The sequence below is a fragment of the Chiloscyllium punctatum genome, chromosome 23 (genome assembly GCF_047496795.1).
Source record: "Chiloscyllium punctatum isolate Juve2018m chromosome 23, sChiPun1.3, whole genome shotgun sequence".
NCBI classification, from domain to species: domain Eukaryota; kingdom Metazoa; phylum Chordata; class Chondrichthyes; order Orectolobiformes; family Hemiscylliidae; genus Chiloscyllium; species Chiloscyllium punctatum.
In genome coordinates, this window is record NC_092761.1 from 53640022 (window position 1) to 53712110 (window position 72089).

Below are 72089 nucleotides of genomic sequence, written 5' to 3' on the forward strand. Positions count from 1 at the left end.
GGGGCTGCCGGGAAGGAAATTTCCCATTGAAATGAATGGGTCCGCACCTAAAACGGTTTCGGGCTTCCGCGATAGGTCTTGAAACATATCCCCCGTGGGTACAGGGGGACTACTGAATAAGAACAAACAAGTCAGGGGAATACATGCCGAATGGTAGGGCCCTGGGAAGCACTGAGGATCAGAGAGACCTTGGTGTGCATTTACACTGGTCCATTATAGTATCAGAACAGATGGACAAAGTGGTTAAGCAGGCATATGGGATACTTGCCTTTATTAGCCAATGCATAGAGTTTAAGAGCATTATGTGAGAACTAAACTAAACATTTGTTAGGCCACAGCTAGAATATTGTGTGCAGTTCTGGAATCCACACCATGGGATGGATGTGATAGGAGAGGATGCAGAGGAGATTTACCAGGATGCTGCCTGGGCTGGAGAGATTCAGTTATGAACAGAGATTGGACAGACAGGAACTGAGAGGGGCATGATACAATTGTATAAACATATGAGGTTCATAGATAGGGTAGATTGGAATGAGCATTTCCTATTGACAGAGAGGTCAATGACCAGAGGGCATAGATTCAGTGTAAGGGGCAGAAGGTTTAGAGGAAACGTGAGGAAAAGATTTTTCATCCAGAAGGTGGTGGGAAACTGGAACTCACCTCCTGTAGGGGTAGTAGAGGCATAAAGCCTCCTAACCAGTGAAGAAGTATTTACAGGTACATTTGCAATGCTAAGGCATACAAGGCTATGGGCCAAATGCTGAGAAATAGGATTAGAATAGTCAGTTGGTTGTTTTTGAATTATGTGGATGTGATGGGCTGAAGGGCCTTTACTGAAGCAACAAATACAGGAAGCATTTGATTGCAAACTACAACTACAATTCATTCGCACTCATTTTTGTGGCCATTTGCAGTGCAGAGTGAGTATGCTTCGGGTTTAAACAAAGGTCAAAGGCAATTTGCTTCATGTCATTTGTCCTTGCAAATGAAGCATTGCCACCTCAATGATACTGGCATGAGCAACAGTGAATTAAAAAGAGGCAAGTGCCGGCCAGTAACATCCCATTGATTGTAAAACTTCCAGAAGGGCTATGAGAGGTAGAGACCATCACTTCATCATCTGTCGTGAGAGTGTAATGATGGTCTGGGCTGAATGTAATGGAAAGTTTCAGGATTGATGTGGCTCTAGGATGGGAAGTGGATTGGAGTGCAGCTGGCATTGTCTTTTAATAGAATGCAGCACCTTCACCAAGTTGGTGCCCATTCTGAGGCTGAGGCTGAATGAATGGTGTTATTGGCTCACTGTATGTCTCACGGTGTGAAGGGATGTGTGCAGTCCTCATCTGCGGGCAATGCCACCAATATCTCCTCTGAGACCCAAGAACTTCTTTCACTCCTCGTGTTCCCAATGTAGTCCACACTTCTACTGAGAGTCCTGTGCCACGCTGTTAGGGGGATGTTGATCACTGGTGGCTATCTTCTTGATAAGGTGAAGGTGGAGGGTTGGGACCAATAGGAAGCCCAGGAGCAGCAACAAGCTACCATGGAGAATAAACCCAGCCCAGGAAGGCATCACTGTTTCAGGGCCCCTCAATATTGAGGACCATAAGAGGCAGAGAGTCTTTGCTCCTGATTCCATTTCCTCAGGATGAGTGAGGCATGGTGTTGATACAGGCTTTATTTGTCCTGGAACACTATCATAGCACTGTGACAGATGCTGGAGGTAGACCTGAGGGCCACAGGAACAGGAGGCCATCTTCTCCCTGACGCTGTGAAGGGAACAGCAGCTTTGAGGGTCTCTGTGGCTGCCTCCTTCCAGGGAGTGATGGCTGACCTGAGTAGGATCTCTCAGTCATGTACCCACAATGCATCAGGGTGGTGAGTGATGTCAGCAATGGAAGATCACCCTGACTCATTTTGTTTCCCGATGATGAGGCCAGTGCTGCAGCCTCCCCATTGACTGTATACACATGGCACTGAGAGGGCCGTATCACAATCTGCAGATTTCATCAGCAGGCAGGAGTTCCATTCCATTAATGTTCTGGTGATCTGTGATCACCGTTACCACTTCCTGGAGGTGTGTGCCCACCACCCTGGGAGATACCAAGGCCCCTACATCCTGCAGCACTCTCATGTACCTGGTATGTTTGAGGGTCCCAGGGCCTTAATGGGCTGGGTACTGGGGGAGAAGATTAACCCACAGTGTCTACGTTTCATGACCCATCACACAATCCCCTGACAGATAAGGAGCATGGATATGATGCTGCCCATCCTTCGAGCAGGGCCTTGGGGGAGTGGCCAATGGAGCTGCTGAAGATGTAGTCCCACTGCTTGGACCGGTCTTGTGGGGGGGTGTCCTCCGTACAGTCTGGGCAGAGTGTGCTGCATCAGCCTGGTGTGCTGTGCCCTACACAATCGGTGCAGGCAATGAGCTGATGTGATGGACACTGAGGGGATGGGTGCCGTTTTCAGAGGAGGTGGAGGATGAGGACATTGAGGAGGAGGGAGCTCTCCCTGTACATGTCAGAGCCCAACTGTACCAGATGCTACAAATCTGACAGGAGCTGACTGAGCCCCGGTTCCGGTCGCTGAGAACTGGGTACAGCAGACCATTATGGAATGTACAATCGCCACTGGGCATAGTGCCAGCGTATGGTTTGCATTGTGGGGGTGAACTGCAGTCATTGCTTGTTTGCTTGTGTTCACCTTTGCTGTGTGTAAATAAAAGCTCATGTCTGGAATTGTCTGACTGCTTTTCCTGATATGATGTGCCCCAGTGGATGATGACAAGCTGGGAGTCTCCAGTGGGCATTGCGGGCAGAATAGCAGCGATTGAGTCACTGTGATTAGACAGGATGAAGCTAAGGACAGGAAAACTGTGTGGCCTGATGATTAACGTTTGATGAGGGGAGAGAATGGGGTGGTATATGTGAGGAAGTGTCAGCCATACCGGTTGTGTGCCATGGGCAGTGTGGGTTTTTGGCTGCTGTGTCATGTGGTTGCTAGTAATGGACAAGGTTGGATTTCTAAAGATCGTGTAGGTACCAGGGATGCTGGTCTTTTGGCAGGTATCCATTTAATGGCAAGTTATTCAGGGAACAATGGGCTACAGAATGGGGCTAGGACTGCGTGAAATGGACATCATAAGTGCCAGTAGGGCATTATAGAGGTGAATTTGGTACAATGCAGCAAGAGATCTCACTCGATCGCACGGACAGAAATCCTTGAGAAACTTGATGGAACATTCACTATGTCAAAAAAAATCACATTCCATTCAGCTCATGGTCTGGATTTTGAGTGCACCAAAGTAAAATTTTGATAGTTAAATATGCATTCCAGGGACAACCACTTTTTCCCAAGTTTACTCTTTACCTTGTGTGAACAAACATTGTAAAATTCATAGCATGGGTCAGTTAGAGTTATCAATCAATAATATTCTCTTTGGGGTTTAGGAGTTTCAACAGCCAAATGGATTTCTGGTCTCTCAGTCAGGCATCTCCAGGAATTCTGACCTGATACATGATTTGCCTCCTTTCTCTGCCTGGGCTGGAGGTCCTGGTGCATGGGTTGCACCTGCCTTGTACTCAGGGCTCAAGAGGTGTAATAGTTAGTCCAATATCTTTATTTTAACAAAATATATTCACTTTATCCATTCTTAACTACTTCCTTTCTATTGTTGTGATATTCTAAACTGTTATCCTGTGCCTTTTTTGTAACCATCCCATTATGTTTGTTAAATAGTTTGCAGGCAGGAATATTAAGAGGTGAGCCTTCCTCTTGTTTGAGCCAGGTCTCTGTTATTGCTGTTTATTTCACAGTCTCATGTAACTTACTAGTTTTACTGACGGTGCTCCAGATCTGTTCTCAACTGCCTCACAATCCACCACAGATGATCCTGTCCTGTTTCTGAACTATATTTTTTCAGGTGGTGTGGGAAGGGGAGGCAGGATGGTGGGGGTGAGGGGATGAAGGGAGGTGGTTGGTGGTAGATGGTGGAATAGTGATAAGATACCTGATTGAGTATTTTAAAACATCGTGGAGTGTGGGTTAAAATCCCACCATCTGGAATTTAATTTTCCTCAGTAAATTCTGTTGACGGTGATACCATCACGACTGTGATCGTTGTAAAACAAAACATCGGGTTCACTAATAACCTCGATGGAAGGAAATCTATCATCCTTACCTAGTCTGACCGACATGTCACTCCAGCTCACAGCAGTCTGGTTGACTCTTAACTGCTAAGAAATGGTTTAGCAAACCACTCAGATCAAGGGAAATCAGAAATTACCAATAAAAGCTGGACTTAACCAGGGATTATTGTGAAAGAATTTTTAATAATCATAAGCCTGCTATGACTGAAAAGGAGTTTTAGATAAAAGTGAAATATTCATCGCACCAGCTGCTTTGATCTTCTCACTCTGACCGATTCTCCCTTTAGCTGCACCATATGAAAGGGTGAGTTTTCAGTGCAGGGCTAAATGTGTGAAAATTTCACTCTAGCACACGATGAATAGTCATAGGGATAGACAGCACGGAAACAGACCCTTCGGACCGACTCACCCATGCCAAGCAGATTTCCTAAATTAATCTAGTCCCAGCACTTGACCCATATCTCTCTAAACCTTCCTAGTCATGTCCCCATCGAAATGCCTTTTAAATGTAATTGCACCAGTCTCCACCACTTCCTCTCATAGCTTATTCCATACACGCACTATCTCCTGCATGAAAAAGTTGTCCTTTATGTCCCTTTTAAATCTTTCCCCTCTCACCCTAAATCTATGTTGTTATTCAGAAAAATGAAATCTGAAATGGATAGCCGTACATTTAATGTATAATTCTAGATTTTGCAATAAGACGAGAAGGTCATAATGTTAGATTCACTTTTGAGGTCAGTGAGTGTGACTGGGTTGTTTAGAGTTTGTTTACATCAAATTAAATGGGGCCTTTAACGGTTCAGTGTTCAATATTCAGTGATCTAGAAAGCAAGATAGAAAGAAGGTTAAAAAAAAGGACAGTTGTCTAGTAAGAAGGTGTCCATGACATAGGGACAGCAGTGGGATCTCTTGGAAAAGCAGAACCAGTCAGAAGGTTAGTGAGTGTGCAGGTTTCTTTCAGAGAGCAGCAGATCATTCAGAGAAAAGGTTTGATAAATGTGTGAAAATTCCACTCTAGCACATGATGAATAGTCACAGCCATAAAGAGGTACAGCATGGAAACAAGTCCAACTTGTCCATACCAACCAGATATCCTAAGTTAATCTAGTCCCATATCCCTCTGAAGCCTTCTTATTTATGTACCCATCCAGATGCCTTTTAAAATATTGTAATTGTACCAGCCTCCACCACTTCCTCTGGCAGCTGATTCCATACTCTATTAGATTAGATTACTTACAGTATGGAAACAGGCCCTTCAGCCCAACAAGTCCTCACTGATCCTCCGAAGAGGAACCCACCCAGACTCATTCCCCTACCCCAGGCAATTTAGCATGGCCAATTCACCTAACCTGCACATCTTTGGACTGTGGGAGGAAACCAGAGCACCCAGAGGAAACCCACACAGACACAGGGAGAATGTGCAAACTCCACACAGACAGTTCCCTGAGGCGGGAATTGAACCCAGGTCTCTGGTGCTGTGAGGCAGCAGTGCTAACCACTGTGCCACTGTGCCACTCTGTAGTTCATCAGTCTCCAAAATAGTTAGGGCAGAGGAAGTCCTGAGCTGTTTAGAATTTAATAAGGGAACAGCCACAGAATTAGCTTTAACATGTCAACATGGCAGTGTCAAAACTAAAGTGAATAAAGTTAGTCTCCAGTAAATTCAGGATGTACATCTTCACCTAGGGAGTAGTAAGAGCATGGACCTCAGCAATGGGTGGCACGGTGGCACAGTGGTTAGCACTGCTGCCTCACAGCGCCAGAGACCTGGGTTCAATTCCCACCTCAGGCAACTATTTGGAGTTTGCACATTCTCTCCGTGGCTGTGTGGGTTTCCTCCCACAATCCAAAAATGTGCAGGTTAGGTGAATTGGCCATGCTAAATTGCCCGTAGTGTTAGGTGAAGGGGTAAATGTAGGGGAATGGGTCTGAGTGGGTTATGCTTCGGCGGGTCGGTGTGGACTTGTTGGGCTGAAGGGCCTGTTTCCACACTGTAAGTAATCTAATCTAATACAGGGGCTGGTTGAATTGGGTCACAAAGCTGCATTGAAGATAATGGATGGATTGGTGGAATTTCGACGATGTGGTATAGAAACTTGTATTCCAATTATTGAGTTGTCAGATTTCCAACAGATGTTCTTGAGGCTGCAGAATGTATGCTTATTGATAATCAAATGGAGACAATGCGTTCCTTTCAATATCTTTCCACCAGACCCACTTTGAAGCTGAAGTTCTTAAAACTCTTTTTAATCTCAATCCATTGAACCTTGGGTGCTCTCTGTAAAGTGGAACTGACTGTGCCAATATGCTTCAACAATGCAAGCTCCACCATCACCCCTGCTTCTGCCAACTGACTTCATTGCTCCAATTTGGGATAAGGTTCGAAACCACAGTCGTTCCATTCAACCCAAAAGTGATGGAATATTGTCATATTGTGTTTTACCTTCTGACCAAACAAAAACTTTTAGTCAATTTTAACTTGCAAGAACTACTTTATTAAATAAAATATGTGAAATCTTTCCAGAATTTATTTTTCTTTTGTTCAGAGATTGAATATACAGACAAAAATACATGGAAAAAGTGCCTCAAGGCCTTTTAGAAAATATCAGGTTCAACTCTGTGAAACATGCATTTTTGTATTGTTCAGTTTTTCTCTGTACAACATTGTGAAGTATAATCAGTGTCCAGCTGGTTACAGCTCTATCCCACTGCACTCTCAACGTAAGCTTGCCACAGTCAGTGCATTTAATTTTTCACAGAAGTCAAGAGTCTGAATTGTGTAATGTGATTCTGGAACTTGCATGAGCATCTTAGTTACTATGTTATGTTGCAAAATTTCACAGGATCAATCACCACTTGGCACTTTGCCAGAACAATAAATTTTGGTCTCAATCTACATGGTTAAATTTCCTTAGATGTTCAGCAGTATTTTCTAAATGAACTTTACACATGAAAATATTGGGAACTATGAGGGTGAGATCACTTAGCAAAATGCCAAGCTGAACTATTTACACTTTACACACCTTACCCATGCTTGTTCCAGGCAGGTAGGTAGTGGGTCTAATTTTTCAAAAGTTGAACAATGCATCAAATCTTGCATCTCGACTGAGTGGTGTAGCTGCTAGTACTCAGAGTGAGATGGGCTCCATCAATGTCTGCTAAGTCAGCTAATTTGTCCACTTCGTCACAATTAACAATAGTGAATAACTAGGAAGATATTCAAAGTAGTCGGAAAAAATAGTAGGAAATATTTTACACAAAACAGTCTGTATCCTCACAAACTGACCACAACAAAATGCAAAATTTACATTATCAATGGGTTTTTTGATATCTTGATAACTCAATGTCAATGTTAGGAAGCACTCAGGCACTCTGCCCAATATTGACTCCACTGAAACAGGTTCATCTCTCACCTAGTGTCTCTCTAATAGTAATCCCATATTTGACGGCTCATCTTGTAACTGCAGCTCCCTCTCTCTGAGAGAGAGAACTGGAGGTACGCTGAGAAAAAAACCCCCCTTGGTTTATGATAAATGAAAGCAGGAAGTGCTGGAGAAACTCAGGAGGTCTGGCAACATCTGGCAGAGAGAAAATCGAGTTCAGATTGAGTCCAATAAGACCTAGCTTCTGACCTGCGGAGTTTCTCAAGCACTCTTTGTTTTATTTCAGATCTTCAGCATCCCCTATATTTGTTTTGTTTTGATACCTTGGTTTATCTCCTGCTGTTCTGAAAGTTTTCTTTTTACTGACTTCATTGACCATGGGATACTCTGAGGTCCTGAAAAGTAAACCTGAGTTTTTTGTATTGTGTGTAAAATCCCATCAGCCTCCCCCGTACCCCCCCGCCTTTCTGAATGGAATGGTAAATATGGGGAGTTTCCTTGTACTGTATTCCAATAGGACAGTTTGGAATGGATTGATGGGAGAAACTTCAGGATGGAACCTGGTGTCTAATTAAAAGCAGGCCTCAAATGGAGGATTGTGTATAACTCTGGACACTTCAGGACAGATAGTGACAGCATCAGAAAGCCTGCAGAAAAGATTCATCAGATAGTTCCAGGGAAGAGGAACTTCAATCGAGAGAATTTCACCTTGGGAAAAATGAAGGTTGAGAGGAAATTTGATAGAGGTGTTTAAAATAGAGCAGTCTGGACACAGCAGACACACTCTTCCTGCTGATTGAATGACCGAGATCAAGAGGATTTACAAAAGTAATGGTGACATGAGGAAACTAGGTTGATATGCAGTGAGAAGTTAGGATCTAGAATGTGCAGACAGACTCATTTGAGATATTCAAGAGGAAATTGGCTTATTACGTGAAAATAGCCATGGGGAGTAGGTGGGCAAGTGGCGCTAGGTGAATTGCTCATCCAGAAAGCAGGTGCAGGTAAGATGGGCTGAATGGATCCTGTGCTTCTGTAATTTCCTCTCACCAACATCTAGGGACATTGAGAAACACTGGCCAAAGAGACAAAGGAAGGGAACGGAGAGGGACGGACAGAAAGATTTGTTCTATTGCCATCTTCGATCACGTCTATAAGGACAAGGCTACAGGATAGGGGAGGAAATGCAAATTAGATTATAAATGCCACCTGCTTTTCACCAGGAATTTTCCATCAGGGATCAATCAGAAGAAAATGGCAGCTTTCAGTGTCTGAACACCTAGGGCTGGGTTGTGTGAGCAACCACTCAAATTCAAATCTCGCAGGCTGTGGTAGAGCTGGTTCAAGCTCAGACTTCAAGAGATATTGCGATCATTCTGGGAAATCACTCCAACCCAGCCACCTTATCCTGCACAGAGGGTGAGTCCTGAGCTGCTAAAACAAGTGAACAGGCTTGGCAAGACATGAAGAGGACTTGGTGCTCCCAGACTAACCTGCTGGATAAATCAAATGCTGCACTGAGTTAACCATCCGGTCCTTCAAACTGATGTGTACTCCATGCAGTGTCCATGAAGGTGAGCTGAATAAGAGGTGCACAGGGCTGGCCTGGTTGTGTGTCTAATCTCACGAATCGAGGTCAGCAGCAACCTGAATCATTCAGAACATCGACAGCTCATAGGACTGAGGTGACAGAGTTGGGAGGGGAAGGGAGAGGTTGGGCCAATTGATTTGATCACAGCTCAGTCACCCAACCTCTCCATGAGAAAGGGAGGGACACTTCCCTGTTTTATATTCTATCAATAGAAAGTGCACCATGACCAGAATCTAATGAGAATCAGTGTAAAGAGCAGATTCTTGTATCAATGGCAGGGATGTTGCTCATGACATGGAGTGAACTAGACTCTCTAGAGGAACTTGCACTATCTCTGTGTCCAGTCCCAGCCTTTGTCAGCTCTTCAGTTTCCATCTTGTACTCACCATCTTGGAACAGCCCCAACCCCAGAAGTCAAATATACAGTGGGTGCCCAGTAAGAAATCAGCAGGTATAGAATGAAATGGTGACATCTATTCATTATGTACAAATTATGCTAGTCCAGTCCCTAATTCTGATTGATTCACTCTGCACATGATGGGTAGAATGTTGAGCTTCCATAAGTTACCACATATGCACACATCCACCTTATATTCTGCTCAGCTGTGTTGTTAATCACTAGTTTGGTCAATAAGTCATGGAACAGTGGAATTCAGGGGTATCCCAAACTCATTAGAGTTTCTGTGCTTCTTCAAGTCCCTGTACAAACCTTGCGGAAAACCCTGGACAATATTCAGAGTCTTCGGTTGCAGAGAAAGGCAGCAATTCTTCTGTCTTGGCAGCAGGATTGCTTGTACTGATGTAGTCTTCTCTGTCAGGGTTTTCCTCCTCCTGCACCTGAACATCCTGACTTGGATGACGTGGGAATGACAGTTCTGATAGCAGCAGGCCTGCCTTCCGCATCTCTGCCATTTGCTTAGCGCTGCAGTCTGGGGTGTTTGTTTCATAGGTTTCATGGAAACTGTTGTAATCCACTTCGTAAAAATCCTTCTCCAAAGTCAACACTGGGTTGAATCGATGTCCCCACAGAACCTCCGAGTCAGAGTATGAGCTTCTGGCCTGACACGTCATTCCTGTTGGAGAATATATTGAACACACAAATGAGAAATGTTCTAACAACATGGGGTACCTATGTGAAATACAGAAGAATTGACGGCTATCCACCCATCTGACACCCTACATTACCCCTTAGACACCCAATATGGAGATAGCAACATAGCGCATGGTTACAATCTGAATCAAAAGTCAGTCTGAATCAATCTGAATGCAGAGTCAAAAGGCTTTGGGTTCAAGATTCACTCCAGGACTTCAGCAGAAAAATCACAGCTGACACTGAAGCAGCACTGCACTGTCAGAAGGACTGTCCTTTAAATGAGTTGTTAACATGTGACCTAGCCTGACCTCTTGGTTGCATGTAAAAAGAGCTGGAGAGCTTTCCTCCAGTTGGTCGAGAAATGAACAATATTTATTTCTCGACCAACTGCACTGAAACAGGTTATCTGGTCATTATCACATTGCTGGTTGTGGGCGCTTGCTGTGCAATTTTCGGCAGCGCTGACACTTCAAATGTGCTTACCTGGCTGTAAAGCTGTCCTCAAACACCGTGGTCTTTCAGCAGTGCCAGGTATTGGGATATTTAGAGGCTGGCGTTTGTCAAATGACATAAACATTGGTGGAATGTCAAGTTGTGAGAGGAATGCAAACAGCTTATTGAGAGATATTGATGGGTTATATTAAGTGGGCAAAAAGTTGGCAAAAGGAGTATATTGAAGTTGTTCATTTTGAAAGGGAGAACAAAAAAATTATTATTTAAATTAAGAAAAAACTACGGAAAGCTCCAACTGATCTTTCTTCTTTTTTCACTTTTTTTTCCTCTATACTTACCTTCTGAAGGAGCTCGTTTCTAGAGGCAGAGGTGGTGGCAGCAGCAGCTGGGTGCCCAGAGAGGGCTCTTTGCTGGTCGTGCCAGAGCAGATCGATGGGATCGTTCAAGTGGCTGGGGGCCCGGAGTGGCACAAGAGCTGGACTCTATTGGCAGGGATCGAGACATCAAACCCAGTACAGGAGAGAAAGGATGGTGGTCGGCAATGTGGAGGTGTGGGGATCAAGAGATTGAGCACAGTGCTGAGGAGAGATCGAACCCAGAGCCCTCGTGGGGACAACCCAGTGTGGACCAACTGCAGGCTAAAGAAGAACTGTAATTTGGAACTTGTCACTTATTTCTTATTTTTCTACACTTTGCCTAAGATTTTGTACCTAAGTACCTTTTACCTGTGAATGGCAGCACTGTAAACTTTTCATTGTCCTCTTGTGTCTCTGTACTTGAATACACTTGATAATAAAATCTAATTCTAATTCACAACGTGGCTTGGGGGTACTTGTGTATGAAACAGAAAGCTAGCACCCAGGTGCAGCAGAGAGTCAGGAAGGCTAATGGAAGGCTGGTCCTTATTTCAAAGGGGTTGGCATATAAAAATAGGGAAATACAACAGTACAAGGTGCTGGAGAGACCACATCTGAAGGACAGTGAGCAGTTTTGGTCCCCTTATTGAAGAAAAGGTACCATTTCATTGGAATTACTCCAGAGATGGTTCACTAGAATGACCCCCGGGATGGAAGGATTGTCTTTTGAGCAAAGTCTAAACAGGTTGGGACTCTACTCACCAGAGTTTCAAAGAATGAGAGGTGATCTCATTAAAACATACAGAATTCTCAAGGAGTTTTACAGGGTAAATGCTGAGAGGATGCTTCCCCTCATGGGAGAGTTTCGAACCAGAGGGAATGGTGCCAGGATAAAGTGGTGCCAATTTGAGACCGAGATGAGGAGGAATTTCTTCTCTCAGAGGATTGAGAGTCTTTGAATCTCTGCCACAGAGAGCTGGCGGGGCAGAGTCTTTGTGTATATTTAAGGCTGAGATTCTTGATCACTAGTAGAATCAAGGGTTAAAGAGAACAAAGAACAAAGAAAATTTACAGCCCAGGAACAGGCCCTTCGGCCCTCCAAGCCTGAGCCGATCCAAGTGTACTGTCTGAAGCTGTCGGTCAATTCCTAAGAATCTGTATCCCTCTGCTCCCCACCTACTCATGCATCTGTCCAGATGCATCTTAAATGAATCTACCATGCCTGCCTTTACCACCTCTGCTGGTAAAGCGTTTCAAATGCCCACCACCCTCTGTGTGAAGTACTTGCCGCGTGGATCCTCCTTAAACTTTCCACCTCTCACCTTGAAAGTGTGACTTCTGGTTATTGAATCTTTCACCCTGGGAAAAAGCTTGTATCTATCCACCCTGTCGATACCCTTCATGATTTTATAAACCTCAATCGGGTCCCCCCTCAATATCCTTTTTTCTAGTGAAAATAAACCTAACCTACTCAACCTCTCTTCATAGCTAGCACTTCCCATACCAGGCAACATCCTCGTAAACCTTCTCTGCACCCTCTCCAAAGCGTCCACATCCTTTTGGTAATGTGCGGACCAGAACTGTACACAATATTCTAAATGCGGCCGAATCAATGTCTTGTACAACTTTAACATGACTTGCCAGCTCTTATACTCAATACTATATGCCTTCTTGACCACTCTATCCACCCGTGCAGCAACCTTCAGGGTACAACTGACCTGCACTCCCAGATCTCTCTGCCCATCAACTTTTCCCGAGGCTCTTCCATTCATTGTATAATTCGCTCTAGAATTAGACTTGCCTAAATGCATCACCTCACATTTGTCTGGATTGAAAACCATCTGCCACTTTTCCACCCAACTCTCCAGTCTATCTATATCCTCCTGCATTCTCTGACAGTCCCTTATGCTTTCTGCTACTCCAGCAATCTTTGTGTCATCTGCAAACTTGCTGATCATACCAGCAGTGCCCTCTTCCAGATCATTTATGTATATTACAAATAACAGTGGCCCCAACACTGACCCCCGTGGAACACCACTGGTCACCTTTCTCAATTTCGAGAAACTGCCTTTAACTAGTACTCTCTGTCTCCTGTTGCTCAACCAGTTCTTTATCTACCGAACTAGAACACCCTGCATACCATGTGACTTCACCTTCTCCATTAGTCTACCACGGGGAACCTTATCAAATGCCTTACTAAAGTCCATGTATATGACATCAACAGCCCTTCCTTCATCTAACAACTTGGTCCCCTTCTCGAAGAACTCTATTAAGTTGGTAAGGCACAATCTCCTCCGCACAAAACCATGTTGCCCATCACTGAGAAGCTCATTCTTTTCTAAATATAAATAGACCCTATCCCTCAGTACCTTCTCCAGCAACTTGCCCACCACAGCTGTCAGACTCACTGGTCTGTAGTTACCTGGAATATCCTAACTACTCTTTTTGTACAGGGGGACAACATTAGATACCCTCCAGTCCTCCGGCACCTCACCTGTGTTTAAGAATGCCACAAAGATATCTGTCAGGGCCCTAGCTATTTCCTCCCTCGCCTCCCTCAGCAACCTGGGATTAATTCCATCCAGTCCTGGGGATTTGTCCACCTTAATAACCTCTTGCATACCCAACACATCTTCCCTACTTAGACCAACATGATCCAGACTCATGAAATTTCTATCTCTAATCTCAAAATTCATCACGTTCCTCTCCTCAGTGAACACTGATGCAAAGAAATCATTCAGAATCTCACCCATTCTCTCAGGTTCAGCACACAGCCTTCTTTCATTATCTTTTACTGGACCAATCCTTTCTCTAGTTACCCACTTGCTTCTTATATAAGAATAAAATGATTTGGGATTTTCCTTAATTCTGTTTGCTAAAGCTATTTCATGACCCCTTTTAGCCTGCTTGATTCCTTGTTTAAGACTTGTCCTACTCTTCCGATATTCCTCCAGGACCCGTTCTGTTCTTAGCTGCCTCAACCTTATGTAAGCTTCCTTTTTCCTCTTGGCTAGTTGTACAATTTCTCCTGTCATCCACGGTTCACAAATCTTGCCCTCCCTATCCTTTGCCTTCAATGGGACATGCCTATCCTGCACTATCTTTGAAAACCTCCCACATCTCAAATGTGGCCTTCCCTTCAAATAGCTGTGTCCAATTCACATTTCTTAGCTCCTGCCTAATTTTAATATAATTGGCTTTGGCCCAGTTTAGTACTCTTCCCTGAGGACCACTCTCTTCTTTATCTACGAGTATTCTAAAGCTTACAGAATTGTGGTCACTGTTCCCAAAGAAATCCTCCACCGCAACTTCTACCACTTGTCCTGGCTCATTCCCCAGTACCAGCTCCAATAGGCCCCTTCCCTCGTCGGACTATTGACATACTGCTCTAGAAAACTCTCCTGGATGCTTCGTACAAATTCTACTCCATCCAGACCTCTGACGCTAAGTGTATCCCAGTCAATGTTAAGAAAATTAAAATCTCCCATCACCACTACCCTACTGCCTCTACATCTATTCATAACCTATTTGTTCTTCTACCTCATGCTCACTGTTGGGAGGTCTGTAATACAGCCTCAACAATGTAACTGCACCCTTCTTATTTCCCAGCTCCACTCATAATGCCTCACTACCTAAGACCGCCATAGTGTCCTCCTTTAGTACAGCTGTGATATCATCCCTGGCCAGCAATGCAACTCCACCTCCCCTTTTACTTCCCTCCCTGTCCAGTCTGAACCATCTATAACCTGGAACATCATGCCCTTCCTTTAACCAAGTCTCTGTGATGGCAATAATGTCATACTCCCAGGCACAATCCAAGCCCTAAGTTCATCTGCCTTCCACAGGGAGGAGAATACAGGTTACGAGGAGAATACAGGAAAATGGCAAAGCAGACTTGTGGGCCAATCAGCCTGTTCCTTTCTTATTTCTTATTGTCTTAAACTGCTCAGTTTAATGCTAAGTAACTGCAGACTTATGACAGCCTTGGAGCAGCCATTTTGAGTGAGGTTGACTTTCCCCTTCACCCCTGATAATCCATGATAACACTGACATCAATATGTACTGGGAATCTCAATCCTCACACGGGAAGTCAAGGAGTGAATGGTTTCTTATCTCATGTACATTACCAGGAGACGGGCTCCAATTGGCAATGGCAGGATCAGAGTGTGTGATCGAAAGTTGCTGCTCCTGATATGGGTCTAACCAATAACTATGCACAGTCAGAAACATCAATGCAAATTCATGGCATCTCTGCTTTACTCCAAATGTATTTATGCAAATAGTGGAATTTAAATTCAAGTTTTAATAATCTGGAACTAAAATTCTGATGATGATGATGAAACCATTGCCGATTGTCAGAAAAACCCATCTGGCTCACGAATGTCCTTCAGTGAGGAAACCTTTCATCTTCATCTGGTCTGACCCATATGTGACTCCAGACCCACATCAATGTGGTTGGCTATCAACTGTTCTCTGAAATAGCTGAGCAAGGTACTCAGTCGGACCAATTTCTATGATGTCTAACAGCATTGCGGGTAAACCTACAGCATGTGGTCTACAGCAGTTTAAGAAGACAGCTCACCATTACCTTCTCAAGGGCACTTAGAGATGGGCATTGACTGTTAGCCTCCCTCCCCACTTATCTCTCCACCTGGAGGCTCCTTGCTTCTGCCTGAAATGTCGATTTTCCTGCTCCTTGGATGCTCCCTGACCTGCTTTTCCAGCACCATTCTAATCTGAACTCTGGTTTCCAGCATCTGCACTTTTGCTCTGTTAGCCTAACCAGCAACGCCACTTCCCATCAATGAATACAAGAAAAAAAATTCAATTTGTATGATCACAAACTGAAAATCTTCCATGAATCAGCAACACAAGCTGAAGCAGTTGATTGTTTCTATTGGCACATATTAGAAAGTATGTATTTAAGAGCAGTAATCTGTTAAGTTTCATTAGTGCCACTCAGGATGGATTTATCATAAAAACTAAGAACTTTTAATAATATGTCCAATCCTTGATGTGAGCACCATATTTTAACTTCACTGGAAATAACTTGCTGTGATGAACCCTAAACTGGTTCATTATGTCACATTTGTCACTTTCTCAGTACATCCCAAACCAGCTGATCAGTGCTTGTATCACTGAGTACAAAGAGTACAAATTAAAAACCTTCTCAAACCAATTAAATTAGTGCAATCCTTCAACTTTTACTTAAAAGCACTTTTGTTGGCAAGCCCTGACAGAGTAAATTAAATCTTGGGCCAGTGTAAAACGTTGTGTAAGTACTAAAGCAGGTAAAATTCTTCTTCAGAACTCAGCCTGGACTTGGAACATTAACTCTGCTTCTCATCCCATAGATGCTGCTAGACCTGCTGAGTTTCTCCAGGGCTTTCTGTGTTTGTTTCAAATTTCCAGCATCACGTCATTTACACAAACACAGGTGGTTTTGTACAACGAAGGTCCCAGCGCTGATTCCTGCGGAACACCGCTAGTTACTGATGTCCGTTCCAAAAAGCACCCCTCCACAGCAACTCTCTGTCTTCTCTGACCAAGCCAGTTCTGTGTCCATCTAGTCAGCTCACCTTGGATCCCATGAGACTCTCTATCTTCTGTAGTAGCCTGCCATGAGGGGGGCACCTTACCAAATGCCTTACTAAAGTCCATGTAAACACATCGACTGCCCTTCACTCAAACATTCTTGTCACCTCCTCAAAAACTCAATCAAACTAGTAAGACATGACCTTTCCTGCACAAACCCATGCAACTATGACTAACAAGTCCATTCATTATCAAATGTAAATAAGTCCTTTCTCTCATTATCTACTGCAACAGCCTCCTCATTGCTGACACCAGGCTCACCAGCCTGTAACTACCTGGATTAGCGCTGTCTCCCTTCTTAAACAAAGGAACAACATTGGCCATTCTTCAGTTATTTGGAACCTCACCTGAGGCCAAAGAGGATGCAAAGATATCTGTTAAGGCCAACTGAGTGGCCTTCCCACCACCATCATCATTGTGGCTTTGGTTTTTGTTTTGTGACCCCATCTACTAATCACACCAGTAATCACTTGTGCAGCCAATTAATATTCCATGAAAAGTGAGGTGGGGTTTGGGGAGAGGGAAGAGACGATATCAAAATGGATGTTGGAGGGAAAAAGCACTGTAAGCTCTGTAGTGCACACCTCTCTCTAAAAGAATCAAGAGCAGTGATGGACATCACATGCCCCCTCTCCAAGGGCACCCAGGCATGAATTTAAGATGGAGATCATTGCATGGTTAAGTAATGGTAATAGGCTTAAGGAGCTGAATGGCTTCCTGTGTTCCTAATTAGGCAAACACAGATTTAAAATAATTGATAAGAGAGCCATAGACAATTGGGTACTTGAGTGATTTACTGGTGGTGGTTAGTAGATGAAATCACCCAATCACCAAAGGGGGAAAAGAAACATGTTCAGTTACGTGCGAGAGAACATACCAATAGGAAAAAAAGAGGGAGAGGAAGTTTTGTTTTCCACACGGGGAACTATCTAACCTGGAACTCGTTACGGAAAGGTAGCTTCAGTGAAAATCTTCAAAACAAAATGGAAAACTTAAAGTGGAAAGGAACTCTGGGAAAGGGAAGGCAGGCATAACAATTTCCATCACAATCCTAGAGCTAATCCAGACATAATGAGCTGAATATTACCCCTCAGTGCTCAATGGTTCTACCATAGCATGTGGGGAAAGACCACCCATTTCATCCCAATTCAGAGCTGGTCTGATCAGAGACAACAGCAACAACAGGTGACCCCTCTGATTGGAGGGTTTTGGTAAAGGTTTGGAGTACTGCACATCACTGTGGAGCAGGACCCCTGGTCACTATACTCACAATGGATGCTTGCTACAGTGCAGGACTTGAAAAAGGGCATTCAAACAGCGGCTCTGAGTCCTGTGTGTCTGAGGATCACTTGGGCAATACCAAAACTCCCATGGACTAGCCACCAGTCCCATCCCATTTGCCACATTCACCACCACAAAATAACTCACCAGCAGTCACAGGAAGTTAGCGAAACTAGAAATATTTCACTGGCTTTTTGCGGCTTAATGTGATAAATGTGTATGTGATTTTTAAAATGGAATTGAAGTAAATCACTAATGCATACCTGAAAATATAATGGCTATTTTCATATCCTAAATATCAATAATACAGGAGAGTATATCTATTTCAAATATTCTAATGACTGTTTATTTTGCTGTGAAATCAATCTTTAACTTCCAGCTGTATTAATCAAACCCAATCAACAATAACACATGCTTTTAAAACTATTTGTTGTTTAAAGGTTTAATGACAGCCGGTGCCACATACACGAGGTAGGCTGCTGGTACAACACCATGTGAATCATTAGGGTGAAGCTTCTAGTAGCTTCTAGCTTTGGTAAGGCCACAGCCCTGTGGTGTTACACAGCTGACATTCCTATTTTGGACCAAACTGTAGACCACGAGGGGGGTTGGGGAGGGGGCATTTGCAAAGTTCCAGAGCAGAGTTCTTTGCCCGTGCTATTTCATTCCCATATTTCCCTCCTGTTGTTTCTGACATAAAACAACACTTCGAAAGCTGGACGAGCCTGGTCTTCAGAGAAGCTATCCAATTTTCAGCTCACTGCAAACAGCCTTTATGCATGGTTCTACACAAACCAAATTCCAACCAACCACAAATACTGGAATACTGTTCCAACAAGAGTGTAAGACTTATTAAAACACCAACAGGCTGTGTGTACCATATACAAGATGTTCTCCAGTAACTTAGCAAGGCTCTTTCAAAAATGCACAAACCCACCACTTCCACTGCTATGTTATTTTGGAGGTTCCAGAACCAGACAGGCAGTGTACCTGAAAATATGACATCATGACAAATCTCTGTACAAGGCCCTTGTTTCTAATGCTTCCTTTCACAGTGAAATGGAGTCAGTGCCATGTGTTCAGTATATATAATATAACAGTAATAGCATGCTCAGATCCTGGTTACGTTTGGGATATCATAACAGTGTAAAGAGCGCTGTTAATTAACTTCAAGATAGCTGTCTCAATAAAAACCGAGGCCTGAAACTTCCCGTACTTTGGCAAAATATCATTTTCATTAAATCTCACAGAGAGAAACCCTCTGTGAAACTCAATGTGTGATTATCCCAAACCCAGCTCATAACCAAATGCCACACCCCTATAGTGTCTCTCTGGTCCAAACAAGCTGAATCTACCACTCACAGTAGTCACAAGTGCTCACCACTGACCAGACATCCCAGATTAGAGGCATCCCTGACGCCATCTTGCAATTGCAATTGTGCCCATGGTCAAACGTTAACATTCTGGAGTTGTCCTACATAACTGCACACATGACAGCCGATCGGGAGAAAGTGGCATCCCACTCTGTGCACAGGATCCTAGAAGTCCTGATAAATGGGGTGGTGCAAAGGAAGGAGGCCGTCTTCCCTCCCAGGACTGCCAGAGGAGGCCATGACATGAGGTTCTACCATCTAGTCCAAGGTGTCGGTGCGGTGTCCACAACCCAATGCAGGAAGAAAGTGAATTAAGGTCTATTATTTGCTAGTTGCTATCTCACACTCAATCAGTCTCTGTATGTTCTCACCCACCCCAATTCCCCAGTACCACTAATCCATTTGTTTGCAATTGAAGATTCCAACCCCTCCTTGCTCTACCATATCCTCCCTTTACATATTAAGTTGCCCCTTCAGCACTGTCATCTCCTCCAAGCATTCTGAAGACTATGGGCCAAGTTCTGGAAAATGTGACCAAAATAGTTAAGTGCTTGTTTCTGACCAGCACAGACTTGGGGGTCAAAGGGCCTTTTTCTGTTTGGCAGATCTCTATGATACCATGAATCATCACCATTCAGCCTCATTGTCACAGCATTGACCAGCTGACGCACCCTTGACCTTTAGTAGACGGACCCCCCTGGAGTGACCATGGTCCACTCCATTCAGTGATTTACTCAGCCCCTAATGATGAGTGACCAGCCCCTGACTGATATCCATACAACTCCAGTACGGTGTTCCTGCTACTCCCCGGACTGGCCGTACTGGAAACACAGGGCTGACTATGACCAATTCACCAGGCTACAGACAGGTGGATGCCTGGACTGTGCCAAGCCTGGACTGATATCAAAGGATGACCTGCACAGACAGTACCGGGACCCTCCGGACTTCACTGCGGACAACTCCTTTTGGACTTTGAGATGTCGCTGTTTGCTTGTTGCACATGTAGTGGGTTTGCCATGTATGTTGCTGGCATGTGGCACAGGTGTGAGATTGGTCTAGCAAGGAGGTGGCAATAATATATTGGACCCCTTGACTACTGACATGCATGATGCGTTGCCGGCTGTGTGTCCAGAGCAACAGCCTGAGCATTGCAGCAGTTCTGAGAGTCTTGGAACTTTGGCTGAGACGACTAAAAGTCAACTCAATTCAAGGATTTTGTGAAAATCCAGGTAAGACATTGAGTGAGATGCACCCAAGAGAGTGAGTGAGTAGCCTAAGGTACAGCCTGGTCTATTCTATAGGCTTCAGCTGTTAATGGGTTCAGCAAAACATCTCAGTCTTGTGTGTGAAGGGATAGCCTCATCCACTAAGACAGGTCCAGCATTTTGTGACAGATGTTTTACCAGAAGAAATGGGATTTGTTTCAGATTTGGCTCAATCACCCAAAGAAGTGCAAAGTGTAACTTAATGCTCCACTGTAGCACGCAATGAAGAATTAACCAAGGGACAATATTACGGACATTTCCAAAGTTCCCTTCCTGGCATCCAAGCTTCTCAACAAAGCCCATGAAATATCTGCAATGTTATATCCTATAGACACCAGTCAGACAGTACATGTAGTCACCTTGACTCAGAGTCTTAGAGGTCTATAGAAAAAGACCTTTTCGCCGATCCTGTTCACACGGGTCAAAAACAATCACTTAACTCTTCTCATCCATTTGTCCAGCACTTGATCTGTTGCTTTGTATGCCTTATAGATGACAAAGAAGATTGATGACATTACCTTTATTGACTTTAGCAAGGTGTTTGACAAGGTTCAACGTGGTAGACTGGTTAACAAGGTTGGATCACAGGAGATCCAATGGGAGCTAGCCATTTGGCTTGAAAGTAGTTGACAGAGGGTGGTGGTGGAAGGTTGCTTTTCAGACTGGAGGTCTGTGGCCAGCAGTATGCGCAAGGATCAGTGTTGGGTCCACTGCTTTTCATCACTTATATAAACGATTTGTATGTGAAGGTATGGTTAGCAAGTTTGCAGATCTCACCAAAATTGGAGATGTAGTGGACAGTAAAGAAGGCTGCCTTAGAATACAATGAGATCTTGATCAGATGGGCCAATCGGCTGAGGAATGGCAGATGGGTTTAATTTAGATAAATGTGAGGTGCTGCATTTTGGTAAGGAAAATCAGGGTTGGACTTATATAGCTAAGGTAGACCCCTGGGAACAAAGAGACCTTGGGATGTAGGTTCTTAATTCCTTGAAAGTGGAGTCACAAGGCAATGAAGGCGGCATTTGGTATGCTTGCTTTCTTTGGTCAGCGCATTGACTATAGGATTTGGGAAGCTATGTTGTGGTTGTACAGGACATTGGAGAGGCTACTTATAGAGTCATAGAGATGTACAGCATGGAAACAGACCTTTTGGTCCAACTCGTCCATGCCGACTCTATATCCTAACCTAATCTAGTCCCATTTGCCAGCAGTTGCCCCATATCCCTTTAAATCCTTCCTATTCTCCCCATCAAGATGCCTTTTAAGTGCTTAATTGAACCATTTCCTCTGGCAGCTCATTCCATACACGCACCCCCTCTGTGTGAAAAAGTGCACCCCCTCTTTTATATCTTTCCCATCTCACCCTAAACTTATGCCCTCTAGTTCTAGACTCCACCATCCCAGAGAAAAGAGCTTGTCTATTTATCCTATCCATGCCCCTCATGATTTTACAAACCTCTAATAAGGTCACCCCTCAGTCTCTGATGTTCCAGGGAAAACAGCCCCAGCCTATTCAACCTCTCCCTATAGCTCAAATCCTTCAACCCTGGCAACATCCTTATAAATCTTTTCTGAATCCTTTCAAGTTTCACAACATCCTTCCGATAGGAAGGAGACTAGAATTGTACACAATATTCCAAAAGTGGCCTAACCAACATCCTGTACAGCTGCACATGACCTCCCAACTCTTGTACTCAATACTCTGACAATCACGGAAGGCATACCAAACATCTTCTTCACTATCTAATCTACCGGTGACTCTACTTTCAAGGAACTTTGAATCTGCACTCCAAGGTCTCTCTGTTCAGCAACACTCCCTAGGATCTTCCCATTAAGTGTATAAGTCCTGCCCTGATTTGCCCTTTCCAAAATGCAGCACCTTAGATTTATTTAAATTAAACTCCATCTGCCACTCCTCAGCCCATTGGCCCATCTGATCAAGATCCTGTTGTAATCGGAGGTAACCTTCTTGTCCACTACACCTCAAATTTTGGTGTCATCTGCAAAAGTTCCTAACTATACCTCCTATGTTCACATCCAAATCATTTATATACATGACGAAACATAGTGGACTCAGCACTGATCCTTGTAGCATACTTCTGGAAAAGCAACCCTCCACCACCACCCTCTGTATTCTACCTTCGAGCCAGTTCTGTATCCAAATTGGCTAGTTCACTGTATTCCATGAGATCTAATCTTATTCACCAGTCTCCTGTGAGGAACCTTGTCGAATGCCTTACTAAATACTGTGTTCAATACTGGTCTCCATGCTGTAGGAAAGATGTTGTTGAACTTGAAATGGTTCAGAAAAGATTTCCAAGGATATTGTTCAGGTTGGAGGATTTGAGGTACAGGGAGAGGCTGAAAGGGCTGGGGCCTTATTCCCTGGAGCATTGCAGGCTGAGGAGTGACCTTATAAATGTTTATAGGATCATGAGGGTCATGGATAGGGTGAATAGCCAAGATCTTTTCCCCAGGGTAAGACAGTCCAAAACTAGAGGGCATATGTTTAAGGTGAGAGGGGAAAGGACCTGAGGGACAAAGCTTTCATGCGTGTATGGAATGAGCTGCAAGAGGAGGAGGGTTCAATTACAACATATAAAAGGCCTTTGGATGTGTGTATGAATAGCAAGGGTTTACAGTGATACGGGCCAGGTGCAACTGGATCAGTTTAGGATACCTGGTCAACATTGATGAGTTGGATTGAACAGTCTATTTCCACATGCTGTATGACTCTGTGTTCTGACTCACACTCATAATATTTATCACTCGATACCAGTATACAACCTGCACAGTATAGAAGAAGGCTATTCAGCCTATCGAGTCCACTCTGACCCCTCGAACAGCATTCCCCCCTACCCCCACCTCCACTACATTTTTCATGGCAATCCAACAAGCCTGCACATCTTTGGACTGTAGGAGGAAACCCATGCAGACACCTGTAAAATGTGAAGCGTCCACACAGTTCCTCAAGACTGGAATTGAACCGGGGCCCCTGGTGCTGTGAGATAGCAGTGCTAACCACTGTGCCACCCTCAGTGTGCACTATCTGCAGGCTGCACTGCAGAAATTCACCACACATGCTTCGACAGAACCTTCTAAACTGGTGACCTCTGCCACCTGGAAGGACAAGGGCAGCAGGTACATGGAAACACCACCACTTGCAAGTTCCCCTCTAAATGATGCACCATCCTGATTTGGATGTATATATAGTGCTGTTCCTTCACTGTCACTGGGTCAAAATCCTGGAACTCCCTCCGTAACAACACTGATGGAATCTCTGCAGCAGTTTAAGAAGACAGCTCACCACCTCCTTCTCAAATGGCAACGGGTGGTTGTCAAGAAATACCTTGCAATTAATACTCACACCCTGTGAAAGGGCAGGTCATAGTGCAAGAAGGTTTGACATAGTTTGAACATAAAGGAGCAGGACTAGGTCAGTCAACCGTTTGAAGTTGCTCTGCCATTCTAGATCTATCTGAATGCCACTTTCCCACATTATCAGCCTTTTGATTTCCTGCTCTTGGGGGTAATATACTTAGCTGAAAAATGTGTTGCTGGAAAAGCGCAGCAGGTCAGGCAGCATCCAAGGAGCAGGTGAATCGACGTTTCGGGCATAAGCCCTTCTTCAGGAATGAGGCAGGTGTGCGATAAAAGGTAGGGAGGAGGGACTTGGGGGAGGGGCGTTGGGAATGCGATAGGTGGAAGGAGGTTAAGGTGACAGTGATAGGCCGGAGAGGGGGTGGGGGCGGAGAAGTCGGGAAGAAGATTGCAGGTTAGGAAGGTGGTGCTGAGTCCAAGGGTTGGGACTGAGATAAGGTGGGGGGAGGGAAAATGAGGAAGCTGGAGAAATCTGCATTCGTCCCTTGTGGTTGGAGGGTTCCTAGGTGGAAGATGAGGTGCTCTTCCTCCAGGCGTCGTGATGCCATGGTCTGGCGATGGAGGAGGCCAAGGACCTGCATGCCCTTGGCGGAGTGGGAGGGGGAATTAAAGTGTTCAGCCATTTGGGCTGTTGGGCTGTTTGGTGCGGGTGTCCCAGAGGTGTTCTCTGAAACATTCCGCAAGCCTGTCGCCCCAATGTAGAGGAGGCCACATCGGGTGCACGGATGCAGTAAATGATGTGTGTGGAGGTGCAGGTGAATTTGTGATGGAGATGGAAGGATCCCTTGGGACCTTGGAGGGAAGTAAGGGGGGAGGTGTGGGTGCAAGTTTTGCATTTCTTGTGGTTGCAGGAGAAGGTGCCGGGAGTGGAGGTTGGGTTGGTGGGGGGTGTGGACCTGACAAGGGAGTTGCGGAGGGAGTGGTCTTTCTGAAATGCTGATAGGGGAGGGGAGGAAGCTTGGAACTGACTCTGGGGGATTTTTAGCGACAATCTCCAACTTATGCTCACACACTCCTCAGAATCTAGAAATTGGGTGGGTTGGAGCAAATGGGGTCCAATGTGTGTTCCAAGTTGTCAATATTTTCTGAGCCCCTAATTCCTTCGACCCCATAAGGTTCATTTCACCATTTCTTGGGTGCAACACCATAGCCACCCTCACCCTTTAAAATGGGAAGCCCTCATCCCAGTTCATTGGCATACACGTTTAACCACAGACAAAATGTTTGTGTCATTCAGACTCTACCTGTCGCCTCCACCATTCCTTCAAGGATCACAACGATCTCAAAGTCCTCCTTTTCCAGTTGACTTCGGGTCATCTCCCAAAAGGGGCTTTTCTCGTTAATTTCATGTGAAATGATCAGTGGCGACACCAGAAACAAGCGATCATCCCCAGTGTCAAAGCCCACATTGATGTCAGTCTGGTTGAGGGGTATGAATTCTCCTTCTTTGGTCTGTCTGGATTTGATGAGCTTGGCTCGGATGGATGCTTCCACAATGTGTGAGTTACGAAGATCGCCAACACGGAACATGAGACACATCTTCTCGTCTCGGAGAGATATGACTGCACGATTGGAAAACATGAGGGTCTCTGCTCGGTTCTTTGGCTGGGAAATCTTCACAAACATACAGCCAACCATCAAAGCATTAACTATTGATCCCAGGATAGCCTGGACCAAGAGCAGGATAATCCCTTCTGGGCATTTCTCAGTTATAACTCTGTGACCATAGCCAATAGTTGTTTCTGTTTCAATAGAGAACAGAAACGCAGACACAAATCCATTCAAATTATCCACACAAGGGGTCCATGTTGGATCTCCCAAATGGTCCAGATCTCCCCGGATGTAAGCTATAAGCCACCAGATGAATCCGAAGAACAGCCAGGTAATAGTGAAGACCAATGTGAAGATTAAGAGGTTAAACCGCCACTTGAGGTCCACCAACGTGGTAAATAGGTCACTGAAGTATCTGTAGGTCTCCTGGACATTTCCATGGTGGACATTGCACTTCCCGTCCTTGTCAACATACCTTTGCTTGATTTTCTTGGGTTCAGTGAGGAGGCGTGTCCTGTCTGTTGTTAAGATGTTGTCCCGTGCTTGTTTGGGTAATTTCTTCGACTCTCTTGTAGTTGCTGCAATATCCATGTCCGTGTTTGGGACCACTCTGGAATCTCCTGCCATTGTACTCAGATCAAAGATGGATCTCACTCAAATGTTACCACCTGAAAGAGAGATTATTTCTGCTGTGAAATTGTACACTTGCACATTTTTCTGCATGGAGTGTGCAGCAGCACTTACTGGCAATATCACCATGTCATGATTAAGATTACAGGAGAACATTAGCTTGTTGTCATGTCATGTCTATAGCAAGCGTCAATATGCTTTTATTTTCCCTACCGCATCAGCTCATCACTCCTTCCTTGGGAACTCACGTGAAGTCTCTTAATTTTGTAGCCATTAATATAGAATCTCTAAATGACCAAGTTTGAATGATTCATGTCCAACATTGGTTAATCAGGGTGGCAGGATGTCTCAGTGGTTAGCACTGCTGCCTCGTAGTGCCAGGTAGCCAGGCTTGATTCCACCCTCAGGTGACTGTCTGAGTGGAGTTTGCATGTTCTCCTAGTGTCTGTGTAGGTTTCTTCTGGGTGCTCTGGTTTCCTCCCTTAGATCAAAGCGATGCAAATTAGATGAGTGGGTCATGAGATATTCAGGGTTATAGAGTAGGAGGAGTGGGAGGGTCTAGTGTGGATTAAATGGACCAAATGCTGAAAATGTGTTGCTGGAAAAGTGCAGCAAGTCAGGCAGCATCCAAGGAGCAGGAGAATCGACATTTCGGGCATGAGCCCTTCTTCAGGAAGGTTTCCTGAAGAAGAGCTCATGCCCGAAACGTCGATTCTCCTGCTCCTTGGATGCTGCCTGACCTGCTGCGCTTTGTCAGCAACACATTTTCAGCTCTGATCTCCAGCATCTGCAGTCCTCACTTTCTCCTAAATGGACCAAATGGCCTGCGTCCACATTCTATGATTCTATAATCCAGGTGGTAAAAGGAAGACAGTGCTTGCCTCTTATTCTAGTATCACATCATAGACTTATTCATGATGAGAAATAGAAACTGGGGTAGACCACCTATCATGGCTGGTTAGCCACTTAACCCTTCCTTCTACACTACTCACGGTTCCAAAAATGCAACCACCTCTACCTTGAAGATAGTCAATGACTAAGCACTCCTAGCAACCTCAGGTTGAAAATACAAACATTCATGAACCTTTGAGTTAAAAGTTTCCTTATTTCTGTCCTAAATAGCTAATGACTCATTCCGCTACTGATCCATGTTCTAGATTCCCAAGCAAGGCGAAATATTTTTTCAGCCTGTTAACTGTCTTAAGGATCTGCCATAGCACATGGCCCAATTGTTTAGTGTTCATTTTTCAACGAAGTTGATGAATACTAGTGAGCTATTCAACTGTGGTGGGCAGAGCCACCGTACCTCATGGCGATGCAAACATGCTTCCATCCTGGACAATGCAAGTCTGGTTAGTTTTGGTTTCTCTGGACAGTGCGTGTGTCTGGTTGGTTTTGGTTTCTCTGGACAGTGCGCGTGAATGGTTGGTTTTGGTTTCTCTGGACAGTGCACGTGTCTGGTTGGTTTTGGTTTCTCTGGACAGTGCGCATGCCTGGTTAGTTTTGGTTTCTCTGGAGAGTAAGTGTATCTGGTTGGTTTTGGTTTCTCTGGACCAGCACGTGTGTCTGGTTAGTTTTGGTTTCTCTGGACAGTGTGACTTATTTGGTTTTAGTTATTCTGGACACTTGGGTTTGTGTAGAATTGGTTTAGGTTTTTATCCATTTGTTTCTGGTTTCTCCGAACAGTACATATCTGGTTGGCTTCTTGGCAATGAGTTTAATTGGGGGAATTGATCTTTTGAAACATAAGACCTGCCACTCCCCTCCAACTCTATTTTGATTGAATCCCTGCCCTCCCCTTCACTGTTTGGTCATACTACTTGTCACTGGCCACGCGGGTGTTTCTTTTCTTGCTGGTGATGGAAACTGAATAAAGATTCTTGCACCTTGTGTCTTTCACTGTGTCTCACACCTACACACACACATGGGGAGAAAAAAAACAAAAAATAAAAAAAAAAGACCTGCCACTGACTGGTCTAATTGCATTGTTTTAAACACAGTGACTATCACAGCAAAGGATTTCAAGAACATAGTATACATATCCTTTCTGTTATAACAATACCCAGTCATGACAAGTCACTACAGCAAGATGCTGATCGGGAGCTGGTCTTTCTAAGACCATCCAGATTACTCTAAATCAAAGACACATTAATATGGCTTTACAGAACAGCTCCTTAATCAGAATATTTGAAAAGTTGAGGCAAATATGAACAAATACATGCTCTTACAATATTACAACAAGCATGTCAACATCACTTACTTGTTGACATGAAAATAAAATCATCAAAAAAGTGCTGTGTTGTAGAGCATAAGAATCAAATGTATTAACTGCCCTGTCACAAAGATTTATCACATAACAGTGACCACAATTCATTGTGAGTAATTCTTGGAGTAGTCCTGAGAGAGTTGGGAATGTGCAACATGAACACAGTTCTCTTCTCACAATGTGGTGTATAATCAATTCCTTTTCTCCTCATTTCCCACCTTCCTGAGTGGATACTGGACTGACCTTCAGATGGAAATCGTTGTTACCAGGCAACACAGGGTTATTATCAGCACTCTGTAGCCTCTAGCAGCCTCCAGCCCTGGGTGCTGTAACGTGTCCCAATGAGTGTCGCATTGTGAGGGGAATTTCTGTCACTGCACCAGCTGAAGGCTCATCATCTCGGACACTGACTCCTTCTTTATCACTTCATTTTGTGCGAACACTTCCATTCCAAGCTAAATCAAAGTTCATCAACAGTTTGTGGTACAGCTTTGGAAAAGACTAGGAAGGTAAGAATTCTCACTTACTTATTTTAACAAATCACTTTAATAATTGGCTGACCTTTCAACATCACTTGATCACTGGAATGCTGTGATAGCCCTGGGTCAGTGGTCACATTTGGGTTTCTGTGTTGATGACAGGAGACCAGGTTCTAGTCTTTGAGAGTGGACGAGGCAGCTAGCTGGGTATTGGTGCCTGATGTGGCTCCCATGACATCAGGCCGATTCTCCTCATAAGGAGCAGGGGGTCATGCCTAAATATAGAGGGGTCATGCTAAACACATTAATCACCAATCCTGATAGAGGCAGTCAGAGAGGGCAAGTTTTCTGGCTAGCCGGCCTGAGGTAAGCAATGGTAAACCACTGCATTTCCTTGCTCATAAGCTTGGGCCGATGCAATGGAAGCCAAGGCCCAATCCTCAGAAATGAGGATGAGAGAAGACAGATACTCTCTTTTGGGCATAACGCAATATCCCATTTAGCAGGACAGGAATCCACATCCTATCTGGATGGTTGATAGAATCACTGCTACATCAGTGATTTGAAAAGGGGCGAATATAGAGACTATACAAAGTCTGCTGGCTGTAAAAAACAATGACTGAAACAGGTTGTTTTCTGTACTGCTTGGTACAGAACAGAAAGATGATAATTGCCCACACACTTTATTTTGTTGATGGGAAATGGGCATTGCTGGCTAGGCATACGTTTATTGCCATCCCACATAGCCACTAACCACGACTAGGGCGTTCTTGTGAACTACAATCCTTAGGGTGCAGGCATATCTACAATGCCATCAGGGGGAAGAGTTCAAGGATTTTGACCTAGCAACAGTGAAGGAACGGCAATATATTTCCAAGTCAGGATGGTGAGGGGCTTGGAGAGGGGATGGTGTATCTGCTGGCCTTGTACTGTATGGAAGAGTTTACTGGTCTGGAAGGTGTCATTGACAGTCTAATACACTTCTGACTTGTGTCCAAATCTTATTATGATCTGAATAGCGATCAGTAATTTTAAAAAATAAATCCGAATGATCAATTATCAACTGAAAGAATAATCCACAAGTTCTCACATTTTAAATATGTTTTTTTTTCTGTACAAACGTTAGATTAATAGAACATTCTCTGTCACAACCTACTGGGTCTTACTGTTATTTCCATCTTGAGTTCTGCTATATTTTACAGAAACTGGGGGATTTCTTCACTTTTTTTCTGGGACTAAATCAACGTACACCTCAGCTCTCAGGAACACGCTTTGATTCTCTGCAGTGTTCCTGCTGTTCTCCGAGCCGAGATCTGATGGAGTCCTTCCATTAGCATCCAGCTCAGCAAAAACTTTCAATGGTCCTTAAATACTTTGTGATTGTGGGCATTCTAGTTCAAGAATGGACCTAACTCGCTCAGTGACTGAGAACCAGAAACCACTTCTGCTTTTTGAAACCCCTTTATGACTGGTCCCAGCTACTTTGAGCATCTGGCAAATTCTCTCTGCCTGTCTCAAAACTGCTCCCAGAGCAAATGCCTGCTTCTGTGAAAAATCATACAAAATCAAATCAGAGCAGGACTTTTACGCTGAATGGGAAGGTCCGAAGGAGTGTTGCTGAGCAACGAGACCTTGGAGTACAGGTTCGGAGCTCCTCGAAAGTGGATAGGATAGTGAAGAAGGCGTTTGGTATGCTTTCCTTTATTGGTCAGAGTATTGAGTACAAGAGTTGGAAGCTCATGTTGCAGCTGTACAGGACATTGGTTAGCCCACTGTTGGAATATTGTGTGCAATTCTGGTCTCCTTCTTATTGGAAGGATGTTGTGAAACTTGAAAGGGTTCACAAAATACTTACAAGGATGTTGCCAGGGTTGGAGGATTTGAGCTATAGAGAAAGTTTCAATAGGTTAGGGCTGTTTTCCCTGGAGTGTCGGAGGCTGAGGGGTGACCTTATAGAGGTTTATAAAATTATGAGGGGCATGGATAGGATAAATAGACAAAGTTGAAAATGTGTTGCTGGAAAAGCGCAGCAGGTCAGGCAGCATCCAAGGAACAGGAGAATCGACGTTCTGGGCATCAGCCCTTCTTCAGGATTCCTGAAGAAGGGCTGATGCCCGAAACGTCGATTCTCCTGTTCCTTGGATGCTGCCTGACCTGCTGCGCTTTTCCAGCAACACATTTTCAACTCTGATCTCCAGCATCTGCAGTTCTCACTTTCTCCCCTAAATAGACAAAGTCTCTTCCCTGGGGTGGGGGAGTCCAGAACAGGAGGGCATAGGTTTAGGGTGAGAGGGAAAAGATATAAAAGAGACCTAAGGGGCAACTTTTTCACACCGAGAGTGGTATGGAAAGAGCTGCAAGAGGAGGTGGTGGAGGCTAGTATGATTGCAACATTTAAAAGGCATTTGGATGGGTATATGAATAGGAAGGGTTTGGAGGGATATGGGCCGGGTTCTGGCAGGTGGGACTAGATTGGATTAGGATAGCTGGTCGGCATGTACGGGTTGGACTGAAGGGTCTGTTTCCATGCTGTACATCTTTATGACCATGACGCTATAACTCATGAAAGCTCAAACATAATACAAACTCTCTCCAATCCATCTCCATGGTAATGTGACATCCCTTTATTGTCAGAGATAGAGAAATATAAGCTAATTTTCCCTAATTCCCAAACTGTCCTTTTCAGAAAACCTGGGAAGGACTGAGGCCTCTTATTGAGACAGATGTGGGAATCCAAGAAGCTTACATGGGTAAACCACTGTTCAGTTTCAAATCTCATTTTTGATCCCATTGAAATAAACCTCGGCTATTCTTTGAGTTATAATTAATGCACATTTGCTTACCAGCTTCTCGAGCCAGGTATTTTAATTTAGTTTTCCACAAATGAAAAGTTATATCCCTGGAACATATGAATCATGGAATTAGATATTTGTAATAAACTATTGTCAGCTTCTACATTGCTGATTATCTTTGACTCTGCCTAAATTACTCATTATGTGCCATAGCCACGTCAGTCAGTTTACTGGAGCGTTGGTTAATTAAGCTGATTATCATGGCCTAGAAAGTTCCTCAGATGGTCATGTTTTGAAAGCAGATGGGCAGATGGAAAACATTTCACTTCACATCACCGAAAGTCGATCCCTGATATGGCTGCTGCCTTTGGTAGCAGAGTAAAGTGGGCGAGAGTGTTTTGTAACATGTTCCTCCCTTGTTCAACATCAATTAACACATTACACAAATTCCCCAGTTGAGTAATACACTGTCTTTGTCTCTGCCAAGCCTAAAGTGGATTTGACAACAGCACACAGAGTTGTCTAGTAGTGCAGTAGAGTGGGCTAAATACAGCAACAAACACATTCATGCTGTCAGTAGCTGCACTTAGTGCTAGAGTTAGAGATGCAGTTAAACAGGAATAAGATAAGGGAGATCAGAGGCACAGGATAGAGAAGCTACAGGGTTATCTGTTATTGGTGGGGGTGGGCGGGGGCGGTGTCTTTGTAAATCACTCAATGCAAGTACGGGGGATGTAATCAATCGTCAAAATTATGAAATGATGGGCCAGCTAGAACGAAATAGATTCCTCTTACTGAGGAGTGACTGGATGTAGATAGCGAATTAAATCAAACCATTAGCAGATAGAACAATTTCATGGGAAGTACTGTGGAACTTTAAATTCCAATTTTTAAAAAATAATTCATTCATGGATTGTGGGTGCCACAGCTGCTTTGCACTGCGTAAGTTTGTACGCTGTAGGTAGACCCACAATGGCAGTATGGAGGGAATTCCCAGATTTTCACCCAGCCACATTTAAGGAAGACAGGCCTATGCACTCCTGCAAAAGCATTCCTCTGTGACACAGTGTTAAAGAAAATTGCACAATATAAATAATGGAGCTGATGGGACAAATAAGGTTGGGGCAAACCAGCTAAAATATCAGTAAAGATTGAATCAAAAATAATACACAACGTCAGGTTATCATCCAACAGGTTTAATTGGAAGCACACTAGCTTTCGGAGTGACGCTCCTTCATCAAGTGAAAAGCTAGTGCTTCCAATTAAACCTGTTGGACTATAACCTGGTGTTGTGTGATTTTTAACTTTGTACACCCCAGTCCAACACCGGCATCTCCAAATCAAAAATAATAGTTAGCCTAACACAAACTATAGCACAGTCTAAGTAAACCTTTAAATCATATATTTTAATGAAATAATACAGTAAATTTAACAGTAAAATCACTGACTACAGCACTGTACCTTTCATGAAGCTCTTCATGAGAAAGTTCTCGAGCTGACTGACTACGTGATGGTGACGCGGAAGTCCAGTCCTCCTCAAGATGCTACCCTCCCTCCCCCCCCCCCCCCCCCCCCCCCCACTCCGGTTTGAAATAAAGTTCCTTCTAAATGTAGACTAAAATGCCCAGTTTCAAGCTAAGATTCAAGACTTGCAGAGCTGGTTGCATTCTTGTTTTAGCTGAACACATTGAACTTGCATTTTGCAGAGGATCCAGAGGCTGGATTTTGCTGTTCAGGTAAGTGCTGGTGATGGAACTGCGTAACTTTGAATGGGATTTTGCTTTATGAAAGAAAGTCCCCAATTTACCAATCGTGTTACAGCTAAATCACACGTGTTATAGGAGAACGACCTTTATTTCCAATGGTGAGTGGCTTGGAGGTGAACTTGCAGGTGGTGATGTTCTTATGAATCTTTGTCTTTCTAGTTGGAAGTGGTTGTGGGTTTGCAAGCTGCTGTCTAAGGATCTTTGGTAAATATCTATAGTGCATTTTATATAGTACATACTGCTGCTACTGAGCATTGGTGGTGAAGGGAGTGGATGTTTTTGAATGTGGTGCCAATCAAGTGGATGGTGTCAAATTTCTTTCGTGTTGTTCGAGTTGCATCCATCTAGGCAACTGGGGAGTATTCTAACACATTCTGACTTGTGCTTTGTAGATGGTGGACAGGCTTTGGGAGAGTCAGGAGCTGAGTTACTCACTGCAGGGTTCCTAGCCTCTTGTGGCCATTGCGTTTATATGGCTTGACCAAGCTTGGATTCTGGTCAACGGTGATCCTCAGTGGAGGATTCAGTGATAAGAGTTTGAAGCAAAAACTATGGTCAAATTTGAGAATATAATCATAGAAGCTTAAAGCACAGAAGGAGATAGTTCAGCTCATCATATTGGTGATGGTTCGGTCCCATTACCCTTCACTTTTTCCATTCAAGTGTTTGTCTAATTCACTTTTAAAAATTATGATTGAATCTACTTGAATCACCTTTAGATGCAGTCCATTCGAGACAACCTCCCTAAATGAAAAATTCTAATCTCATATCTGGCTGCATGATGACCATTAAATCTACGACCCTTGATCACCCCTGATAGAGAAACGGTTTTAACCTATTTTCCTACGTTATCAAAACCCTTCATAATTTTGAACTCCCCTAAACTTCTCTGCTCTTCTCTAGGCTCTACATTGATTTGTGGATTATATTGGAGAAATTGGCTTACTAATTAGGATCTGTGTCACATGCGCAGACTAATGGAATCTTGTGGAGTAACAATGGGTCAGAACATCCCAGCTTAGAATGGGCTAATCCAGGAAAAAACCCAAAAAGTTGATTTCGCTGCTCCTTGGATGCTGCCTGAACTGCTGTGCTCTTCCAGCACCACTAATCCAGTATTTGGTTTCCAGCATCTGCAGTCATTGTTTTTACCAGGAAAAAACTCAGCTCAGCAGTGAAACGTCAGTGGCGAATGGTTTGCTCTGTTACCACTGGAGGTTTCCCTACCCTCAGATATTACAGAATCTGACGTGCCACCTGCAGCAATTTTTGCTTTCACAGGAGAAATCACCAGAAACTCAGAACTGATGCAGCAGGTAAGACATTTCTGCTGAGTTTCCACAGTGAGGAGAGATACAATGTGACTCGACTTGTTAGGCAAAGAAGCACCTAATCCAATGGTAATTTACTGGTGATGTGTGGAAGTGTATGCGAAATAAAACATAAAATCGATAAAATAAGTAAAATAATAAATATTCTAAGCAGTTTGTTGATGATGGTTCAAAAGATGCCAGGTGACACAGTCACCTATCACCTTTTACAAAGTTTTACATTACCTTAGGCTGAGAATAACTTTACAATAATGATGAGCCATTGTGAATTTAGATTACAAATTTGACAAATCGGAATATCAAAGAGGTAGATTCTGAGATTATGCAGAACGTATCCATTTGATAGAATTATTCATTGGTCAGATTCAGACAGCTGGGTAATATAATCCAGCCCGACTTCAGCCCATCTGATGCCGAAACCCTCAGGCAGCCTCTGCTACCTCTTGGTTTGGTTACTACAGCACAGTCCTCATGGTCTCCAATCTCCATCCTGCGTGCACTGAGGTTCATCCTGTGTATGGGACTGGGAACACCTCCATACTGAGTGATATGCGAACGGGAATATGTCAGTGTGCATGACTAACAGAATCGGGGATAATGCTGATGACTGACTTCACGGAAGTTCCATTGAACGTAATTAAATGATAAAAGAAAAGATGGTGCACAGCACCTTTACACATTGTGGAAAGAAAAATCTACTGACAACAACAAAGCCAGAAAAAGCTGGAGAAACTCGGCTAGTCTGGAGCAAGAAATAGAATTAATGTGTCAGGTGAATGATAATGTTGCCTTGTACTTGGTAGACAGGTTCTGGAGAGTCAAGAAGATGAGGCTCTCACCACAAAAAAGGAGCAACAGTTGGTCATTTTAACCTTTGTTCCTATAGATAGAACAGGAGCAGAGGTTGGCCATTCAGCCCCTTTGAGGCTGTTCCACTATTTAATACAATCATGGCTGATTGAACACTTTAATGCCTTTTAACCACAGATTCCAATCAGCCTGTACTGGTCTATGACTGACTTCCAGGCCCACATTCCTGGACCCTAGATACAATAATGAGTGCAAATCACATCAATATTTCACTACGAGGGTTCAACACTGGTGCTCAAACACTTGCTGCACACCTGACCAAACTGCAAAATTTGGTTACAACACTGGCATCTACTCCAAAGGAGTAGAAAATGCGCAGGTATGTCCTAAGTCATAGAATCTTGGGAGATCTAGAGCACAGAAAAAGACCCTTCAGCCCATTGCACCCACACCAGTCAATAGCCATCACATGACTATTCAAATCCTGTTTCCCAGCACTTGGCTCACAACCTTCTCTTCAGAGGCTTTGTATCCTTCAGCAATGTAACTACACAGAGATATTTCTTCACTGTTATGAACATTTCTACTTCTACCACCCTTACAGGTAGCAAGTTCCAGGTTCACACCGCTGTCTGACTAAAAATGTTTCTCCTCGCATCCCCTCTAAACCTCCTACACCTTACCTTACATCTATATCCTCTGGTCAGTGATCTCTCCATCAAGTGGAAAAGTCTTTTCCTGCCTATGCCCCTCATAATTTGATACATGTCAATCATGTCCACTCTCAATATCCTTTGCTCTAAGGAAAACAATCCCAGTGTATTGAATCTCTCCTCATTAATTAAACTTCCCAGCAACATCCTGGTAAATCTCTTCTGAACCCTCTCCAGTGCTATCACATTGCTCCTCCAATATGGATTCCAGAACTGCAGACTATACTCTACCTGTGGCCTTACTAACAGTTTATACAGTTTCAGCATAACCTCCCTGCTCTTGAAGTCTGTGCCTTTGGCTATTAAAGACTGGTATACCACGTGACATATTAACCATGTTATCCACCTGTCCTGCTATCTAAATGGACCAACGTGCACGTACAATAAGGATCTTCTGATCCTTGGTGCTTCCCAGGTGTTAATACTCTTCAGAGGCTGACAACCCGTCACCAATCACCTTATATTTACAAATGCATAACCTTTGACAGTTGCATTGCCTCTCACTGAATCAGGCATGCAGCAGGCCCAGTATCCCTGACACTCATGCTTTTCTATCAGCCAGGACTCTCTGACTGGGGCTAGCCCAATCAGGGAACTCATTCTATGAGGTCTAGCTTGCTGACCTCATTAAATCACAACACCAGGGCCCAAACATTCATCATGTGTTCCCTTACCACACTTGTCCAGCCCAAGTGCATTATCACATATTTATATGGATTGGATTCTATTTGCCACTGCTCAGCCCATCTGACCAGCCCACCTTTATCCTCTAGTAGCCTAAGACTATCCTCCTCACTATTTACCACCCCACCAATTTTGGAATTGTCTGTGAACATATTGATTAGTTGTCTAACATTCAAGGCTAAATCCTTTATCTAAGCCATAAACAACAAGTGCTCCAACTTTGACCCCTTGGAACCCCATTGGACACAGGCCTCCAGTTGGAAAAACACCCTTCAACCATCACCCTCTGCTTCCTGTCACTTTGCCAATTCTGGATCCAATTTGCCAAATTTCCTGGGATCCCATGTGCCTTTGGTATCAGTCTCCCAGGTGGGTCCTTATCAAAGGCCTCGCTGAAGTCCAACTAGACTACATCTACACACCTGGTCAATTCTTCGAAAAATTCAATCAAGTTTGTCAGACATGACCTCCCCTTAACAAAACCATGCTGACTGTTCTTGATTAATCTGTGCCTCCCCAAATGCAGATTAGTTCTGCCGCTCAGAATTACTTCAAATAGTTTTCTCACCACTGAGATTCAACTATCTGACCTATAGATTCCTGGTTTATCCCTTTCTCCCTGCTTGAATAATTGTACCACGTTGGCTTTGCTGCAAGTGCCTCTCCTCTGGTCAGAGAGGGACTGAAGATTTTTGCAAGAGCCCTGTATTTTGTTCCTTTCCTTGCCTCACTCAACAGCCTGGGATACATTTCACGCAGTCAAAGTCACAGCATGGAATCAGACCCTTCGATCCAACTAGTCCATGCTGACCAGATATCCTGACCTAATCTCGTCTCATTCCAGCACTTGGCTACATCCTTCTAAGCCTTCCCTAATCATATATCTATTCAGATGCTTTTTAAATGCTGCAATTGTACCAGCCTCCACCACTTCCTCTGGCAGCTCATTCCATACACGCACCACCCTCTGTGTGAAAAAGTTGCCCCTTAGATCCCTTTTATATCTTTCCTCTCTCACCCCAAACCCATGCTCTCTAGTTCTGGACTCTCCTACCTCAGGGAAAAAATCTTGTCTGTTTACCCTATTCATGACCCTCATGATTTTATAAACCTCTATAAAGTCAGTCCTCATCCTCCGACGCTCCAGGGAAAACCAGCCCAGCCTATTCAGCCTCTCCCTATAGCTCAAAACCTCGACTCCTGGCAACATCCTTGTAAATCTTTTCTGAGCCCTTTCAAGTTTCACAACATCCTTCCTGGAGATTTATCTACTTTTAAGACTGCCAGACCACTTAGAACCTTCTCTCTGACTATGTTAATTTTAAAAATTGTACCACTGAATCCACCAGGAGAACAAAGTAATGATTTTTTATTGATTAACATAAAAACTACAATGACACAGTTTAGAGTTGGTATCCGAAATCACTGTTCTGGCTTTGACACAGTGTGAACTGCTGATGGAGCAGAAACCAAAGAATGAGAATGCAAACAGAGATAATTAAAGGTTTTCGGGAAGGATTTAGAAGCATTGGAAAAGGCGCAGAGGAGATTTACCAGGATATTGCCTGGTCTGGAGGGAAGGTCTTATGAGGAAAGGCTGAGAGACTTGGGTCCGTTCTCACTGGAAAGAAGGGGATTTGATAGAGACATACAAGATGATCAGAGGATTAGATAGGGTAGACAGTGAAAGTCTTTTTCTGAGGATGATGACATCAGCTTGTCTGAGAGGGCATAACTACAAATTGAGGGGTGATAGATTTAAGGCAGATGTCAGAGGCAGGTTCTTTATGCAGAGAGTGGTAAGGGCGTAGAACGCCTTACCTGCTAAAGTAGTCAACTCAGCCACATTAGAGAGATTTAAACAATCCTTAGATAAGCACATGGATGATTTTGGGATAGTGTTGGGGGACGAGCTGAGAATAGTTCATAGGTCAGCGTGACATCAAGGACCGAAGGGCCTTTTCTGCGCTGTATGTTCGAAATTGGCAACCATTTCCACTGCTGAATGCAGACTACAAAATTCTGTCTAAGATCATTGCTAATCGGGTCAGGTCTGGTCTGGGATCAGTGATTCACCCTCACCAAATCTGTGCTGTACCGGGCAGGTCAATCTGAGAGTCTCGAGCTCCTCAGGGATACCATCGCCAATGCACAGGACAGGGGGGTGGACACCTGCCTCATCTACTTGGACTAGAAGGACAATTACAGGATTTAGCACATCTACATGTGGGATGAGATCTCTAAAATGGGCTTTGGGGAGGACATCCATAATTGGATTCAACTACTCTATACAAACATCAGATCCACTTATCTCAACATTAACAGTCTCAAACAACGATTGGGAATCCGAAAGCCTCCCAATCAGATCTGGAGCCAGGCAGGCTCACTCGCTGGTACCTTGTTTGTATGCTATTTAGAAACCTTTTGCTGAGTCCATCAGGAAGGATGCAAGCCTGAAAGGGGTGACTATTCCAGGCTGCAGAGACCTACTGGTCACAGCCTCCCTGTACATGGATAACGTCACTGTTTTCCGCTTGGATCCGCTGTCAGTGCACAGATTGCTGAGCATCTGTGACCAGTTTGAGCTGCCTTGGGAGCCAAAGTAAATTGAGGCAACAGCGAGGCTATGTTCTTTGGGAACTTGATTGACTGATCCTTCACCCCTTCACTGTCAGGGCAGATTACCTGAAGATGCTGGGAATATGGTTCACAGGGGCAGCAGTGCGTGCAAAGTCTGGGGAGGAATGCATTACCAAGGTGAGGCAGAAACTGGGTTTTTGGGAGCACCGCTCCCTCTCCATTGCAGGTCAAAACCTGGGTGTGAGGTATTCTCTTGGTTGCTTTATGTGGCGCAGGTCTGGCACATTCCCTGAAGCTGTGCTGCTGCAGTCACCCACTTCATTGGGAGGTCAAAGACTGACCATGTCTGTAGGTACACCATGTACAAAGCTCTGGATGAGGGAGGAATCTACCCAATGTTGCTCTCACCCTGATGGGCATCTTTTGTGTGGCTGCATCAAGCTGTGCATTGACCCTTGGTACGCAAACACCAAGTGTCACTACGTACTGAGGTTCTACTTGTCTCTGCTGTTATGAAGGATAGGTCTGGCCTCGCTGCTGTGGAGCAAGTGTCCACTTCTTCATATGCTACCAAACAGAACTGAATGCTTTAGTGATGAAACATGTATATGAAGATATTTTATAAATAAAGCATATTTTTTAAATGTAAAATAAATTGGTATACCATCAGGACAGAGTCACCCTGAGAGTCCTCAGTATTGTTTCTGGACCCATAGAGCCTCAGATCAAAGACAAGTTAAAAAACCTCCTGCTGCTTACCATCCACTGCCCCCTCCCTGTGAGCTGATAAATCCTTTGACCAAGCAACCCTTGGAAGAAAAATTGAGGCAGTCAAGGGAATTCAGGACAGAAGTTGGGAAGTTACATTTACAGTTATACAGGATGTTGGTAAGACCTCACTTGGAGTACGGTGTTAATTTTGGTCACCTTGCTATAGGAAGGGTGTTATTAAACTGGAAAGAGCGCAGAAGAAATTCATAACGATGTTGCCAGGACACAATAGTCAAGAGTGAGAGGGCAAGGTTGGAAAAGCTAAGACTTTTTTCTGTAGAGCACAGGAGATGGAGAGGGGGATCTTATGGAAGTGTACAAGATCATAAGAGGCATGAATGTATTCAGTCTTTTACCCAGGGGTGGGGGCAGGGTTAGATGGGGGTGTAGGGCGGGTGGAGGGGGGGTGGCGGTGTTGGACAGGTTTGGGGTGGGCAGGCAGTGATGGAGCTGGACAGGGGTTGGGGAGTGAGCAGGTGTTGGACAGGGTGGGGGACGGGTGGGAGGCGGTGTTGGACAGGGTGGGGGACGGGGGGCGGTGTTGGATGCGGTGGGGGACAGGGGGGCGGTGTTGAATGGGGTGGGGGACGGGGGGGCGGTGTTGAATGGGGTGGGGGACGGGGGGGCGGTGTTGAATGGGGTGGGGGACGGGGGGGGCGGTGTTGAATGGGGTGGGGGACGGGGGGTGGTGTTGGATGGGGTGGGGGATGGGGGGGTGGTGTTGGATGGGGTGGGGATGGGGGGGCGGTGTTGGATGCGGGGGGGTGTTGTTGGTTGGGGGGGTGGTATTGGACGGGGTGGGGGATGGGGGCAGTGTTGGACAGGGTGGGGTACGGGGGGCGGTGTTGGACAGGGTGGGGGATGGGTGGGAGGCAATGTTGGATGGGGTGGGGGACAGGTGTGGGGGCAGTGTTGGACAAGGTGGGGGACGGGTGGGGGGTGGTGTTGGACGGGGTGGGGGACGGGCGGGGGCGGTGTTGGATGGGGGTTGGGGGCAGGCGGGGGTGGGGGCCCGGTGTGGGGCGGTGTTGGACCAAAAGGATGTGGATGCTTTGGAGAGGGTGCAGCGAAGGTTTACGAGGATAGAAGGTGCTAGTTATGAAGAGAGGTTGACTAGGTTAGGATTGTTTTCATTAGAAAGAAGGAGATTGAGGGGGATCCTGATTGAGGTTTATAAAACCATGAAGGGTATAGACAGGATAGAGAGAGATAAGTTTTTTCCCAAGGTGAAGGATTCAGTAACGAGAGGCCACGCTTTCAAGGTGAGAAGTGGAAAGTTTAAAGGGGAAACACACGGCAAGTACTTCACACAGAGGGTGGTAGATGCCTGGAACACATTGCCAGCAGAGGTAGTAGATGCAGACACCGTAAATTCATTTAAGATGCACCTGGACAGATGCAGGAGTAGGTGGGGAGCAGAGGGATACAGATACTTAGGAATTGGGCAACAGGTTTAGACAGTAGATTTGGATTGGCTCAGGCTTGGAGGGTCGGAGGGCCTGTTCCTTGGCTGTAAATTCTGCTTGTTCTTTGTTCTTTATAAAGAGGTAGTTGCTATAGTAGGTCAGCATGAGGTGGTCAGCAAACTAACAAGAAGCAAAAAACCACCCAACTTTAACCTCACTGAATTACTGCAAACAACTGCAAACTACTACAATGTGTATCTATGACAACATTAATGGGAGCGAAGACTTTATCATTCTTGAGAGGGATGAAGATCCATGCTTACACTGAGGACACCCTCCATCACATTGTGCAATATTGCGCAATATAACTTGATTCAGAACAAATCTACCAACTCAAAACTGGACAACTATGAGGCACTATGATGCATTCAACAGAACTGAACTATGTCCATTTTATGTGTCAAATTTGAATTGGTATGAAATGTATTTTAATAAATGACATGAACAAAATATATCATATAAATAAAAACTTAATGTGGCATTGTTAGTTATCAACAGCAATAAAACTGCATTCCAACACAATCTATAAACCTCAAGGCCTGGTATGCACCACTGCACAGTCGCAGCAACATGAAACATGCACAAGATGCTTTGTAGAATCTCACCAACTGCATCTTTGGTAGCACCTTCCAAATCAATGACACTACCATCAATGGCAGCAGACACTTTGGAAGATCACAATCCGCACGTTTCTTTCCAAGCCACTCACAATCCTGACTTGGAAATCTATCACCGTTCTTAGTGAGTTTTAAGAAGATTTGTAGCACAGGTTGAGGTTTTGGACGTAGGTTTGCTTGCTGAGCTGCAAGGTTCATTTCCAGACATTTTGTTACCCTACTGGGTAACATCTTCAGCGGGCCTCAGGCGAAGCAATGCTGAGAATTCCTGCTTTATATTTATATGTTTGGGTTTCTTTCGGTTGTTGATGTCATTTCCTGTGGTGAAGTCACTTCCTATTCCTTTTCTCATGGGGTGGTAGTTGGGGTCTAACTCAATGTGTTTGTTGATAGAGTTCCAGTTGGAATGCCATGCTTCTAGGAATTCTCGTATGTGTCTTTGTTTGGCTTGTCCTAGGATGGATTACTGTGACAGTCGAAGTCATGTCCTTCCTTCCTCATCCGTATGTGAGGGTACTAGTAAGAGAGGGTCATGTCTTTTTGTGGCTAGTTGGTGGTCATGTATCCTGGTGGCTAGTTTTCTGCCTGTTTGTCCAACCGTTATCACTGTTCCTTTGGTGTCACTGGGTTAAAATCCTGGAAGTCCCTCCCTAACAGTATTGTGGGTGCCTTAACAGTTCATGAGCTGCAAGGGCTCAAGCAAGAAACTCACCCACCAGCTTCTCCAAGGCAATCAGGGAGGGGTGATATTTGCTAGCCTTGCCAGCAAGGTTCATATCCAAAGAACAAATCAAATGAAAACCCACTGACAGAGTGAGAAACATTCAGACACAACAACTGCAACAAAACCACATTTTATGTTTATCTTTTTTTTTGCAAATTACCAGTAAGTGCATGAAAAATAACCAGAACTTGTTAATGATACCCTTGAGAGACGCTCAGGTTTGTAGAGTGGATAAGTCAGATCTAAATAGGCTAATAGACTGGATTTTGTTTTCCCTAGGGGGGTTTACAAATGTGATGGCTAGCAAAGCATTTCTGGTTATTGTTGAAATAAGGCTGGAGGATAACCAAGATTGGGGTATTTGAATATTGAAGGGTAGATGACATTAAGGAAGGAGTGGGGTAAGGAAAGGGTGGAGATATGGCTGTGTTAATTAAAAAGATGATTTTAACACAACGGAGTGGGTTGGCCCAAACTCAGGAAACCGGGATAATAGCATCAGAATCATAGAGATGTACAGCATGGAAACAGACCCTTCAGTCCAACCCGTCCATGCCAATCAGATATCCCAACCCAATCTAGTCCCACCTGCCAGTGCCCGGCCCATATCTCTCCAAACCCTTCCTATTCATATACCCATCTAAATGCCTCTTAAATGTTGCAATTGTACCAGCCTCCACCACATCCTCTGGCAAGTTCATTACATTCATGTATCACCCTCTGTGTGAAAACGTTGCCCCTTAGGGCTCTTTTATACCTTTCCCCTCTCACCCTAACCTATGCCCTCTAATTTTGAACTCCCCGACCCCAGGGAAAAGGCATTGTCTATTTATCCTATCCATGCCCCTCATAATTTTGTAAACCTCTATAAGGTCACCCCTCAGCCTCTGACACTCCAGGGAAAACAGCCCCAGCCTGTTCAGCCTCTCCCTGTAGCTCAGATCTTCCAACCCTGGAAACATCCTTGTAAGTATTTTCTGAACCCTTTCAAGTTTAACAACATCTTTACGATAGGAAGGAGACCAGAATTGCATGCAATATTCCAACAGTGGCCTAACCAATGTCCTGTACAGCCGCAACATGACCTCCCAACTCCTGTACTCAGTACTCTGACCAATAAAGGAAAGCATACCAAACGCCTTCTTCACTATCCTATCTAACTGCGACTCCACTTTCAAGGAGCTATGAACCTGCACTCCAAGTCTCTTTGTTCAGCAACACTCCCGAGGACCTTACCATTAAGTGTATAAGTCCTGCTAAGATTTGCTTTCCCAAAATGCAGCACCTCGCATTTATTTGAATTAAACTGCATCTGCCACTTCTCAGCCCATTGGCCCATCTGGTCCAGATCCTGTTGTAATCTGAGGTAACCCTCTTCACTGTCCACTACACCTCCAATTTTGGTGTCATCTGCAAACTTACTAACTGTACCTCTTATGTTCGCATCCAAATCATTTAATTAAATGACAAAACATAGAGGGCCCAGCACCGATCCTTGTGGCACTCCATTGGTCACAGGCCTCCAGTCTGAAAAACAACCCTCCACCACCACCCTCTGTCTTTTACCTTTGTGCCAGTTCTGTATCCAAATGGCTAGTTCTCCCTATATTCCATGAGATCTAACCTTGCTAATCAGTCTCCCATGGGGAACCTTGTCGAACGCTTACTGAAGTCCATATAGATCACATCTACTGCTTTGCCCTCATCAATCTTCTTTGTTACTTCTTCAAAAAACTCAATCAAAAAACTTTGTGAGACATGATTTCCCACGCACAAAGCCATTTTGACTATCCCGAATCAGTCCTTGCCTTTCCAAATACATGTACATCCTGTCCCTCAGGATTCCCTCCAACAACTTGCCCATCACCGAGGTCAGGCTCACTGGTCTATAGTTCCCTGGATTGTCCTTACCATCCTTCTTAAACAGTGGCACCACGTTTGCCAACCTCCAGTCTTCCGACACCTCACCTGTGACTATCGATGATACAAATATCTCAGCAAGAGGCCCAGCAATCACTTCTCTAGCTTCCCACAGAGTTCTCAGATACACCTGATCAGGTCCTGGGGATTTTTTAGATTAGATTAGATTAGATTAGATTACTTACAGTGTGGAAACAGGCCCTTTGGCCCAACAAGTCCACACCGACCCGCCGAAGCGCGACCCACCCATTCCCCTACATTTACCCCTTTACCTAACACTACGGGCAATTTAGCACGTCCAATTCACCTGACCTGCACATCTTTGGGCTGTGGGAGGAAACCGGAGCACCCGGAGGAAACCCACGCACCTTTAACCGTTTCAAGACATCCAGCACTTCCTCCTCTGTAATCTGGACATTTTGCAAGATGTCACTATCTATTTCCCTACAGTCTATAGCTTCCATATTCTTTTCCACAGTAAATACTGATGCAAAATATTCATTTAGTATCTCCCCCATTTTCTGTGGCTCCACACAAAGGCCCCTTACAGATTACTTACAGTGTGGAAACAGGCCCTTCGGCCCAACAAGTCCACACCGCCCCGCCGAAGCGCAACCCACCCATACCCCTACATTTACCCCTTACCTAACACTACGGACAATTTAGCATGGCCAATTCACCTGACCTGCACATCTTTGGACTGTGGGAGGAAACCGGAGCACCCGGAGGAAACCCATGCAGACACGGGGAGAACGTGCAAACTCCACACAGTCAGTTGCCTGAGGCGGGAATTGAACCCGGGTCGCTGGCGCTGTGAGGCAGCAGTGCTAACCACTGTGCCACTGTGCCTCCTTGCTGATCTTTGAGGGGCCCTATTCTCTCCCTAGTTACCCTTTTGTCCTTAATATATTTGTAAAACCCTTTTGGATTCTCCTTAATTTTATTTGCCAAAGCTATCTCATGTCCCCGTTTTGCCCTCCTGATTTCCCTCTTAAGTATACTCCTACTTTCTTTATACTCTTCTCAGGATTCACTCAATCTATTCTGTCTATATCTGACATATGCTTCCTTCTTTTTCTTAACCAAACCCTCAATTTCTTTAGTCATCCAGCATTCCCTATACCTACCAGACTTCCCTTTCACCCTGACAGGAATATACTTTCTCTGGATTCTTGTTATCTCATTTCTGAAGGCTTCCCATTTTCCAGCCGTCCCTTTACCTGCGAACATCAGCCTCCAATCAGCTTTTGAAAGGTCTTGCCTAATAGCGTCAAAATTGACCTTTCTCCAATTTAGAACTTCAACTTTTAGATCTGGTCTATCCTTTTCCATCACTATTTTAAAACAAATAGAATTATGGTCGCTGGCCCCACTGACACCTCAGTCACCTGCCCTGCCTTATTTCCCAAGAGTAGGTCAAGTTTTGCACCTCCTCTAGTAGGTACATCCACATACTGAATCAGAAAATTGGCTTGTACACACTTAAGAAATTCCTCTCCATCTAAATCTTTAACACTATGGCAGTCCCAGTCGATGTTTGGAAAGTTAAAATCCCCTACCATAACCACCCTATTATTCTTACAGATAGCTGAGATCTCCTTACAAGTTTGTTTCTCAATTTCCCTCTGACTATTAGGGGGTCTATAATACAATCCCAATAAGGTGATCATCCCTTTCTTATTTCTCAGTTCCACCCAAATAACTTCCCTGGATGTATTTCCAGGAATATCCTCCCTTAGCACAGCTGTAATGCTATCCCTTATCAAAAATGCCACTTCCCCTCCTCTTTTGCCTCCCGTTCTATTCTTCCTGTAGCATTTGTATCCTGGAACATTAAGCTGCCAGTCCTGCCCATCCCTGAGGCATGTTTCCGTAATTGCTATGATATCCCAATCCCATGTTCCTAACCATGCCCTGAGTTCATCTACCTTCCCTGTTAGGCCCCTTGCATTGAAATAAATGCAGTTTAATTTATTCGTCCTACCTTGTCCCTGCCTACCCTGACAGTTAAAGAAGCAGTCTAGGTAGAAATTAGGTATGATAAATGCAAAACGTTACTTGTGAGAGTTATGTACCTTGTACCAAGTCAACTAGCAATTTAGGTTAAAGTTAAATCTCTCATGACAAATACTCTCACAAGTGACTCTTACAAGGTACAAGAGACATTCTGGAAATAGCTGTAAATTGTGGAAATGCTCAAGAAACACACAATTAGTAGGTAGTACTGAATAAATTGTTGGAACGGTGACATGTCCTCAGATCCTGATGGATTTGATCCTGGGCCTTAAAAGAAGTAGCGAGTGATATTTAATTGATTTTGCAAAATCAAAACCAAAGTCAAGAAAATTTCTCTTATATTGGAAAATAGCTAATGAAATTCCTTTATTTGAAGAGGGGAGAAGGCAGAAAGCAGAAAATTACAGGCACGTTAGTTTAACCTCTGTCATAGATAAATGTTAGAAACTATGATTAAAGATGTTATAATAGACACTTTGTTAAGTTCAAGGTAATCAGGCAGACCAACACAGTTTCGCCAAAGGGAAATCAAGTTTAACTAATTTACTGGAGTCTTTAAAGAAATAACGTGCGCTGTAAATAAAGGGGAACAAGTGGAATAATATTGGACATAGATTCCAAAAGGCTTTTGATAAAGTTTTATTAGGCAAAATAAAAGCTCATGGTTTAGGGTAAACATATTTGAATGGATAGCCATTGCTGGATAACAGAAAGCAGAGTATGAAAAATTGGGTCATTTTCAGGCTGGCAGGATGCTAAGAGTGATGTGCCACAGGGGCCTGCCAATGGGCCTCAACTCTTTACAATTCATATGAATGATTTCGATGAAGGGACTGAGAATATTGTAACTAAATTTGCTGATGATACAAAAATAGAAAGGAAAGTGAGTTGTGGAGAGGACATAAGGAGCCTAAGTGGGCAAAGATCTGACAATGAAGTGGGAAAGTTCACTTGGCAGAAAGAACAAAAGATGAAATCAAACAGTGAAAGGTTGCAGAGATCTGACATACAGAGAAATCTGGGTATCCTAGTTCATGAATTGCAGAAGATTAGTTTGCAGGCACAGGAAGTAATCAGGAAAGCTAATATAATGCAACATTTTACTGGGAGATGAATTGAATGCAAGAGTAACGGGGTTTTGTTTCGGTCATACAGAGCTACATCTTGAATACTGTGTACAGTATTGGCCACCATACTTAAGAAAGGCTATTGGTGTGTTTGAAACAGATCAGAAAACAATTACTGGACCAATAATGGTCATTACTGGACCAAGTGAATGGATTGCCTTACGAGGAAAGGCAAAACAGGCTAGGCCTATATTCTCAGGAGTTTTAAAGAATCAGAGGTGACTTAATTAAAACGTACATGATCCTGAGGGGATGGGACCAGGTGGATGTGGAAAGGATACTTCCTCTTGTGGGAGAGTCTTTCTCAAGAAACAGTAAATGCGGAATTTTTAAGTAATCTTAAGGCAGAGGCAGGTAAATTCTTGATTTGCAAAAGTATGAAAGATTATCAGGGCAAGCGGGAATGCAGATTTGAGGTTAAAGTCAGATCACTCATGATCTTATTGAACAACATGTTTGAAGGGCTAAGTGTTCTACTCTTGTTCCTTGTTCGCACGTTTTAATGTGTTCATATTATTTTAAGTGTTTGTATATTATTTATATTAACTTCCAAAAGGCTTTCAATAAAGTTCCATATGAATGATTATTGCAAAATTAAGGTCAAATGGAATGGGAGGCAGAGATTTCTGTTTTGGGACCTTAAGCTCCCTTATTTGTGAATGACTTCAAGAAATTGAGAGTTGTATAAGTAAACCTGTGGATGACAGGAGATGAGAAGAGAATATCTGGACTGTAGATGTGAGCAAAGGGAATAAGAGATTTAATACGTCAACTGCAGCCATTGAAATTCAATGTGAGTAAAGACAGACCTATCCAATTTACACCTGAGAAAGATAAATGAGAATATTTTATAAAAGATGAAAACTTGGAACTGAGAAGGAATAGAGGCATTTAGAAGTCCAAATTCTGAACGTACTTAGGAGTGTGTTTGGACAAAGAATAATCAAGAGCTAAAGGAATGCTGCCCTTTATCATAAGGAAGTTGGAAATCAAAGTGATGGAGGATATACTACAGACCATTTAAAATATCACATTCAGTTCTGGGCATGGTACCTCCAGAGAGATAGATAGCTTTCTAAGGGAATGCCCAATACAGACAAACCAAAATTAAGCAGACTTTTGAAGACTAATTTATGGAGAAAGCTTGCAAAAAGATGGTTTGTATTTTACAGATTAAAGAAGATGCAAAGGATTTGATTGAGCTGTTTACAATGTTAAAGTGATTTGATAAGCTAGGGCTGACAGATTATTTTCGCTGCTAAGGGATGATGAACAAGGGGGTCATAATCTTAAAAACTAAACTAAGTTGTTCAGGAGTGAAAACAAGGAACAATTTCTCACACAACAGATGTGAGCAACTTGCAATGCTCTCTTGAAAAATATGGTAGGTGTTGTCTGACAGTTGCATTTTCTAATACTGAGGTCACTAGGCTTCTGTAAAGTGAAGATATAAAGGAATATAGAGCTAGATAAATGAGTTTAAGGTACAACTTACCCATTATCTAATTGAACAGTAAGGCTCACAGTGATGAATGGCCTCCTAATTGCTTCTATTGTTGTTCCCATACTATATGACCCTATTAGAAATTAAATGCTAGGCCTCCAACACTCACCGTAGCACCTCCTTGTAGTTTTCACATTTATCACTGTTCAGGTGAGAATGTGGGTACATTGTGATAAAATCAAGACACACTACATCAGGAAGTCTCATTGGCCTTTGAGTATTGAAAATTCATGACTGCCTTCTCCTTCACTGATGCAAAGTTCACCTGCAAGACATCCTTCTCTGCATGATATTTATTCCAGAAAGGCTCTGCAGGTCAATGAGGTATACAGCGTGAGTCAAAAGCTGATTACGCAATCATTGGTCCCATCGTATATCACGAGAGTGTGCAGCAAAGTGACAATTCCCTAAGCAATTCAATATTTCCACATCACTGTCCTGCAGAAAATGCTCATTAATAATGAAGATTACTAGTTTCATTTCTGATGAAGCAAACAGATCTAATTTTAGACTTTACAGGACTTTACATGGCTTTGAGTAAGAGATGTTGCAGTCCAGCCCATGGAGCAGCCTGAGATCACTCAGAAATATTTCTCTGACACTTGCAACCGGCAATAAACTGACACAAATCAAACCCGAAATAGCTGGAATTACTCCACAGGTCTGGCAGAACCTGTGGAGTGTTAGTGTTTCAGGTTAATAACCTTGCGAAAAAACTATGTTTTGATGATAGGTCATCAAACTGAAACATTAACTCTGTTTCTTTCCCCACACATGCTGCCAGACCTGCGGAGTTTCTCCAGCACCTTCTATATCCATTGCCAAAAATCAATGTCTCTGATCGTGTTTTTGGAATCGTTGAGTGGAGGGGGAGTAGCCGCAAGTCGTGGTCCACATCGGCACCAACGACACAGGTATGAACAAAGGTAGGAATTTATGGCAGAAATTCAGGGAGCTAGGGTGGAAGCTTAGAGTTAGTTGCCCATGCCACGTGCTAGTGAAGCGAGGAACAGGGAGAGAGCAGAGCTGAACACGTGGCTGCAGGGATGGTAGAGGAGAGAGGGAGGGTTTTGGATTCTTGGATAATTGGAACTCTTTCTGGGTAAGGTGGGACCTCTACAAACAGGATGGTCTTCACCTGAACCAGAGGGGTACCAATATCCTTTCGAACAGCTACTGTAGGTCCTTGATAAGTATATACCTTACAGGCAGGGAGGGAGTTGTCAAGAGAGGGAGCCATGGTTTACTTAAGAAGTTGGAGCTCTTTCAAGAGGGAGAAGAAGGTTTATGTGAGGATGAGGAATGAAGGCTCAGTTAGGGGGCTTGGGAGTTATACGTTAGCCAGAAAAGATCTAAAGAAAGGGCTAAGAAGAACCAGGAGGGGACATGAGAAGTTGTTGGCAGAGAGGATCAAGGAAAACCCTAAGGCCTTCTATAGGTACATCAGGAATGAAAGAATAACTAGAGTAAGATTAGGGCCAATCAAAGATAGTAGTGAAATGTTGTGTGTGGAATCTGAGGACATAGGGAAGCGCTTAAATGAATACTTTTTGTCAGTATTCACATTGGAAAGGGCAATGTCAGTGAGAATGCAGAGATACAGGCTCCAAAATTAGATGGGATTGCGGTTGATAATGAGGAGGTTTTAGCGATTTTGGAAGATCTGAAAATAGGTATGACCCCTGGGCCAGATAGGATTTATCCTCGGATTGTCGGGGAAGCCAGAGAGGAGATTGCAGAGCCTTTGGCTTTGATCTTTATGTCTTCATTGTCAACAGGAATAGTACCAGAAGACTGGAGGATACCAAATGTTGTTCCTTTGTTTAAGAAGGGGAGTAGGGACAATCCTGGTAATTATAGGCCAGTCAGCCTTACTTCGGTTGTAGGTAAGGTGTTGGAAAAGGTTACAAGAGATAAGATTTATCATCATCTGGAAAGGAATAATTTGATTCAGGATCATCAACACGGTTTTGTGAAGGGTTGGTCGTGCCACGCTAACTTTATTGAGTTCTTCAAGAAGTTGACATACATGTGGATAAAAGTAAAGTTGTTAATGTGGTGTATATGGATTTCAGTAAGGCACTTGATAAGGTTCCACATGGTAGGCTATTGCACAAAATACAGAGTTTCGGGATTGAAGATGATTTAGCGAATTGGATCAGACATTGGCTAGCTGAAAGAAGACAGAGGGTGGTGGTTGATGGGAAATGTTTATCCTGGAGCTCACTTACCAGTGATGTGCCACATGGATATGTTTTGGGGCCACTACTGTTTGCCATTTTTATAAATGATCTGGATGTGGGCGGAGAAGGATGGGTTAGTAAATTTATGATGACACTAAGGCAGACAGTGCCGAAGGATGTTGTGGGTTATAAAGGGACATAGATAAGACGCATAGCTGGGCGGAAAAGTGGTAAATGGAGTTTAATGTGGAAAAGTGTGTGGTAATTCACTTTGAAAGAAATAACAGGAATGCAGAATACTGGGCTATTTGTAAAATTCTTGGCAGTGTAGATGAACAGAAAGATCTTGGTGTCCAGGGTCATAAATCCATGAAAGTTGCTACCTAGGTTGATAGGGTTGTTAAGAAGCATATGGTTTGTTGGTGTTTATTGGTAGGGGGATTGAATTTCGGAGCCACGAGATCATGCTTCAGCTGTACAAGACACTGGTAAGGTCGCACCTGGAGTATTGCGTACAGTTCTGGTCATCACATTATAGGAAGGATGTAGAAGCTTTGGAAAGGATTCAGAGGAGATTGACTCAGAATTTGCCTGGTATGGAAGGAAGGTCTTACGAGAAAAGGCTGAGGGAACTGAGGCTGTTTTTGTTAGAGAGAAGAAGGTTGAGAAGTGACTTAATCGAGACATATAAGATAATCAGAGGGTTAGATAGGGTGGACAGTGAGAGACGTTTTCCTTGGAAGGTGAAGGCTAACACAAGGGGACATAGCTTTAAATTGAAAGGTGATAGATTTAGGACAGATTCAGGGGTAGTTTCTTTACTCAGTGAGTGGTAGGGGCGTGGAATGGCCTGTGTGCAACAGTAGAAAACTTGCTGACGTTAAGGGCATTTAAATGGGCATTGGATGTACACATGGATAATAATGGAACAGTATAGGTTAGATGGGCATCAGATTAATTCACAGATTGGCGCAAGATTGAGGGCTGAAGGGCCTGTACTGTGCAGTATCGTCTTATGTTCTATGTTCAACAGCATGCCTCAAAATTGACAGCTGCTTCCATGGAAAGATCACTCAACAATTCAATTTAACAACACTAATCCTTTTAAACCAGCCCTGTTTTATCTAAGCAGCAGAAATAACACATGATCATGGGAATTAGTAGCAACCCTGGCTACAGGCTGTAATATAACTTGGGGTGGTTATAAATGCAGTTGGTTTTCATTCTAGAGGATTGAACTTTCCTGTCTACGTGGCTCTGTCTACGTCAGTAATGAGACACTCACAGGAACTGGCACAAAAAGAAGATTTCAACTACAACTTCCACACTTTTAGGACTGTGACCAAGACCTCTCTCAAAACTCAGGGAATTCCACTTAAGATTTGAGAACCAGTGGTGACGACTATGCCCCACAATGCAGAAGGCCATCAACTGTAAAAGAGAAGATAGCTTTCAGGAACTTGGAATGAATTACAAATGAAGAGGAGTTGAGTGTTTTAATTTCAATGTAGTGTGAGAGACAGGAAAGCTAAGTTGAGAGAAGGGTCAGCCACGACACCTCCAATAATGAATACACAAGCGTGAAATTATTGAATTAAGAGATTACAGCTGTTTGTGTGTAACTGGGAATAATAGGTTCTGAACAAAAGTCATGTTCATCTTGAGACATTAACTGTCTTACTCTCTCCACAGATGTTGCCAGACTTTTGAGTTTCTCCAGCATTTTCTGTTTTATTTGCAAACACGGGATAGGGTGGGATGGGTGTTTGGGGGTGGGGGGCGGGGGGGGGGGGGGGTGGGGGGGGAGGGTAGAGACCAATTGGTCAGCTGGTTTCAGGCCTGAGCTTTATGCCCAGACTGGGTCAGATTGAGATCTGATAAAATATGATCTGTGGAAGATGTAGTGTGTTGATGCAAGGGTACTTCCTAAAGCACTGGGATTTACCAAGCCTGATATCTGGCTGGTGTATACTAAATTGATAGGAATCGATGATGATAATATTTCTGATCACTGACCTGCCATGTTAACTCTGCCTGTCTCTTTGCACAGATACTGCCTTCCCTGCTGACGATTTTAACGATTTCCTGTTTACATTGCAGATTTCCAGGATCTGCAGTATTTTGCTTTCACCCCTAAAATCCATTGAGGAGCATCACATGCCAGAGAAGGGTTGGTGCAATTCCTCTGGTGATCACTGCTCTCAAACCCCAGGTGCAGTCTCTCTTCATTTGCTGCTGATCGCACAGTCAGCTCTGATCTTCTCTTCTGACTATTAGCCTTGACTGGTCGAGGGGCAATACAGAGAGTAATGGGAAGGAACTCAAACCATTAAATACCACTGGATCTTCACACTCCCAGGTTCAGGATTTCTTCAGCTAGTTTTGGCCTCACCGAAAGGAATGAAATAAACAAAGATCATAGTGTCACAGTCAAAACTTATTTTTAAGGAACCAGTACTTGAACAAACAGGACTAATGTTTAAGTGGAGGCTAAAGTTCTGTAGATGGTGCTGAAATCAGATGCTGGGATTTTGGCAGATGCTGAGATAATGGGACAGAATTTATCAGGAATGGCCATTAATCAGTTGGCACTAAGTCACCAACAACTGGGGGAGGTGAACAACTTTCACAAACACCTGGTCCAGTCAGAGTGCTGACAGCTCAGTGTGTTTGCAGGAGATGTACCCAGTGAGAGTCAGTTTGTGTGGAAGCTGTGCAGTGTTTGCGAGAGAGAGAGAGAGAGAGAGAGAGAGAGAGAGTGAGAGTATGTGTGTGTGCACAGAACCCATACCCCAGTGAGTCAGTGTGCACAGCAGATGTACCCCAGTGAGGGTGTAGGACCCGTACCCCAATGAGAGGCAGTGTGTGAAGAACAAGTATCCCAATGAAAGACAGTGTGTGCAGGACTTTTACCCCAGTGACAGTCAGTGTGTGTGTGGGAGCTGTACGCCATTGAGAATCTGTGTGTGTGTGTGTGTGAGCCATACCCTAGTGAGAATTCAGTTTATGTGTAGGACCCATACCCTGGTGAGCAGTATCCCAGTGAGAGCCAGTATGTGTGGGAGCTGTGCCCTTGTGAGCAGTATTAGATTAGATTACTTACAGTGTGGAAACAGGCCCTTCGGCCCAACAAGTCCACAACGCCCCGCCGAAGCGCAACCCACCCATACCCCTACATTTACCCCTTACCTAACACTACGGACAATTTAGCATGGCCAATTCACCTGACCTGCACATCTTTGGACTGTGGGAGGAAACCGGAGCACCCGGAGGAAACCCACGCAGACACGGGGAGGACGTGCAAACTCCACACAGACAGTTGCCCGAGGCGGGAATTGAACCCGGGTCTCTGGTGCTGTGAGGCAGCAGTGCTAACCACTGTGCCACCGTGCCGCCCATATCCCAGTGAGAGCCAGTGTGTGTGGGACCTGTGCTCTTGTGAAAGTCAGTGCGTGTGGGGCCGTACATCCACGAGTGTCGATTTCATTGGAAGAGAATTGAGGAAAAAGCAATCAATTTGCAAATACCATCTGAACTGTATTATTAGATGTAGAAGCAGAAACAGACCATTCAGCCCATTGTGTCTGCTCCACCATTCAATGAAATTAGGGCTGATCTAATAATCCTCAACTCCATTTGCCTGCCTTTTTGTCATAACTTGATTCCCTTACTGATTAAAGATCTGTCTATGTCATGCTTGAATATACTTAACTCCCAAGCATTGACAGCACTCCAGGGTAAAGTATTCCACAGATTCACTACCTTCTGAGAGAAGAAGTTCCTCCTTACCTCTGTCTTCTCTGCATCTACTCTGTCAAGTCTGCTAAGAATCTTGTGTTTCAATAAGGTCACCTTTCCATCTTTTAAACTCCAGTCAGTACAGGTCCAACCTACTCATCTTCTCCTCATAAGACTGTCCCTCCATATCCAGAGTCGAGAGTGTGGTGCTGGAAAAGCACAGCAGGTCAGGCAGCATCCAAGGAGCAGGAGAATCAAGGTTTCGAACATAAACCCTTCATCAGGAATGATGCTTGTTTGTCCTGGGCTGAGAGATAAATGGGAGGGGATGGGGTTGGTGGGGGTGGTGGGGAGGGGGGGGGGGGGGTGGTGGAGGTAGCTGGGAAAGCGATAGATGGATGAAAGTGAGGGAGAAGGTGATAGGTCAGAGGTGGGGGGAAGTGATGGACAGGTCCAGAAGGCGGTGCTGAGCTGGAGGCTTGCGACTGGATAATGCAGAGTGAGGGGAAATGAGGAATCTATTAAAATCCACATTTATCCAGACTGGTTGCAGGATCCCAAGGTGGAATATGAGGTGTTCTTCCTTCAGGCATCATGTGGTAACAGCTTGGGGGTGATGGAGGCCCAGGACCTGCATGTCCTTGAACGGATTGAGAGGGGGAGTTGAAGTGTTCAGCCACAGGGTGGTGGGGTTGGTGAGTTCCAGTGTCCCAAAGATATTCTCTGAAACAATCTGCAAGAAGGCACCCTGTCTCCCTGATGTAGGGGAGACCACACCAGGTGCAATGGATGCAGTAGACGACATTGGGAAGAGGTACAGGTAAATTTCTGATGGATGTGGAAGGATCCCTTGGGGCCTTGGACAGAGGTGAGGGGAGGGGTGTGGGTGCAGGTTTTTACATTTCCTGTGGTGGCAGGGAAAGGTGCCAGGAGTGGGGTGTGGGCTGGTGGGGGGCGTGGACCTGACGAGGGAGTTGCAGAGGAAATGGTCTCTCCGGAACGCTGATAGGTGTGGGGACAGAAATATACCTCTGGTGGCAGGGTCCGTTTGGAGGTGGCGAAAGTGGCGGAGGATGATGTGATGTATGCAGAGGTCATCTGCTGCCACTTCTGTCACCTCCAAGCAGACCCTGCCACCACAGATGTATTTCCCTCCCCTTCCCTATCAGCATTATGGAGAGACCATTCCATCCTCAACTCCCCTGTCAGGTGCACATTCCCACCAGCCCACACCCCACTCCTGGCACCTTTCCCTGCCACTGCAGGAAATGCAAAACCTGTGCCCACATCACTCCCCTCACCTCTATCCAAGGCCCCAAGGGATCCTTCCACATCCATCAGAAATTTACCTGTACCTCTATCAGTGTCATCTACTGCATTTGTTGCACCTGGTGTGGTCTCCTCGACATCAGGGAGACAGGGTGCCTTCTTGCAGACCATTTCAGAGTATATCTATGGGACACCGGAACCCACCAACCCCATCGCCCCGTGGCTGAATACTTCAACTCTCCCTCCCGCTCCGTCAAGGACACGCAGGTCCTGGGCCTCCACCACCACCACCAAACCATTACTATCCAATGCTTGGAGGAAGAATGCCTCATACTCCACCTTGGGACCCTGTAACCACACGGGATAAACATGGATTTCAACAGCTTCCTCATTTCCCCTCCCCCCACATTACCCCAGTCCCAAGCCTCCAACTCTGCATCACCCGTTGGACCTGTCCATCACTGCCCCCTCTGACCTATCACCTTCACCCTCACCTTCATCCACCTATCGCTTTCTCAGCTACCTCACCCCCCAACCCAACCCAACTCAACCCTCTCACCCCTCCCCATTTATCTCTCAGCCCCGACCCCAAGCCTCATTCCTGATGAAGAGCTTATGCCCAAAATGTTGATTCTCCTGTTCCTCAGATGCTGCCTGACCTATTGTGCTTTCCCAGCAACACATTTTCAGCTCTGATCTCCAGCATCTGCAGTCCTCACTTTCTCCTCCCAATCCAGAATCAACCAAGCGAACCCTCTCTGGGCTTCTCTCATGCCAATGTATCTTCTGTTAGAAAAAGGGCCCAAAATTGTTCACAGTCTTCCAGCTGTGGTCTGACTAGTGCCTTGTAATCTTAGGAAGATGTCCCTATTTTATTCTCCATTCCCTTTGTAACAAACACCAACATTAAATCTGACTTCTCTATTAAGCTGCATGTTAACTTTTTGTGATTTGTGCACAAACACTCCCAAGTCCCTTTGTGCTGTAGCTTTCTGAAGTCTAACACAATGTTATTAAGAAGATTGTACACAATTGTACAATATTATTCCAGTTGATGAGTTTAGGGTTTTATCTGAGGGGCATTTCGTATTGAAGGTGATCTTGCAGCCCCTATTGCTGCTGATGACCTTTCTGAAAGAACTTGCCTATTAATCCCACTTTTGTGTACTTCCCCGTGGTCTGTAAACATCGTTTCAAATACCCATTTACTTTTCTAGTCAAAGTTGTGGCTTAATTTGCATCTATCCTTCCCAGTGAGAACGCTACAAGAACATTTTTAAAAATGTTTTCCAATTGGCGTCCTCTTTAAACCACCCTCCCTGTCCCTGAAAGGGATTTCCCTTCATTTATTCTTAATCACAGTATAAAAGGATTTAAATTTACAGAGAATAAAATAAATAGAGAACGGTGAAAAGCAGAAACAAATAATAGTGTTTTCTTTCCTCTCTGTATTTTAAGTATTTGAAATGTCCTGTGAACACTGCACCAGGTCAGGACTGAGCGACCCCCTGGGTCTCACTACAGCCTGACAGACCCTGAGGCAGCACCACTTTCTCTGAAGGTCTGTCTGTAACAAGGAATGATCCAGTCCTCACCTGTGGACACAGAACCATCCAGCAGGAGATCCGAGGGAATGGGAAAGCAGCAGAATGTGAAACCCTCTCTCCCAGCTCATCGATCCGGACTTGCACCAGGTCTGCTCCGGATCCAGCCATTGTTGGCTTCAGAGGAAAGTGTAAGTGTCACTCGCTAATCCGAACTAATTCCAGATCGAGAGAGACCCTCAAAACCCACTGCAGGAGCATTGCAACTGCAGCCTGTAATCATTAGGGAAAGATTCCCCTCACTCCTGTACTACAGTTTCACTATCACGGTGAAGAAATCGCTTCTCCTCTTTCTTGCAAACTCGATGTTTTTTAAAAATCATACAAACAGAATAAAATCTCCGTTTTGTTAGTGTGCAGCGGGTACTGCCGTGGGTTCGGGGCTGTTGGTGCAGTGGCCGATCCAAGCTCAGACTCCTGGAGCAAGAGGCACAGTGTAGCCCCGACCGGACACACAGGGAGCAGCCCCCTGTTCCACACTCACCCCAGCAACCAGGGGCTTCACATTGCTGAGCAGTTACCCCCCACCCCCGCCAAACCCAACCCGCCCCGCCCCATGCCCGTGAACTTACAGCCGCCCGAGCCCCGGTTTACAGCAGCCTGGCTGCTCGCTCCATCACAGGCGCTGCTCTCCCTCTGGCTCGGTGTGCCGCAGCGGCTCCAGGTACTGCTCCCACTGAGTGAGTTATAAATCCGTGTGTGAGAGAGGGACATGGCCCATGTGATCACAGCATCAGCCGCCGTCACACTCCCCCCAGCACACAGGCAGCAGATGGACAAGGTCTTCCCAGCGAATGCTCCTTCCCTCCCGCTCACACACAGTCATCCGCTGGCTGCCTGCGGCCAGTCCCCCCCCCTCACACCGCCCACACACCCAGCACCTCACCCCCACACACCCCCACACACCCCACTCACCCCCACTCACCCAGCACCTCACCCACACTCACCCAGCACCTCACCCCACACACCCAGCACCTCAGCCCCACACACCCAGCACCTCAGCCCCACACACCCCCCACACACCCAACCCCACACACCCCACTCACCCCCACTCACCCAGCACCTCACCCACACTCACCCAGCACCTCACCCCACACACCCAGCACCTCAGCCCCACACATCCAGCACCTCACCCCACACCCCCCCACTCACCCGCACACCCGCCACACACCCAGCACCTCACCCCCACACCTCACCCACACTCACCCACACTCACCCACACACACCCAGCACCTCACCCCCACACCTCACCCACACTCACCCACACACACCCAGCACCTCACCCCACACACCCAGCACCTCACCCCCACACATCCAGCACCTCACCCCACGCCCCCCCCACTCACCCGCACCCCCCCACACACCCAGCACCTCACCCCCACACCTCACCCCACTCACCCCCACACACCCAGCACCTCACCCCCAACCCCCACTCACCCCCACACCTGCACACACCCAGCACCTCACCCCCACACCCCCCACTCATCCGCACACCCCCCACACACCCAGCACCTCACCCCCAACCCCCCCACTCACCCGCACACACCCAGCCCCTCACCCCACACCCCACACACTCAGCACCTCACCCGCACACACCCAGCACCTCACCCCCACACCCCCCCACTCACCCCACACCTCCCCACTCACCCGCACACACCCAGCCCCTCACCCCACACACCCAGCACCTCAACCCCACAACCCCCCACTCACCCCACACCCCCAGCACCTCACCCACACACCCCCCCACTCACCCGCACACCCCCTCACTCACCCGCACACCCCCTACACACCCAGCACCTCACCCCCACACCCCCCCCACTCACCCGCATACACCCAGCCCCTCACCCCACACACCCAGCACCTCACCCCCACACCCCCTCACTCACCCGCACACACCCAGCCCCTCACCCCACATACAATGCACCTCACCCCCCACACACCCCCACTCCCCCCACACACCCAGCACCTCACCCCCACCCCCCCACTCACCCGCACACACCCCATTCCCCCCACACACCCAGCACCTCACCCCCACACCCCCCTACTCACCCCCACATCCCCCCCACATCCACCCTCACCCACACACCCCCCACACACCCAGCACCTCACCCCCACACCCCCCACTCACCCCCTACTAACCCCCACACACCCAGCACCTCACCCCCACATACCCAGCACCTCACCCCCACTCACCCGCACACCCCCCACTCACCCGCACACCCCCCCACTCACCCCCAACCCCCACTCACCCCCACACCTGCACACACCCAGCCCCTCACCCCCACATACCCAGCATCTCACCCCCACAAACCCAGCATTTCACCCCCCCACATCAAGCGCCTCACCCCCACACACCTCGCATCTCACCCCCACTCACCCCCAGCACCTCACTCCCACACACCCAGTATCTCACCCCCTCAAACCCAGCACCTCACCCCCTACACCCAGCATCTCACCCCTCCACACCCCCACTCACCCCCACTCACCCCAGCCCCTCACCACCACACACCCAGCACCTCGCCCCCATACTCTCACACACCCACACAACTAGCGCCTCAGCCCCATACATACCCAGTCCCTCACCCCCACACACCCAGCACACACCCTCACACACCCAGCACCTAACCCCCATGCACCCATCTCCCTCCCACACACACACAGCACCTATCCCAATACACACCCAGCTCCCACCCTACCCCTATACAAAGCTCCCTCCCCTCACACCCATCTCCCTCCCACACACCCAGCTTCCCACATACCCAGCACCTAACCCACTAACAGACATAGCTCACACTCCCCCCCTCAACACAAACCATCTACCTCCCACAAACCCAGCACCTAATTCACTAACACACACAGCTCTCTCCCCACACACCCAACTTCCCATCCACCCAGTCTCCCATGCACCCAGCACCTAACCCACTAACTTACCCACCTGCACCCCCTGCCACACAGCTCCCTACCACACACCCAGCCTCCCATATAGCCAGTCTCCAACATGCCCATCCCCTTCCAACTCACACACCCCTCACACCCAGCTCCCTCCCCACACACCCAGTCTTCCATTCACTCACCTCCCTCCCATATACACAGTTCCCATACACACCATCCCTACAGTCCCCCCAAAGCATGCAGTTTCCTCCCCACTCGCCCCTCTCCCACCCATACACGCAGCACCTAACCAACTAACACACCCAGCTCCCTCCCCACACACCCATATACCTCCCATACATCCAGCCTCCCATACACCCAGTCTCCCACACACCTGTCTCCTTCCAGCTCACAAATCCCACACACCCAGCTCCTACCACTCACACCCTCCCACCTACCTCCTCATGACACACCTCACTTTCCACCCACATAACTATGTACAAACCTACGTACAACCCCCCGACCTATTCACCCACATCCCCACCAACCTGTCCAGCCACGTACCTTTGCACTTACCTCAGCCCTGTAATGTGAGGTTTCCTATGCTGTCTTGCTTAGGGGTGACAACCCCATAGCACTTGTACTTCCAAAAGGCAATTTTTTTTAATACCCGGCTGATGCACCCAAAATGACTGTAGATGTAAAATAAGTGACTGGCTGGAGAGAATCACACTTGGAATGTCATGCCTCAGAATGCAAGGGGAACTTCAAACAACAGTCCTTCAAAGGGAGAAGAGGCAAGTCCATCCAGACTGGACTGTGATCTCTTGTGATCTACCAAGATAATGGTGGAGACTGACACTACAGCATAACAGCTCGCCATCTCCTGAAGAAAAGGTCCCAAATAGCTGATACGTTTTGTGTTTTTCCCTTTAAAAATACATGTACTGGGGTTAAAAAAAAACAATTACAATTCTCCTGGAATTTCCTAGTTTTTTTGATATTCACTTGTGGGATGTGGGCACTGCTGGCTGGGCCTGTTCTAGTTGGTGATGGTAAGCTGCCTCTTGAACCACAGCAGTAGACAGACCCACAATGCAGGGAATTCCAGGATTTTGACACAGTGGAGACAGTGAAAGAATGGTGATATATTTCCAAGTCAGGATGGTGAGTAACTTGCAGGGGAACTAGAAGGTGGTGGTGTTCCTGTGTATCCACTTTCCTTGTCCTTCCAGATGGGAGTGGTTATGGGTTTGGAAGGTGCTGTCTGAGGATCTTTAGTGAATTTCTGCAGTGCATCTTGTAGCTAGTACACACACCGCTGCTACTGTGTGTCAGTGGTGGAGGGAGTGGGTGTATGTGGATGTAGTGCCAATCAAGCGGGCTGCTTTGTCCTGGATGGTGTAAAGCTTCTTGAATGTTTTAGAGCTGTCTTCATCCGACCAGTGGGGAATATTCCATCACACTCGTAACTTGTGCCTTGGAAATGATGGATAGTCTTTAGGGACTCAGGAGGTGAGTTACTCACCACAGTATTCACAGCCTTTGAACTGCTCTTGTAGCCATCTGTTTATGTGGTGAGTCCAGTTCAGTTTTTGATCAAAGGTGATCCTCCCAGGATGTTGATAGTGGAGGATTTAGGATAAAGTGAGGACTGCAGATGTTGGAGATCAGAGTCGAGTGTGTGGTGCTGGAAAAGCACAACCGGTCAGGCAGCATCCGAGGAGAAAGAGAATCGACGTTTCAGGCATAAGTCCTTCATCAGGAAGGATTTAGTGGATGATTTAGTGATGGTAACATCATCAAATGATAAGGGGCGGTAGTTAAATTGTCTCTTATCTAAGATGATGATTGCCTGGCATTTGTATGGTGTAAATGCTCCTTGCTGCTTGTCAGCCCAGGCCTGGGTATGGTCCAGTTCTGCCTGACCTGCTGTGCTTTTTCCAGTGCCACACTTTAGAAACTCTAACTTGGCCAGGAAAGTGGTAAATTCTGGAGCCCAAGTCTTCAGCACTGTTGCCGGAATATTGTCAGGACCCATAACCTTTGCAGTATCCAGTGTCTCCAACAGTTTCTTGATTTACATGAGTGAATAGAATTGACTGAAGACTATTAATACTGGGGCAACTGGAGGAGGTGAGATAGATTCTCCAAAGGGCCCTTCTGGCTAAAGATTGCAGTGAATGCTTCAGACTTACCTTTTGCACCGATATGCTTGGCTTTTTCCATCATTGAGGATGGGGATATTTGTGGAACCTCCTACCCCAGTGAGTTGTTTATTTGTTCCATTACCATTCGTAACTGGATTTGGTAGGACTGCAGAGCTTAGATCTGATCCATTGGTAATGAGATTGCTTATCTCTGTATCACTAGCTGCTTATGCTGTTTGTCATGCAAGTACTCCTGTTTGATAGCTTCACCAGGTTGATGCCTGATGCTGTTTCTAGCATGCCCTATTGTCTGATATTCTATGTGTGCCAGTGGGTTAAGGTACCCAGATGTACTAGTCTGAGTTCAGGTGTTAGCATACTGTTAAGGTCGTAGTTGGAGAACTGTCATCTGTGTTGAAGGTAAAGGAAATGTCTCAGTCTGAAATTTGGAGAACAGCTAACCAGCAAGCCAGACAAAAGGAAAATGACAACAAAAGCACTCTCACTGTGAATGCTGGAATTCAGTCACTGAAAGAAAACAGAACAATAGGAATCTCAACTGATCTGCTAAATTAAGAATCTTGAAATAGGCTTTTCAACTACTAATGTCAGTGCTACCCATAGCCTGCAACTTCCACAGTGACCGTGTTCAATTATCCATGCTTTGTAAATAATTCAAACACTCATCTGTATATCTGTTTGTATCATTTTATCTTTTTGGAGTCACCTCTAATTTGCAATCTTATTTGCAATGAATGTATGTTGCAATTCTAATTCTTCCCACATTTAGTAATTAAGAAACTTGCTCTTTGTTAAAGGCCTGGTTAAATCAACTCCTTTTAAGACATTAGTTCACTCGGATCTGGGTGAAAGGTATCCATGATGAAAGGGATCTATTTGCAATAATCTTGGGTGTGATCAAGAGGTGAATGAAGAAGCAGAGCCAATTCATCCTCCTCGCTGGAACCTCTCTGGGTCTGGATGGAACAATACTTCACATACATGACAGCTTCAGATTCTGCAATTCTGAAGGAAAGTCACTGAGGAGTGACTAGAAGATAATTCTTTGATTGTGACCTTCAGAGCTTACTGATGCTTGGATCCAGGCTGGTGCACACAGAAAGCTCAATTCCTTGACCTCATTCCAGTAGATTTGAAATTAGCTTTTTAACTCCTGTCCTGGTTTAGTCATGATGTGCAGGTGCCAGTGTTGGATTGGGGTGGACAGAAGTCACATGACACCAGGTTATAATCCCAACAGGTTTATTTGAAATCACAAACCTTTGGAGTGCTGCTTCTTCATCAGGTGAAGTTGTTTGCTCTTGAGCAAGGTGTCATCAGTCAGTATCCTTGCAGTCACAAAAGATCACGCTCCAGTTTATTTGAAGTTTCCTTGCATGATTTTCAATATTATCTATCACTCCCACTCAAATGATTTGCCTATCAGCCTCTGAACTAATTATTGCAGCTATTTTGTTTTTGTCACACCTTGCTTCTAAAAACACATTTTTGAATTAGGGACTAAAAACCAGTAGTATTTCAATGTTCTGACCTGTTGTAACAATAGGCAGGCATTTCATTGGAACAGCCCCATGGAAGTGATACTGGTTTTCCATTGGCTCTTCAAAAGGGTAAACATGACTCCCATTGCTCCCACATTACATCCAGGCCATCGTTTCAGCTCAATGATCCCACACCAGTCCATTTCTGAGAATTTACAGCACTTTTTGTTCTTATTTCAGATTTCATGCAGTATTTTCCTTTTATTCACTGAGACAATAGACCAGTGTTATGTTCCTGAAAGATAATGAACAACACAAAAATTAATTACATTTCATTTTGAACAAAATTTTAGTATAAAACCCAAATGGCAGTATGCTTCCTGTGCTTTTATAAATTAATCTTAGTCATTAGTCAGCAATTTTTGCAGTGGGTACTCTGAGAAATAGATTTAATTCTGACAATAAAATATAACCGAACAAACCGAACATTAGATCTGATTTTTAAAAAATATTTAACATTCCATTTACACCACTGAGATTTTATCTGAATAAATAAATTGGCTCCCGGAATGGGAGCATTCATTCTGAAATTAAGTTAAGTGCATGCAGCTGCTCTTCATTTATGAACATTTTCAAAAGCACAGAATGGTTTTCTTTGCTTGTCTGTCCAAAACCTTGTTTCAAAAATCATTACATTCATTGATCTTTGAAAATGAAGAAGAAGTATAGCTGTGAGCAAATAGGAAGAAATCTATTGATCCAATCCAGTAGCGTCAGATTTTATAGAATGTCAGGATGACGAGGCTCAGACATTGGTCAGTCTTCCCATCGTGTCTGTGCCAGTTTTAAAGTAAAGTTTCTAATCAATTCCATTCCCCTTCTCTTTCCACATAGCCATGTAAACCTTCAACTATTTGTCCTCAGTTATTCTTATCACAGAATATTTCCAGTAAGATGGCACTTGGAGTAGGGCTTCTGAGCACAGGGCCTGTCCGTATCTTCTGCTTTTCTTTTCGTTTCTTTTTTCTCTCTTTTCTCTCATTTTTTTTCTCTTCTATTTGTGTTGCTTCCCTTTTGGTGAAGTGCTCAGTTGCAACAATGGCATTGCAACAGTGACCATGGACTCTCATAGGCCCAGCAGCATGGACTCGAATAGACCCAGCAGCACAGACTTGAATAGACCCAGCAGCACGGACTCGAGTAGGCCCAGCAGCACAGACTCTAGTAGGCCCAACAGCACAGACTCTAGTAGGCCCAACAACATGGACTTGAATAGGCCCAGCAGCACGGATTCTAGTAGGCCCAACAGCATGGACTCAAGTAGGCTCAGCAGCATGGACTCAGGTAGGCCCAGCAACATGGACTCTAATAGACCCAACAGCACGGACTCTAGTAGACCCAACAGCACAGACTCTAGTAGGCCCAACAACATGGACTTGAATAGGCCCAGCAGCACGGACTCTAGTAGGCCCAACAGCATGGACTCAAGTAGGCTCAGCAGCATGGACTCGAGTAGGCCCAGCAACATGGACTCAGGTAGGCCCAGCAACATGGACTCTAATAGACCCAACAGCACGGACTCTAGTAGGCCCAACAGCATGGACTCAAGTAGGCTCAGCAGCATGGACTCGAGTAGGCCCAGCAGCACGGACTCGAATAGGTCTAGCAGCACAGATTTGAATAGACCCACCAGCACAGAACCAAGTAGGTCCAGCAGCATAGACTCATGTTGACCCAGAAGCATGGATTTGAGTAGGCCCAGCAGGATGGATTTGAGTACACTCAGCAGCATGGACTCAAGTAGACCCAATGGTATGGAGTCAAGTAGGCCCAGCAGCACGGACTCAAGTAGGCTCAACAACACAAACTCGAGTAGACCCAGTAGCATGGACTTGAGTAGGCTCAGCAGCACAGACTCGAGTAGGCCCAGCAGCACAAACTTGAGTAGGCCCAGCAACATGGACTCATGTTGACCCAGCAGCACAGACTCAAATAGCCCAGCAGCACAGACTCAAGAAGCCCAGCAGCACAGACTCGAGTAGGCGCAGCAGCATGGATTCGAGTAGGCCTACCAGCACAGACTCAGGTAGGCCCAGCAGCACAGACTCGAGTAGCCTTGAGAAAGCTTATAGCCTTACATGTGACACATTTGCTATAGGAGTTGCGGAAAAGGGTGACCATGGAGTGGCCCATTTGTTCAGAAGAATTGGGGATATCTGTTCTTAGTGTGAATGGATCGGTGTAAATAAGGTGATAACATTTATTCACTTGTGAAATGTGTGGCAGTACTTCCTCCTCATGTCAAAGGCTGGAGGTGCACATATTTCACAGTAGGGTGTCGGATAACTACATTTCTGTTTATACCAAATGCTTTTAACAAAGCTCGTACTAAACAGGAAAATAACTTGTGATTTAATAAGCTGAGTGTAATACGCATGTATTAGAATAATCCTGATACATTTTCATGTATGCCACACTGAGCAGATTTGAATTTCTGAAGCTCAGCTCCCTAATCTTGACTGTTCTGGAATGTGAATGTCTCATTACCCTTACAAACCAAAGGCTAAAACTGATATAGTAAGGAAGTTGGAAGATGTTCATGTGAGAATGTGAGAAAGAAAACATTCTTCTATAAATTACGTTCACTAATTGAAGGGTTCAAGGGACAGAGAGAAAGAGAAAGATAGGCAAGAAGGTGGTGGAAAGATTAACTCTTTGTGGTCTGATTTGAGGGAACACTGGCTTGTCATGGATCAAATGTTTGTGTGTTGTTCCCTTGAGCTCGAGATCTGGGAATGTTATGAATTTAATTTGCATTCTGGGAATCTATGATGATTTTAAAAGAAAAATCCATTTTGTAGGATAATGATACTGGAGATGTTAGCTGAGTGAGGTTACCTCATGCACTTTCCCACATAGTTTAGACTAGACCTTCGTCATGATGTACTGTTAAAAGGGAAGTTTTCCCTAGCCAAAGCAATCCGCCATTTGGCCTGGCTTGATCAGGGTTTCCCACTTTGATGTGCATGTGGCTTAATTAGTCAAGTGTACTCAGACCTGTCTATGAGTTTCTCTTCCTCTACAAACATTTGCCATTTTATTGCTGCTTATCTGATTAAGGGTATGTGGCACTTTTGTAATTTTAATATCAATTTCTGTGTAAAGACGGCTTGTTTGCAGCAATAAGGGGAGTAGCCTGAGAGAGCTCTTTGGGGTAAGAGCTGGCATTGCTACTCTGCTAATGGTTTTAAAACCTTAGCTCAAGCCTGGCTTGTAGATATCTATGTTATAGTGTAACATTGATGCCATTGGTAAACAAAGATAATAATTTAAACTGAACTGTATGAGTTTTATATTCCAGACTACCAAAGAGTATGATCTCCCGGACGAACCAAGAGAGGCTTACAGATCGAGTCCACTAGGGATTCCCTCAGCTGTCTCGAATAGGTACTTTAACAGACCCAGCAGCACAGACTTGCGTAGGCTCAGCAGCATGGACTCAAGTAGATCCAGAAGCGCAGACTCAAGTACACCCAAAAGCACAGACTTGAGTAGATCCAGCAGCATGAACTTGAGGCAGCGGCATCAGAGGTGAGTTTGGATTCCCGGTTGGATTTGCGGCCAGAGCAAATTCATGGAATAATTAGGTGGAGGCAAGTTCTGGCCCAAATGAGACCCAACGACATCAGCAGCGGCTACATCGGTGAGGTGGGTCTGAAGTGGATGCACAGTGGCATAGTCGTGTTTGGGTCAGTGAGGTACCTGACGCCATGATAAGGTCTGCATTGGCGAGATCCAGTGAAGACTCAGCAGCGAGGGTGTCGGTGGAGGTGAGATAGCACTGAAGAGTAGCCACTTTCATTCCAGCGCTGTGGCATGGTGAAGGGAACTCAGCCCCATGGCTCATTTTGGAGCACTTAACATGGACTGTAAATAAACACGAATTATTTATTCATTTTTGCCTTCATATTCTATGTTTTTATTTATTATTGTGTTTTAAGATGGAGCTGGAAAGCCACAACACTATACAACACTTTCCACTCTATGTTGTAATAAGATAAACATGGCAATAATTAAATCAAATCAAATCTTGAGTCCACTTCCACCCCCTATCAGATGGTGGACCCAAAATTAGGACTGCTTGCTCTGTAGATATTTTTCCTCACCTCTGATTCTTTTGTCAATCAACTTAAATTTGTGTCATAGAATCATAGAGATGTACAACATGGAAACAGACCTGTCCAACCCGTCTATGCCGACTAGATATCCCAACTCAATCTAGTCCCACCTACCAGCACCCGGCCCATATCCCTCCAAACCCTTCCTATTCATATACCCATCTAAATGCTTTTTAAATGTTGCAATTGTACCAACCTCCACCACATCCTCTGGCAGCTCATTCCATACACGTACCACCTTCTGGGTGAAAAAGTTGCCCCTTAGGTTTTTTTTATATCTTCCCCCCTCACCCTAAACCTATGCCCTCTAGTTCTGAACTCCCCCACCCCAAGGAAAAGACTTTGTCTATTTATCCTATCCATGCCCCTCATGATTTTGTAAACCTCTATAAGGTCACCCCTCAGCCTCCGTTGTTCCATGAGAAAACAGCCCCAGCCTGTTCAGCCTCCCTTCAACCTCAGCCACGTATAATAATTTTCCTTATTGACTGTAAATGTGCCCTTCATGACTTTAAACACCTGTCTCAAATCTTCCCTGAACCTCTGCTGCTCCAATAACAATTCCAGTTTCTCCAGGCTCTCACTTTAACTGGAGTCCCTATTCTCTGGTTATCAGGCCAGTAAACCTCTTAGTGCAAACCTTTCAAGGGTTTGACATCCTTTGGAAAGTGTAGTATTTAAAGTTGGACATAATATTCCAGCTCGGGCCTGATTTAATAACATTTTCACACAACTCCCCATTTTTATATTTCGTTCAGAAAGCCAAGAATTCCATATGATTGTTGAACAACACGGTCCTGCTGGTTAAGAGAATTGTGCACATGAACCCCTAGACCTCTCTGTTCCTGCATTCCTTTAAGAGTGGTTCAGTTAATATGCCTTTGAACAAGGGAAGGATTGGAGCAAGCAGCAAGACACCATAGCTGCAAGATAGTGGAGTGGTTGAGAATTAACATTTATCCGACTCACAATCCATCCGAGCTCTCAGAAAGCAGCTCATTGAGGAATGCTTCAGTGAAGTCGGAACTCCAGTCACTCAACCACTATATTCCTTCTGGGTTGTCTGACAAGGACCACCACCAACTTGTCTTCCTTCTCTCCACTCCACCTTCACGTATTATAAATATACAAGCCAACACTAAATCCCAAACAAAATGATCCAGTACTGAAAGCAAAAAGTACTGGAAATCACAGCAGGTCAGGCAGCATCTGTGGAGAGAGAGCAAGCTTTGAGTCCAGATGCCTCTTCAGGATGCTGCCTGATGTGCGGTGATTTCCACCATTTTTTGTTTCAGTACAGGTTCCAGTACACTGCAGCAATTTGCTCCTGAAATGATCAAGGAACTTTGGTCCATATACCTCCACATTCTTTTCTTTCTTGAAGAATGAAGTGGCACATTGGAAGAATTTACAGTCTCAATTACAACCCATTAAACCACGTTGTAAACAATTCCTCTGTGGCCATCAATTCCTGGAGTGGGACTTGAAACCAGCACATTCTGGCACAGAGGCAACAAACACAGGAATAATACACCTCCTGCAGAAATAATTTCTTATGTTGTTTTCTCTAGCCTGCCATTCCAGTGCAATGACATTTCTCCCACATTACTAAGTCGAGATCCCAAAGCACCCATCCTTGTCCATCTCTAATTCTCATCTGCACTCTCTGCCTTTGTGATATCATCTGTGAACAGTCTCAGTTTTGCTTTTCACCCCAGCATCACTTCTCCTCACCCATCTATTGTTTTGGAGATCAGACTACTTAGTGGACTGGATGAGCAAAATTTCCCTCCTAATAATTGGAAATATTTTAAGACTTGTCACAAATTCTGTTCCCTCACCACCGCCAATCCTTCCACCTGGCCATTGCCTGAAATCTAACCAGATTGTTCCGATTCTTGGCCTCATGTTTGACCCTGAAAATAATCCCAACTCTGTATCTACTCCAAAACCGAAGGCACCTATTTTCCATTCCATCGTCAGTCCTTGTGCTGCTTGAGATCACGTGAGATTTACTGATGAGCGATGAGATACATTTCATTAACAGTGTAATGAGGGGTGAACATTTTTCTAATAGGAATTATAATATAATCAAATCTGACTTCATGTTTGTAAGGGCTTAATGAGGAAATAATGGAATTCAAGAGTGACAGTTCCAAGACCAGATGGTTCCCACTGAGGATTTTAAAGGAAGTGGGTGAGAACATTGCAGAAAACTTTTTTAAAGTCTTGTAAATTTCTTGCTGTTCAGAAGCTATTCATTACATTTACATATGCCACTACTGTTTAAGAAATGTAAGTAAGGTAAACCAAGGAGTTAGAGACCAGTTAGACGAACATATGTTGGAAAATTGTTACACGCTATGGTTAAGAAAGGTTCTTCATAAAAGTAAATCTAGCTAGAATTGAAGCCCGTGAAAATGAAAAGAAATCATTGCCCTGGTTAAAGGAATTAGTTAAGCATCAGTCAATGGGATAATGGGCCATGCACTCTAACTGGCAGCATGTGAGTGCTGAAATTCTTCAAGGAACTGTGTTGGATCCTCAACTTCTTACTGTATCTCCCTTCAATGATGTATTCGAAAGTCACATATCCCAATTTACCAAAGACTCAATGATTAGATGGCCAAGCAAAAGCCACCTTCAATGAAAAAGAATTGGACCATCTTCACTTGGCATTTAATGGCCTCACAGTTGCCGAATCTCCTACTATCTGCATGCTGGGGGTTACCATTGACCTGAAGCTGAACTGGATCCACCATTTAAACACTATGGCTGCAAGGATAGGTCAGAGGTTGTGCACTACAAGATACAAGTCAGGACTGTGATAAAATACTCTTCAGTTGCCTGGATGATTGCAGTTGCAAAAAGCAGTTTGCTAACTGCCAGCTATTGCTGCATTAGTAACAAGTCTGTTTC

General features: G+C 44.9%; 1 protein-coding gene across 1 annotated transcript; it reads right to left on the reverse strand.

Moving 5' to 3' along the window:
• Nucleotides 1-6626: 6626 nt before the first annotated feature.
• Nucleotides 6627-59178, reverse strand: kcnj5 (potassium inwardly rectifying channel subfamily J member 5). The gene is made up of 3 exons (XM_072593013.1): nt 59042-59178; nt 25173-26147; nt 6627-10201 (listed from the first exon to the last, which is right to left on the reverse strand). Exons 2-3 carry the CDS (start codon nt 26104-26106, stop codon nt 9801-9803), a joined length of 1335 nt encoding a protein of 444 aa, XP_072449114.1. The 5' UTR covers nt 26107-26147; nt 59042-59178; the 3' UTR covers nt 6627-9800.
• Nucleotides 59179-72089: the final 12911 nt, after the last annotated feature.

Coding starts and splice junctions, on each gene's coding strand:
- kcnj5 (XM_072593013.1), bottom strand. CDS start 26,106: ATGGCAGGAGATTCCAGAGTGGTCCCAAACACGGACATGGATATTGCA. Junction 10,202..25,172: donor AGGAATGGTGGAGGCGACAG/GTAGAGTCTGAA, acceptor ATTCTCCAACAG/GAATGACGTGTCAGGCCAGA.